This window comes from Schistocerca americana, chromosome 1 (genome assembly GCF_021461395.2).
Source record: "Schistocerca americana isolate TAMUIC-IGC-003095 chromosome 1, iqSchAmer2.1, whole genome shotgun sequence".
In the NCBI taxonomy this organism is placed as follows: Eukaryota; Metazoa; Arthropoda; class Insecta; order Orthoptera; family Acrididae; genus Schistocerca; species Schistocerca americana.
The window spans coordinates 351073990-351146078 of record NC_060119.1 but is presented as its reverse complement, the minus strand read 5'-3'; the positions used below and the strand labels follow the sequence as shown (position 1 = coordinate 351146078).

At 43.5% G+C, this 72089-nt stretch overlaps 1 long non-coding RNA gene and 1 pseudogene across 1 annotated transcript; both read right to left on the bottom strand.

Annotated features, from left to right (window-relative positions):
* Nucleotides 1-35718: 35718 nt before the first annotated feature.
* LOC124622592 lies at nt 35719-60066 on the bottom strand. The gene is made up of 2 exons (XR_006980656.1): nt 59805-60066; nt 35719-36014 (listed from the first exon to the last, which is right to left on the bottom strand). It is a non-coding gene; the product is annotated as an uncharacterized LOC124622592 (long non-coding RNA).
* Nucleotides 59281-59398, bottom strand: LOC124560677 (annotated as a pseudogene).
* Nucleotides 60067-72089: the final 12023 nt, after the last annotated feature.

Sequence of the window (72089 nt, the reverse complement as noted above, 5' to 3'; positions counted from 1 at the left end):
AAGGGCTCCCTGTAAAAATAAACAGCTATTAACGCACAGAAAAAAATTAGTTAGAAACTATGTTTTGAGCGTAGTTCTACATGGGTGTGAAACGTATACAACAGAGAAGAGAGAACTGAAACGATTAGAAGCATTTGAAATGTAAGGTTAAATGTTTTCGAGCAAAAGGACCCAATAAAGGACAAAATGACTCTAAGAGATAGAATAATTCGGCACATATTAGGAGATCAATCGGAACAGTAGCCGAAGTTACGATGGAAGGGAAGAACAGCCGAACCAACCCTAAATATAAGCATATAATGCAGGTCATTGACGATGCAGGATCCAGCGGTTACGCTGAAACGAAGAAGGTAGAAATGCCATACTCTCCAGAGAGATTAAGTGATTGAATATGTTCTTTTATTTTTTATATTTTTCGTCAACCAGTGGCAATCTCGAGACTAAAGGCACGCACTGTAAACGTCGATGGTTCACGTTGACAAGCGACAGGAGTGGAAGATACCAAAGGAATTTTAGGGTTGATTACTGGAACGACAGGAATACGGAATCAAGTCAGTCGAAAGAGTGATGGAATGTACATGTTTTAGCTGATGATTATCATGCCGAGAGAGCAGAAGACAGGAACAGAAGACAGGGGGTGGTTGAGTTGGTGGTGGTTTGATCGGTGGAGTCTGCATTGAAAATGACATGTCAACTTGGAGCATGCTTCTCAGCTGTTCTGATGCCACGAAAGAGAAGAGGCGTCAATGAGAAATAGGGAAGAGATTCGGGATAGCATGAAGTGACCGATGTACTGGCGCTCTCGGATGAAAATGGCCTATTAGGTCGCGGCGCGCCAGACATACATAATAGAAAGCGAGGTAGCGACACTTCGTCGTATGCTGTCGGTGCAAACTGATATGTGAATGGCAGTGTCATCTTACGCCCATTTTTCACGACCGACTTTCTGGTCAAAATCGAGTTGTCGAAGTGCGTGCACCTTATGTGTCTACACGTAAACCAGCAGCCAATCATGGCGCGAGTGTGTCTGTGACGTCAGTGACCTATGGATTGTGCCGAGTTTGGAGTTCTAAGTTTTCCAATATGCTGTACATTGCGCATGTGCAGAAACAAGAGGCCGTGACGGCATTGCTAATATCAGAATTTAACATATTATTGTCCAGTTCAGTCTATTATAAAAAAGGATTTTGTACTTTCGTGTCTTCTTAATCTTTATTGTGTGGCTTCATTTGTTTTTGTGACACACTGGAAAGGTTGCACGAGATGCTGGTATTTTTGCTACTGGTGTTCCGCCACACGAGACACGAAATATCTAAAAGCGAAAAGGTGGAATGGGTAGTCAAATGGAAACTAGAAAAATCCAAAAAAATATGTAAACTCTTTATTATATCAAAGTAATCGCAACAGCTGCTAATGCATTTATCTCACTGTGAGACAAGACTGTCGATGCCTTCATGGAAAAGGAATTGTGGTTGCCTACGGGGCCGTGGTTGTATCCAAGTGTGCATCTCTTCGTTCGAAGAAAATCGACAGCCACGAGTGTCTTTCTTCAGAGCTCCAAATATGTGGAAATCGCATGGGGAGAGATCGGGACTGTATGGAAGATGTGTAAGGACTTCCCAGCGGAACTACTGTAGCGTAGTCGAAACGACCTTGTAACATGTGAGCAGGCATTTAGTTGGCAGATTATTTCGACTACGATGCAGATGTCTTTACACATCCTCCATACAGTCCAGATCTCTCCCCCTGCGATTTCCACATTTTTGAAGAAAAATATTCGTTGCCATCGATTGGCCCCGGACGAAGAGGTACATGCTGCCTTGATACAATCGTAGTTTTGTAGCCAACCGCAAACATTTTTCCATGAAGGCGCTGACCACGTCTTTTCACAGTGGGACAAATGTATCAACGGTTATGTCGATTACTTTTGAAATAATAAACAGTTTACTTACTTGTTTCCTATCGGTCTCGTTTTCCTTTCACCATCTCTTGAGTTTACGTTTTACAGAGAGAAACCTACTCTAAGCGTAAGTACTAACATAAGTAGATAAACACGTTTTTATCAAAGTTACTGTAACAGTGAAGAAGTCAAAACTGCCTAACGTGAAAAATAATTTTGGGTGTTATTTGGTATTTAGCAATGAAAAAAGATACAAAGGATAAAGTAAAGGCCGGCCGCGGTGGCCAAGCGGTTCTGCTGGCACGGTAGGTCAGCGTGTTCGTTCAGATTGGTCTCTGTAATAAAAAACTGAGTGGAGGGATCAACAAACGAACTTGAACGGATGTCATGTGACGTTCGCAACGACCAAACACAACGATCAACAACGAACAAAATGCAAAAAAATGGTGAAAGATTAACTAAAAAACTGTAGCCGGCCGCGGTGGCCGAGCGGTCCTTGGCGCTGCAGTCCGGAACCGCTCGACTGCTACAGTCGCAGGTTCGAATCCTGCCCCGGGCATGCATGTGTGTGATCTCCTTAGGTTAGTTAGGTTTAAGTAGCTCTAAGTTCTAGGGGACTGATGATCTCCGATGTTAAGTCCCATAGTGCTCAGAGCCATTTGAACCATTTTTTTGATATTTACTGCGTTCTAGATATTGTTTGATGTGTCTGCAAGTATATATTTTCTCGAGTAAATAGATATTTATGTTTTGAAAAGTTTAGACAACACTTTTCCTATTTTTTTAGTACTCAGTAGTATAGAGAATTTACCAAACGACGTTTGATAAGAACATCGACTGTGAAGTTTGCTTTGGTCGTTAATTATCATTACTTCTTCCTGCATTTTGTTACTATATTTCGACATTTTCGTAAAAAGGGTAGTCCCTCATAACCCCACTTTCACCGTTCAAGCGCCAAACTACACAATAGATAGCTCTCACAACACACGCAGTTATGGTGCTGACGTGTAAACGAAAACGACACTCGAGAGAGAGGCGACACTCAGTACACGAATAAATCGCCAGGGGCGCTGCATTAGACTCTGTTGCCTCGAGTACTAAGTTGGGACAAGAAAGTCGATCTTGTAAAAGGACCATTAAATTGGGCAGTGAGAATGGAGTGCACGGCGACAGACAAGTGTCGGCCTCAACTGCTGCAGTGCAAGGGAGTGCAGGTGGCCACTACGCTACGACAAGGAACAGGCGGTAACCTCATGGCAGGCGGGCCGTGGCGTCCACGGCTCTGAGGCTGGCGGTGGGGGCGGCGCGGCGTGCTGCTACCGGAGACCCTGGCGCCGGACTGTGCTGGAGCACGGCTCGCAGCCGCGCCAGCCTCCAGCGGCTATCGATCCAGCCGCCAAGCCAGCTCATCTCCGGCCTATTCCGTCGGGAAAACAGCGGAAACAAAAGGCGGAAAAAGTGGCGGTTGGACGCGGCGCGGCGGCCGACTGCGCGCTCCTCTGCCGGCCCAGATGCGGCGGGCGCCGGCCGACGGGCACCGTGCGTCGATACTGCCGCGGCCTGCGCCTGGGGGGGCAGCCAGCCCGCTACACCTGCTTCTCGCTCCGTTTCCTCGTCTCCGTTTCACCTTTCGACGTGAAAACGTCTAATCACTCGTCGCTCTAACTTCCTTGTGTGACACACTACCGTCAGGTTTGAACCGCTAATAACTGTGACATTAATAATGCTTAAGGAGTGGTTGAGTCTACAACAGACAGATCAAGTCTGTACCTACCTATACAATTCTTCCTAGCTTCCAGCCACGTCAATTCGGAATCCACGAGCTTTCGGCCGAGTACTCCTCTGCCACTGTCAGGTGGTGAATGTCTTTTGGTTGCTGCTATCGACCTCATACAGCCGCGCTGCCTTCTGTGACGTCACTGGTGCTCGCTCTGGCGCCATATAAGGTAACGTTTTCGTTGCGCGGCCGCCGCACCCGCTTCAGCCTTCCAATGGCCGGGTCCCAAGCCATGCTTAGTAGCCCATTCGACTAAGCCCATAAAATGGCGAATAAAGGAAAAATTCATGTAATCGCAAATTTTTGTACAATACTACGGGGAGTGTCAAGAACAACACACTAAAAATCCCCAACTGTGGGGTGTGAGCTTTCGGTGGGGAGGCGTTTAAAGGTCACATTTCTACGTTTTTCTTGAATAATCCGAAAACCGCAGATTTCAGAGAAAACGTTTCCCAGTACAAAATTAAACTACATTAAATTTGCTACAAAAAGGTTCCTATTTAATTTTTTCTCTAGAACTAAAATTTCCTGCGTTGCAAGGTACCGAAAAATAGCAAAAAGGTAGTGTTATAGGCCCTTTGCTGTTCCTTATCTATATAAACGATTTGGGAGACAATCTGAGCAGCCGTCTTCGGTTGTTTGCAGATGACGCTGTCGTTTGTCGACTAATAAAGTCACCAGAAGATCAAAACAAACTGTAAAACGATTTAGAAGAAATATCGGAATCGTGGGAAAACTGGCAGTTGACCTGAAATAACGAAAAGTATGAGGTCATCCACATGAGTGCTAAAAGGAACGTTTTAAACTTCGGTTACACGATAAATCAGTCTAATTTAAAAGCCATAAATTCAACTAAATACCTAGGTATTACAATTACGAACAATTTAAATTGGAAGAAACAGATAGAAAATGCTGTGGGAAAAGCTAACCAAAGACTGCGTTTTATAAACTTTCACCTCCGAATGCGAAAATATTTTGTTGATCCGACTTACATAGGGAGGGCCGATCACCAAGATAAAATAAGGAAAATCAGAGCTCGTACGGAAAGATATAGGCGTTCATTCTTTCCGCGCGCTATACGAGATTGGAATAATAGAGAATTGTGAAGGTGGTTCGATGAACCGTCTGCCAGGCACTTAAATGTGATTTGCAGAGTATCCATGTAGATGTAGATGTATTAAAATACTGTTTTAATGGTATAAAATTAATGTTATTGTTAAATGAAGTGGGTTAAGACTAAATATAAATGACTGTGCCATATCTAAGTACAGTAGAGCAGTATTGAGGGACACATTGTGTTCTGGCGATGTGACTGGCGGCAGTGGGAGGAAGCGGGGGTGGTGGGCAGAACTGTGAGGGAGGCCAGGTCGCCAGAATGACATCACTTACTTCCCTCCACGATAACTGCTCACACTTAGGTTTACATACAGAATAATCGACTCTACCCCCTCTAGCATTTCCTGTCCAGTTTCATATGTCAGTAAACAAAACAACTTCTCTGTGCTCGCTTTTAAATAGTAGAGTGATTTTTAGTTTATTAAGTGAGTAGTTATTATTAAGCAAGTATTTATTTCTGTGGTTTCTGTGATATTTTCATGCAAAATATGTTACTAAAAATAGTGGACGAGAACTCTAATCTGTGAGAATGATGTTGTCAATGGCCGATGCAGTATTGGTGAGAAAGGAATTCGTGGATTGGTAAATGCCAGTTATTTGAGAAAAGACTGGAAAGCTGAGAGTATCAGGAATGAAAAAATACGGTGTCATTCTTGTATCTTGAAGAAAAGAGTATACCACAATAAGTCAATTAAAAGGCTTCTAGGAGAGGCTGTTTCAGATGAACAGCTTTCAACGTTTGCTTTCAGTTGAAGCGAAATTTGACTTTAACGCTAGCTATCTGTTTTGTGCAAAAGCTACTGATGATGGATTTTTTGATGAACAGAAGTCAACAACCCAAAAATGGCGGCGAAAGGTTTACAGTATTCGATCCTTCAGTGGCGATAACACAATCAGGGTCCGTGCAGAGGAGAGGAAGGATGGATGGAGAGACACTATCTGAAGACTAGATGATCTTTTGAGGATCAACACGCTGCAGATGCAAGATATCACGAGGATTACTGTAAAAAAATTCTTTATGGGCTCAGCACCTAAACCTAGAAGAAGTGGACGCCCTGAGAGTGAATAAATTACTGTGTCAATGGAGGAAATATTCCACTGCATAAAGGGAAATGACGACTGCCAGTTCACCTCAGAAGAGTTGCTGGAGGAAGTTTCGGGAGTGTTACCTCCTATAAAGACAGTCAAGGACAGAATGAGTGGAAAATAGGAGTACCCTGTTGTTTTTAGCACAATCCGCACCAGAAAAACTTTTGTGTACTTTCGCAGTTCAGGTGAAAAAAATGGTATTCTTCGAAGTGCAAAGACAAGCGAGCAGAAAGGGAAAGAATTGTAAAAGCAGCTGCCACTATAATCATTGAAGATATTGAGTCAATGGCGTCTGGTAGTTCCGTTTTTTCAATTTGTGACAAATTATGTGGTGGGGCTGAGGAAACGGTACCTCATACACTCCGTGCCTTTACTGACTGCATTTCAGTGAAGAAAAGGGCAAAACAGAAAATTGAAAGGAAGCTTACATCTATATCCCACGCCTTCATTGCTGCCATTCGCCCACGATTATTCATATCATCTAGACTACATGCTGTCGCTCTCTTCATTCACAGGAACCTTGGATGAAAAAATCTGACTCGTCTGCTTGCTTGTTTAGGTTTCAGTGGAACATAATACGAAGCACAATAGCTGGAGTTACCCGCTGTCTACCACACTGAAGAGCCTGCCCCAAGTGGAACATTTTGTCAACATATATTCGACAATGTCGATTTCGATGTTGCACTGTGGACGGCTGGAATACTTTTCACAGCAAAGAGGGCATCAAGCGCAGCACCCCAGCGTCAGCTCTCCCATCTGAAGAAATACAGCAGCTTAAATCGGCTCCCTCTGCCACAGAAGTACGCCACCTAGGTGTTACGGAACTTCAGGTATTTGAACATCAGATACACAATGCATTACGGCATATTGTTGTCCATGACTTACATGATTAGCTGGGTTCCATCTGACATATTAACACCAATCATGCCAGGTATGATGTGGGTGTGTGGTAAGTGGCTCCATTTCCACGCAGTCGTATATGTACGAATCGTGTAGCATTACACGATCCGCAAGGCAATGACGATGATACAACTACTGATTTTAAAATGTGCCCATTCAAGACAAGATGTTATTTATAATGACTAATGTACATTTTCTGTTATTTCTAGGTTCAACGGGTATTAAACATTAATTTCACGCCATTAAAACACTATTTTTAATAACTTGCGATTTTTCATCCCTGCGACGCGGAAACTATTAGTTCTAGAGAAAAAATGAATAGGACCTTTTGTGGTAAATTTAATGTAGCTTAATTTTGTACCGGGAAACATTTTTGCTAGAAGCCGCGGTTATTCAGGAAAAACATAAAAAAGTGACCTTTAAAAGTCCCGCTCCTCCAATGCTCACACCCACAGGTGGGGATTTTTATTATGTTGTTCATAACATTCTCCCTACCATTGTACAAAAATTTGTGACTAGACAAATTTTCCCATTAATTTTCCTTGTTGACTAGATTTAGCTGCAGGCTGCCGTCTTAATTAAGGGTATTGTCACAAATTTTTTCCTCCATCGCTTCTTTTATGGCGCTATCCCAGAAACTATCAGTTTTTGTAGTAAAAGACGTCTCGTCAAATGCAATACGATGTCCGTTTTCAGGAGAATGCCCTGCTATAGATGATTTCTCAGGGTACCGAAGGCGAAATCCTCTCTCGCGTTACACACAGCGCTGTTTCCTAGCACGCACAGTCTGGCCGTCACAGAACTGTCCACACCCACACGGCATTTTACATACTCCTGACGTTCTGAGGCTTACTTCGTCTTTCACAGGCCTAATGAGATGCCGAATTTTTGTTGGAACCCTGAAGATAGAATCGATTTTATGCCTCTTTAGAAGCCGATTAATTTTTCTGTTACTGAGCCACAGAACGCAAAAACGCAAGCTTCTGCGACTTCTCCTCAGGGTCCTTCTGCTTCCTTGTTTTGGGAAAGATGGATTGTGAAATCTGGCGGTTGTTGTAGCTCGTTTCGTTCAATATTTTCCGTAAGTGGCTCAGTCCCTTCGCCAGGTTTTCAGCGTCTGAGACGGTTTCCGCTCGATGCACCAAGGTCCTCAGAACAGAACGTTTCTGCGACGAATGGTGATAGATGTTAGGGAGCAGATACCGGTCTGTGTGGGTGGTTTTCGGTAAACACTGTGGTTGATACTCGATTTCTTTATAGCAGACGAAGACGTCAAGGGCGGGCAAGGCAGCATCTGTCTCTGCTTCCATCTTAAACTTGATGTTGTCATGGATACGGCTGATGTGGTCCAAGAATTCTCTCCACTTTTCATGTCTATGACACCAGACGACGAAAGTGTCGTCCACGTAACGGGCAAAAGCAACTAGACCTTGGAGGAGCCGTGCATGCATTCGAAGAGACATCTGTTATTACGTGGACTAATAGTTTCTGGAGTAGGTTCTTAAAAGAAGAGATCGAGAAAAAAAAATTGTGACAACACTCTCAATAAAGACAGCGGTCTTTAGCTAGGCCACGGCTTGGGACCCGGCTATCGGAAGGCTGAAGCGGGGAGGAGAACGCGCAACGTAATTACCTTATATGGAGTTGGAGCGAGCACAAGTGACGTCACAGAAGGCAGCGCGGCTATATAAGGACGGTAGCAGCGACCAAACGACTTGACAATGGCGGAGGAGTACTAGGACCAAAGCTCGTGGATTTTAAACCACTTGATGCTGCTGGAAACTCGGGAGCATTTTATCAGCACATACCAAAAGGTTCAAATGGCTCTGAGCACCATGGGACTTAACAGCTGAGTTCATCAGTCCCCTAGAACTTAGAACTACTTAAACCTAACTAACCTAAGGACATCACACACACCCATGCCCGAGGCAGGATTCGAACCTGCAACCGTAGTGGTCGCGCGGTTCCGGACTGAAGCGCCTAGAACCGCTCGGTCACTCCGGCTGGCTCAGCACATATCGCCGTGAGACACTGCATTCGTACGTGTCTGTATGTGTTTGTCGCCCAATATTTGTTTTGCCTGTGGCCTCATTGTACCAGTGTAGGTTCATGTGCGTGATAGTTAACAGTCAGCTACGTGTAAAATTATACACTGTCGGAAAAAAAGCAACGCCTTGAAGGGCTGCGTTCAGTGGCACCTAGGGATAATATGTGCATACTGAGGGGTTATAGCATTAGTGATTCATTTTTTACAGCCATCGACGATCAGATGACGCTCAGGTAGCCTGTCCGAGCACCCACTGTGTTGACTTACAGGTAGTAACTATACTGAGTTTAGAGGTGAACAACAGTGTGTGCAGCATTCATTCTAGGGCACACCCATGCCCCACCGACGAGTATGCACTCCTGTTGAACAGATTCAGATATTTGAATGGATTCGCATTCTGCGCCTGCGAGAAGCCTGGTAAAATGTAAATGCCGTGTGGCTAGAGCCGCCCGTCGGGTAGACCGTTCGCCTGGTGCAAGTCTTTCGAGTTGACGCCACTTTGGCTACTTGCGTGTCGATGGGGATGAAATGATGATATTAATGGCAACACAACACCTAGTATCGGGGCGGAGAAAATCTCCGACCCAGCCAGGAATCGAAACCGTGCCGTTAGGTATGACATTCTGTCACACTCACCACTCAGCTACCAGGGGCGGACAGAAGCCTGGTGGACATAACGGATTATTGAACATGTTAGCAACATTGTATCGATGGTGTGCCACTGCTTTCAGCAGCGGTCTACATCTACATCTACATCTACATCTATACTCCGCAAGCCACCTGTGTGTGGCGGAGGGTACCTTGAGTACCTCTATCGGTTCTCCCTTCTATTCCAGTCTCGTATTGTTCGTGGAAAGAAGGATTGTCGGTATGCCTATGTGTGGGCTCTAATCTCTCTGATTTTATCCGCATGGTCTCTTCGCGAGATATACGTAGGAGGGAGCAATATACTGCTTGACTCCTCGGTGAAGGTATGTTCTCGAAATTTGAACAAAAGCCCGTACCGAGCTACTGAGCGCCTCTCCTGCAGAGTCTTCCACTGCAGCCTATCTATCATCTCCGTAACCCTTTCGCGATTACTAAATGATCCTGTAACGAAGCGCGCTGCTCTCCGTTGGATATTCTCTATCTCTTCTATCAACCCGATCTGGTACGGATCCCACACTGCTGAGCAGTATTCAAGCAGTGGGCGAACAAGCGTTCTGTATCCTACTTCCTTTGTTTTCGGATTGCATTTCCTTAGGATTCTTCCAATGAATCTCAGTCTGGCATCTGCTTTACCGACGATCAACTTTATATGATCATTTCATTTTAAATCACTCCTAATGCGTACTCCCAGATAATTTATGAATTAACTGCTTCCAGTTGCTGATCTGCTATATGGTAGCTAAATGATAAGGGATCTTTCTTTCTATGTATTCGCAGCACATTACACTTGTCTACATTGAGATTCAATTGACATTCTCTGCACCATGCGTCTATTCGCTGCAGATCCTCCTGCATTTCAGTACAATTTTCCATTGTTACAACCTCTCGATATACCACAGCATCATCCGCAAAAAGCCTCAGTGAACTTCCGACGTGATCCACAAGGTCATTTATGTATATTGTGGAACATTTCTGCATCTGAAGATCAGGATCTGGACGCCTGCATAGTACAGAAGCTCAACGAGATCGACACTCTGTGCGAGTAGCGGTGACTGACCGGACATAATGCACGGACGAAATCCTGGCTCATGTGGCATCTGCTATTTCATCTGAGTCCATTAGGCCACCTGCCTACAGCAGGGCGAAGATCACGTGTGCCTCTGGCCAGGCTACCACAGACACTACGAAGCCGCGAATCACGGCTACTCTGGTGTCGTGAAAGAGTCAGCCGGGAGTTGAAAGGTGCTCTGTTGTCTTCAGTGGTAAGTGTAGGTTGTATCCGTACGCGAGTGATGGACATGCATGTACCGTGGACCTCGTGAGCGGCCTATTTCGGGTTGCATCCACCCACGACACACACGTCTCACCCCCATGCTTCATGGTGTGGTGGGTCATTTGGTGTTTATGCAGGACAAGCTAACCAATGCCTGCTACATTCCAAAGCTTGTTACCCCTCTGCTACCTCCCCTTATTCGACAGGAAGGTAGCGAGCTTTTCAGCAGGGTAATATACGTCCTTGTAAGGCTGCGGCATTCTCATCGTGGGGTACAACAGCAATCATTGCCTGCACCTGAAGGGGAGGCGGAAGGAAGCATTAGCTGAGCACCTTGCAGAAAGTGCAAGAGGGGCCACAAGCACACATGAAAAAATCCCTGTGATTACTGGAGTCGAAGGGGCACATTTTTTAGGTTAGAGTCAGATTACGACAGAGAGTACTGAAGGAAATTAGTGCAGTGCAAGACCATACATGTAACAGCTTCCAGCAAAATAAAATTAATTTGTTTCATCAGAACGTTAAGAGGTTGAAATGCAATGTAGGTGAGCTTACAGTACGCCTAGAAGATGGGGAAAATCCTGAAGTGATAGATGTTCTGTGCCCCTCTGGACATCATGTAACACATATAGCAAATGTTGAACGCAAATCAAAATCGAAGCAAACGCTTTTAACTAAGGCATCTGATGAGCCCACCGAATAGAGCCAGTTCCGCAGTGACTTGCGTCGTCCTATTACGGCAGCAAACATCCATTTCCGAAAAACAGAAAATCCTTGTTTTCAAAGTTTATCGTGAGAGTTGCCTCCATCAGTCTGTTCCTGCACAGTCAAAACTGCATCAAAATTATTTGGATTCAACTTACACTGACGCATTGCCCAGAATCCGAGGAGGTACTGGGAAGTCTTATACATGGTCTTGTCTTGATGAAACGACTCACGTGTCTTGGCCGGCACACGGCAAATCTGATTGTTGGCAAGTTGGACCCAGATGCTCCATCCAGGGCTTATTTGATTTGTTCAAACAGTTTCCAAAGACTAATCAGCAAACAATTGCATACTTTGTCAACAACAGGCCGAGGATGCTGTATCAAAACGGTGTGGATGAAAACAGACGCTTCTGGATTTCACACAAGCCGTTGCATAAATGGCTGCAGTGTTTCAGTTACATTGAGTATTCTATCCTTTGATGATGCATGTAATTTGCGTAGCACCTAGTATCAACCATACAGAAGAGCAAGTAAGGCTAGAATTCCCTAAGGCAAATAAATCAATCTCGACGGTAAAGAAAGCTTTTGTTAACGCACCATCAATGAGACAGGTATTCAAATAACAACTCCCAGATGTGCCTTTGCTACCTGAACCTGTTATTACATGCTGGGGTACATGGTCAGTAGCAGCTGAATACTACAGTAAGCATCTCCCAGCATCCATCAATCCAGTGGGACTTCGACATCTTGGCAAGAATTGTTTCCGAACTAGAAGGCCAAGGAGCCCTATCTACGAGAACATTTCTTTCGTGAAGGAAGTTTAAGAGGAAATCAATGAAGCGCCTGGTGTAATGGGAGAGAAAGTGTTTTGGAGAAGATCACCGGGCTAAAGTACTTGGACGCACCTCTCCTCGTTGCAGTATTTCTGTCCAACATGTCCCGAAAGTGAAGAACGCCTCTGACACGTCCGTTGATGCAGAACGTTCGTTTTCAGCATTTAAATTAATACTGACTGATGAGTGCCATAGTTTTTCTCTGGAAAACCTAAAACAGATCTTAGTTATTTACTGTAAAGCTAACTATGGTCGGAATGTTTGAAACCACTGGTATGCCAGGCACTTATTATATTGCATACTACACGTATTGCTTAATACCGTATTTTTTTCTTGGAAAAACTATGAACATTTGCGATCAGTTTGAATATTACAGTGGTACAGTGGTATAATGTTTTCTTTGTTGTGCAGTTGCAAATATTTTCATTTTCCGTGTAGTTTACATTATGTTTTGTTTCTCTGCACAATACTTTTTAGAACGTATTTTAGGTTTTATATAGTCTACATGAGGTACTGAAAGCGTCTATTTTAGGCGCCTAAAATGCTTTTTTCGACCTAAAATTCAACAATCTACTGATAATCCACAAGTTGTAGTAACTTTAACAATCACTTTCTAAGTGTGGCTGCAAATATAGGATTAAATTGTTCAGATGCAAAAACAAGAGAATATATTAAAAGTGTCATTTAAAAACTTTAAGTAACTAGAAGTCGCACAAACATCGTTTACTGAAATTAATAGACTTCTAAAAATTCTGAAAAAGAAAAGCTCTTGTGGGATTGATGAAATTTCAGACAGAATTGAGAAAAAATTAAATAAAAATCAAATCAAATCAGTTCTAATAGTTGAAGCATATAGCATATGCCTCCTTGTGTTTTGAAACCTTTTTTTAAAAAAGTTTTACCAATTTGACTTTACATATGTGTTTTAAAGAATAACGAAACAATTGACTCACAAGCAGTGAACCTGGAATTTTTTTATACTGTTTAAGTTTACTGTTAAATGTGGAAATAAATCGGACAGCAATCTAAATAATTTTACTTTATTTTATTTTGTTATTTCTTTACAAATTTGAAGCTTTTCATTAGAGGCCATAGCTTCTTTCCTTTGAGTATATATTACGTAGTTCATACAGAGGGTGCCATACAGCAGCCGATGTGTTCTCCGCAAAGCCTACCCTCATTATACTGTAGTCTTGAAAGAAAAGTGACAGAAGCCCGAACAACAGGGTACTGACGTACTAGTACATGCATTGATACGATGAAATGTTGGTATGTAATCTAATGTATAAGCATATAGGTTATGCCACGAGTTGTAATTTTTTATGCTACCGCCTGACTTTGTGCTTCTTGTATTCTTTAGCATTGATAATGGCTATACACTAGCCGAAATCTTGATTTGCCGAATAAAACCAGCAAGAAAAGGACGACTGATTACTATGCTCTATCATCTGAAAGAATTGTGAACAGTTTTTCCAGCTTACTAAGGAATCTCCTTAGTGATATATACAATGCGTCACTGGCACATGGAATTTTTCTGGGATGGTTAAAATTCTCAATTATTAAACCACTTCGTAAGAAAGGTGATAAGGCAAACTTAAGTAGTTATTATCCAGCTTCCTTACTGACATCTTTTTCCAAATATTCGAAAAAGTAATGTATTCAAGAGTAGTCGCACATTTAAGGAGAAACAATGGATTTCAGAAAGCTTGTTCGACTCAGAATGCTATTTATACATTCACTCATCAAACGGTAACACATCGCCAGAAGGTAATTTCTGTCATCTTTCCAAGGCGTTTGATTCCACAGAGCATGACACTCTCTTAAAAAACTAAAGTTTTATGGAACTGGTGGCTTTACACACAGCCGGTTTGAATCATACTTAACGAACAGAATGCAAAATGTTGTGCTTAGTAATTCATACACGGACATAAATGTAGAAAATTTTAGTGACTGGGGAAAAAAACCAGAAAGGGAGTCGCACAGGGTTCAACTTTGGGTCCACACCTATTCCTTGTATATGTTCAAATGGCTCTGAGCACTATGGGACTTAACTTCTGAGGTCATCAGTCCCCTAGAACTTAGAACTACTTAAACCTAACTAACCTAAGGACATCACACACATCCATGCCCGAAGCAGGATTCGAGCCTGCGACCGTAGCGGTCGCGCGGCTCCAGACTGTAGCACCTAGAACCGCTCAGCCACTACGGCTGGCCCTTGTATATGTAAATGACCTTCCATTTAACATTCAACGAGCAAAGTTGGTACTTTTTGCTGACGATACTAATGCTATAATAAAATGCATTAGAGAGAAAGTAACAGAAGGGTTGGTAAATGATATTTTCCAGAGAATTATTAAGTGGTTCTCTGAAAATGGTCTCTCCCTAAATTTCAAAAACAAAAACAAACCAACAAAACACACTACTTTCAGCTCCGTGCAACAAACAGAGGCATACCAACAACAGATGTAGCACATGAGCAGGAGTTTGTAAGTAGGGTAGAATGATCCAAATTTTTGAGAGTACATATTGATGAAAACTTGAACTGGAAGAAGCATGTGACTGAGCTTTTCGAACAATTAAGTTCAGCTGCTTGTGCTCTTTGTATAATTGCTGATCTTGGAAACAAATGTATCAACTTCCTGGCATATTTTGCATATTTTCACTTTATTATATCGTACAAACAGAATGGAAAATGTTGTGCTGAATAATTCATACAGGGACATAAATGTAGAAAATTTTAGTGGGGAAAAAACCAGAAAGGGAGTCGCACAGGGTTCAACAATTAACAAGTGTTCGAACAATTAAGTTCAGCTGCTTTTGCTCTTTGTACAAGTGATGATCTTGGAAACAAATGTATCAACCTCCTGGCATATTTTGCATATTTTCACTTTGTTATATCGTACGGAATAATTTCCTGGGATTAATTATCATTTAGAAAGAAAATATTGATTGCACAAAACCGAGTATTGAGAATAATATGTTGTGGTTCACTCACGGACGTCATGTATGTGCCTTTTCAAGGAGCCAGGTGTTTTATTTGCGTCTTCACAATATGTATATTTGCTAATCGTCATAAATAATCCATCACAATTTGAGAAGAGCTTACCTTCAACACTAGAGTGAAAAATGACCCTTATTTCCCTTTGTTAAAGCTGTCAGTGGCTCAGAGAGGAGTTCAATAGGCAGCAAAATAAGCTGTCTGACAAGTAGGGAGGAAAGTTTCAAATCTAATATAAAATCATTTCTCCTGGGCAGCTCATTCCTATTCCGTTGACGAATTTGTACTTAAAAAACTGGTAGCCACTAAAAAATGTAGTTAGGTGATTAGGACCAAAAATAATAATCGTTCAAATGATCAATGGAACATGTAACTAACAACTGTCCTGGGCACCAAGATCACCATATCTTTCGGTAACTCAGCACGTATGGGACACGATGAGGTGAGAACTTAACTCGTTGTCCAGCGCCTGAAAGAACCATTGCGGAATTGTGACGAAAGGTGTTAGATCTAGATGCCTGGGGACTCTATCGCAGGAAGCCATTCGGCAGCTTTATGATCGTTTTCATGCTAGAATACACACCTGCGTCAGAGGGGGCGAGGCCATTTGAACCATTTGAACAAAATAATTAAAGCTGTCATCTCATATGACACGTTAATATGCTCGGAATTATAGACTACGCAAGTCAGAGGACAGATAGCGTCGAAAGGTATATAAAAAGGCCAAAAAGTACAGAGCAGAGCGACGGCGAGTGCAACGGCAGCGTCGCAAAGAAAATGAAGAAACGGCGCGAAGCGATGACTTAGCTGGCCCAACTGGCTTACAGCGGCCTGTGACAGTCCCAAACTTCTGATACGTCGATTCTGTAACCATTATACTACTATGTGTAACCATTGTTTTAAAGAAATGGATAATTAAAACACTGGTTATGATTCTGTCCCGACGTTTTCACGAAAAATTATGGCGCGGGCGCAATGTGTAGAGAGATTTTTTTTTTTTTAAAATTGGCTTTTGGTATACAGACCACTGCAGCCAACAATTTATTACAAGACAAAGACGGTGATTACCATACTTATTTCGGCTCTATAATTCTTTTTTACTTCATAAAACGACAGGCTGTTTTCTTATTCATTCCATAGTGTTGGGAGAACTGGGGACAGCAATTGCTAAACATTTTATCACGGAAAATAAAAATTATTTCATCTCTTTTTTGCGGTCGATTTCTAATCTCTAAAACTTCATCTTCAGACGCTTTTTGTTTGATAATCGATATATAAATCCACAAATTTTCCTGTCTTTCCCAGTAAATCCCAACATGTGTATCTCCATTGTTCGCTGAACAATTATAAAATTTTAACACAACCTTGTCAATCAAACTGTACGTACAAGAAACACGTCCCGAATTCTGAATGCAAACTTTTAATATACTGGGCAGCGCATTATAGGCTGGACTATATCTAAAAATTACAACCTTGGAGGTATGCAAACGAGGTTTTTGGCTAACGATAGTAGGCAGTGGGGAACATGAATTTGACACATGAGCAATTCTTGTATCAACTCAGATATTGAAAAAGTATACCTTTTTAAACGGAATAATGAGCTTTTTTAACGATATTCTAGGCTTGTTAGGAAGACTAGTACAATGATATAACATGATGTAAATGATGCGGTTGAAAAATTTCGTTAAAAAATTCTGAATAACGTGCTAAAATTGAAAGGCACGCCGGCCTTCCGATTGCTTACTTGTTACGGCAGAAAGCTGTTCATTTAAACCTGACAGAGTGCACACAGTTGAAATAGTTTTCCTCGACCATTTCTGACACGCTAGTAGTTAGCATACACTTTCATTTATAACAGTCATAGCTGGCAACGTAGCCTGTACTTGTGGTCTTCAGTCTGAAGACTGGTCTGCTTCAGCTTTCCGCGCTAGTCTACCCTGCACAAGCTTTTAAATTTCCGAATAACTACTGCAGCCTAAATTCACTTGAACCTCCTTACTGAGTTCATACCTTGGCTTCCCTGTACAATTTTTACCCTCCACACTTCCATCCAGTATCAAACTGACAAGTCCTTCATGCTTTAGACTGTTTCCTATCAATCTACCCCTTCTTATAATCAAATTGTGTCACATATTTATTTTATCCCCAATTCGAATCAGTATCCCCTTATTATTTACGCTCTCGCCTCATCTAGTCTTGAGCAACTTTGTATAGCATCACATTTCGGAAGCTTCTATAATCTGTTTCTCTGAAATACTTACCGTACACGTTTCAGTTCCGCACAAGGCTACACTCCAGACAAACACCTTCAGAGAAGAATTCGTAACATTTAAATTTATATTCAATCAGGAAATAATTCCTAGCATTTAAATTTGTATTCGTTGTTAACAAATTCCTCGTTTTCAGATATCTTTTCTTGCTATAGCCAGTCTGCATTTTATAACCTCTCTACTCCGACCATCGTCAGTTATTTTGCTGCTCAAACGGAAAAATTATCTGCTACTTTCAGTGCCACGTTTCGTAGTCTAATTTCCTCATCATCGTCTGATTTAATTCTGCTTCTTCCCATTACTCTTATTTTTACTTTTGTCGATGCTCTTCTTATAACATCTTTTCAAGACACTGTCCATTCCGTCCAATTACTCTTCCTAGCCCTTCTCTGTCTCTGACAGGTCCCGCCGCCTTGCCTGCCAATTATAGCACATTTCTCGAATACTCTGGCGAAAAATTTCAGTGCCAACATTAACCACTGCTATATCACTGTATTCGTCTTTTCGAGATCTTTCGAATGATCTTCCATTAAACATAGCATACTTACTTCTGTGTCTCCATTGATATAAGCAGGGCCGTATTTAGGCACCTGCAACATGTGCAACTGCACCCGGTGGCAAAAGTTTGGGGGCGGGAAAATGTTGCCATCGAAAAATTATTTTTTATGTGTATTTTAATGTGGATATCATTAGCGTTAAGTCATTCAATAATTTATTGGAAACGTGTTGACAAATATTTTTACCCGTCATTAAACTCGTATTTTATTGCTAGTCCATCTGTAAAACTTCCTTGAAAGAGTGCATTAATCTCGTAGGCTACGCTACGAGATAGCTCTCCACGTAATCCTGTAGCCTACGAGACCTCACGTGTAGCATGTTGCTCAGTTCATCTATCTATGGTTATGTTGACGTCATACACAACACAATACCGTTCCATGTGCTTCTCAACTTAAAATTAAGGTATGTAATTCGTATAAAAACTGGTCACAATGAAGTTGGTTCGTTGTATTTGATATGGTCAAAGTCCGTTCAGTTTCCAAGACTAAACATCGCTGTGGTGGTATGGTTGGATGATATAGGTTAAGGGATAGTTAACTTAAGTACTGCAAATCGACTCAAAGTTTCATGGTAAAAGCAAAAGTGAACTCTGTTGCTCTGAACATTCAGGTGGAGTTACGGGTCAAAACAGTAACAATGAACAGTAAAGGTCTGGAAGTGGAAGCGAAACTAGAGCTATAAAAGGTAAACGTCATACAGAAGTTCTAGCTTCAGGAGTTCCAGAAAGTTATCGAGAATCTACAGGCTCCAAACCAGAGGATTTTCCTGTTCTCAGTAATGATCCATATCACTAGGTAATAAAAAACATGTCGATTTTTCTATGCCCTCGTGGCGATACGCTGACGGATCTCAGTGATTTTGCAGCAGAAAGCTGTTTCAGAGGGCTTTGGTGAATGGGAAATTGGTAAACCGTCAAATCTTGTATATTCCCCTACCCAAAGATCGTTGTTCTGTGCATGTTGTAAAGTATTCAGTGGTGCATTTAAGTTTGTAACATTTGGTTTCAACGATTAGAGCCATGATGGAATACGAATTGCAGGACATGAAAATTCTATCTCCAATAGAGAATGCTTGTCAGAATTGAATAACAGAGGAAACGAGATGGTTAGAACTAAAGAATGGTTGCTCATTCAGGATGAACATGAAGTTACACATCGCAGAAATGTACTCATAGAAGAAATGTCCTAAAATCAGTTATTTCTGACAGAGAGATGTTAGCCTATGTAAACAATGGGAATTTCTTGATGTGTTTAGAACTAATTGCGAAGTATTATTCTATTTTGGCTGACCATATAGCAAAGTTTGGTAATCCGCACGAGGAATTACTTCATACATGTCACCAGCAACTTATGAAGATTAATACATCTTATGAGAGGGGGGGGGGGGGGGGGAGGGGAAGGAGGGAGCAGCCGATAGTCAGTGACCCAAAAATAACTAAATTATTTCTTCTAAATATTCTTCTGGATATTTTTCAGTCATTGAAGATTACGCAAGAGATCTATCCCGCAATAACTAGGTACACTATGTGATCAAAAGTATCCGGACATCTGGCTGAAAATGACTTACAAGTTCGTGGCGTCCTCTAACGGTAATGCTGGAATTCAATATGGTGATGGCCCACCCTTAGCCTTGATGACAGCTTCCACTCAATCAGTTGCTGGAAGGTTTCTTGGGGAATGGCGCGGAGTCGGCGTCCCAAAACATCTCGAAGGTGTTCTATAGGATCCAGGTCTTGGCTCTGTGTAGGCCAGTCCATTATAGGTGTGTTATTGTCGCGTAATCACTCCGCCACAGGCCGTGCATTATGAACAGGTGCTCGATCGTGTCGAAAGATGCAGTCGCCATCCTCGAATTACTCTTCAACAGCGGGAAGTAAGAAGGTGCTTAAAACATCAATGTAGGCCTGTGCTGTGATAGTGCCACGCAAAACAACAAAGGGGTGCAAGCCCCCTCCGTGAAAAACACGACCACACCATAACACCACCGACTCCGAATTTTACTGTTAGCACTACACGCGCTGCCAGATGGCGTTCACCCGGCATTCGCCATACCCACGCCCTGCCACTCGGATCGCCACATTGTGTACGGTGTTTCGTCACTCCACACATAGTTTTTCCTCTGTTCAATCGTCCAATGTTTACGCTCCTTACACCAAGCGAGGCGTCGTTTGGCATTTCCTGCCGTGATGTGTGGCTAATGAGCAGCCGCTCGACAATGAGTTTTCTCACCTCCCGCCTCACTGTCATAGTACTTGCAGTGAATCCTGACGCAGTTTTGAATTCCTGTGTGATGGTCTGGATAGATGTCTGCCTATTACACATTACGACTCTCTTCAACTGTCGGTGGTCTCTGTCAGTCAACAGCCGAGGTCGGCCTGTACGCTTTTGCGCTGTACGTGTCCCTTCACGTTTCTACTTCACTTCACATCGGAAACATTGGACCTAGGGATGTTTAGGAGTGTGGAAATCTCGCTTACAAACGTATGACACAAGTGACACCCAATCACCTGACCACGTTAGAAGTCCGTGAGTTCCGCGTAGCGCCCCATTCTGCTCTCTCACGATGTCTATTGACTACTGAGGTCGCTGATACGGAGTAACTGGCAGTAGGTGACAGCACAATACACCTAATGTTAAAAACGTATGTTTTTGGGGGTGTCTGGATACTTTTGACCACATATTGTAAGAACAATTATGAGGCACGTAACTTGGATGGGCTCTCAGTCGAGAGATTCCTGTGTTTTATAAAAGAACTACATGGACTGAAACTTGACAAGTGCAGAGATCAGTTATAAAGTAACGCAGTCTATATCTCTGGTTTATATTCAGGCTTTCAGGCAAGACTCAAGGACTGAAACTGTAATTTTGTTCATTTCATGTTCGGTTCATTTGCTGAATCTAGTTGGCTCATGAGCTACACTGTTGGGATATGGTTTCTTGAGTTAATTCAAGGTTTATACAAGTTCTTTGCAGCTTCTACACGTAGATGGAACAGCTTGGCCACTTTTTTAACTCTCCGTTTATGACATTTTAGTCACTGTCTGAAATCCGATGGTGTGTAGGTGGGGATGATTGTAAGAGTTTGAATGCAGATTGCAAAGCAATGTTTTCTGCATTAAGGACAATTTTATAAAATGAGAATAGTAGAGTTAGATGCCAAGCCGAAGGCCTTCTTAGGCATGAAGTGGCACTGAAGTAGCTTTCATGACGTCAGTGTGGGGCTGTTTTTCGTAACAGTTCCGCAAGGCATTGGAAAAACTGCAGTCTGGAGATGTAGACATTTCTACTTCTGTTGTAATGTATGGCTCTCTTGCATTGTTCTTAGTTGAGCTTTAGGCATCTTTTTCAATTCACAAGCGTTCAACGTAAAAGAAAGTTATAGAGATGAGGAATTCTGAATCAGTTTCATCTCTTTCAGCTGTTGAGAATCAAAAAAAGAAACGTCAGATTAGACGCAAGAGATTCTTTGATGAACCGCCTGACTGAAGAGAAGAGCCCAAGTATCCTGAAGAAGAAACAGCATCAGGTTGTGTTGAGATCAGGATGAAGAATGAAAATGTCGATTTCTAAGAATATTCAAACTCTTCAGGATGAGTTAGAGAAGAGAATTAGGGTCTACAGAGAACACAACTTAAGATTTTCATTATGCTCAAATATCATCGGACTATAAGTTGTTCAAATTTATCAACGTCGCAGAAAAACACAGAACCATTTATAATTTTGACATACAGAACAACTTTGATGAAGAGTGCGCCTACGCATTTTAAAAGCTACATGTTGCCTATTAAGAAAGGATATGGTGACAAGTAGTAATCTTTTCTAAAAAATGGTTCAAATGGCTCTGAGCACTATGGGACTTAACATCGGAGGTCATCAGTCCCCTAGAACTTAGAATTACTTAAACCTAACTAACCTAAGGACATCACACACATCCATGCCCGAGGCAGGATTCAAACCTACGACCGTAGCGGTCACGCGGTTCCAGACTGAAGCGCCTAGAACCGCACGGCCACTCCGGCCGGGAGTCCTCTTTTCTATTTCTCTGTAGAATGATGGTTTAGAAAAAAATGGTGATGTTTATCCAAATGTGTACTGTAACAACGGAATGTCCTGCTGAAAGCTTTTCTGTTTTAAAATGGATTATGAGCTATCCACGGTCAGCAAAGAATCAAGAACGAAAACTTCATCTTGGAGCACTGGCCATGGAATCAGGAATGACAGTGTCTGGATTCTGAGGAAGTGACAAATGAATTTGCAAATATGAAAGTGAGAAGGGAGCCATTTGTCTAAGTTCGCTAAAGTTTGGAAAAGGTCAGTTAAATGTAATTATATCACGTATTTCAAACTGCCTAAATTTAAGTGAAGTAATTTTAGCATAGGGAGTTAAATAAACTGTGGAGATTTTCTTTATATTTTTACCATCTATTGCGCTCAAGTTTGATGTTTCTGTGGCAATTTTTCAGTAAAAGAGGCTGAACCGTAGTAATTATTTTATTATTTTTGAATATTTTATTTGCACATGTCCTACGTTGTAAATGTTATTTAAGTTCTCCAGTAAAGTTTAAAATTGAAGTTAATGACTACGCAGTTTTATTGTTGGTTGTTCGTGATGAATAGTAGTGCTGGAGGGCGTCACACACCCTGAATACCGCCCTGGATATAAGAAGAGTATTGCCCATAGAACATCCCTTTGCTTACTATCATTTGCTGAAAAGCTTATTTCAATATTTTGAACAGTTTACAAACAAAAGGATGCAAGTCTGAGGTGATTCACCTTGTATACAGGGTGTAACTATAAGAGGCGGCCAAACTTTCAGGAATCATTTCTCCCATATACAGAAATAAAATGTGTTAAATGGAAATAGGTCCGGGAACACTTTACTTCCATGTCTGTGCTCCTGGTCATAATCACATATCATGACAAATACACAGAAGCAGAACTTTTTCTTACGTGAAATGTTCATAGTACCCTACTGATGACGCTCGGTTACAATGTTCAGTATGTTGTAGTTGGCAGTTCGACCGCAAATGTTTGTTGACCAGTTCAACGAATATAATGCTGTGGTGGTGTAATGGTCAGCATATCTGCCTAGTAAACAAGAAGACCCGGGTTCGAGTCCCGCCCGAATCGCAAATTTTAGCCGGCACGGTAACTCAGCGTGTTCGGTCAGTGGGTTAGCTGCCCTCTGTAATAAAAAAAAAAAACTGAGTTAATTGATCAACAACGAGCTTAAACGGATGTCTTACGACGTCCGCCCCGAGCAGATGCAATGAACAAAATCGAACAAAATGAGAAAAAAGCTAAGTGGAAGAATCAACAAAACGAACTTGACCGGATGTCATGTGACGTCCGCAACGACAAAAAAAAAAAAAAAAAAAAAAAAAAAAAAAAAAAAAAAAAAAAAAAAAAAAAAGAGTGGGCAGCGCGGCAGAATGTCAATCCTTAGGGCCCGGGTTCGATTCCCGGACTGGGTGTTGTGTTGTCCTAATCATTATCATTTCATCCCCATCGACGCACAAGCCGCCAAAGTGGCGTCAAATCGAAAGACTTGCAACTGGCGAACGGTCTACCCGACGGGAGGCCCTAGTCACACGACATGTTACGTATGTATCGCCTTAGGAAGTATGAGCCTACTGCTTGCGACTGGGGAGTGCTTCTGTATCCGTACTATGTGTAGAACCTGAGCTCTACCATAGAAATAAAATGTTTTCTGACCCTATTCTATACAACATATATTCTTCCTCTACGCCTGATAAATGTTTCCCGAAAGTCTGAGTGTATCTTTTGAGTTACACCCTGTATGAGTTGGTAGTTATGATGACGTAGGAGAAGTAGAAAGTAGATTAGAGTTTAAGGCCGGGTGAATGCTGAAGTGAATAGAGACGGAGGACAAGCTCGTACTGGACATGGCTAGTAAAGGAGACCGGCTGGTTTCTCTTTTTAAGGGAAACTGGATGGGAATTCAATTCCGCTCCTCCAGAATACCACTCTTGGGCCTTAATCACTGCGCTATAACATTTGGTAATGTAAAAGCATCCAGTACTTTAAGCTTTCATAATTTAAGTAAAGTATAAATAAGACGTTACGAAGTGAATTATCAATTAGAAATAGGAATTTTAAGGTTAGTTCTTTCTTCCCTTTTTGAGAGAACGGAAGAAAAGGAGAACGAAACTACTGAAGAAGCCATATAAAATTAACTATAGTCCAGCTTTATATTGCTCTCCAGAGTTCAGTATTACAATGCGAATTGAATAATGTAATTTGAGAACCTATATTTAGATCCAACTGTTGGCAGTGATTTACGGTAAGTTGCTATCGTTAGGCCGGCTATATCGATGGGTCGGCTCGATGTCTCTGTGGATATTGACAGTAGGCGCATGCTACCGGTCATAAAGTGTACTCCGCGTTACCAAAGATTCGCCTTCTTAGTAGTTCGCAGTTCCACTGGGACACGAAGCTACAATGAAAAACTGTAGGAATTGCACTGTGTTACTGTAATTGACTAGTATTAATGATTGAAACGTGGTACTGATATGGTACTACTGATTAAATTTCTACAGCACTCATTGGAAAATACGAGCAGAGAGATCATTTTGTCGTATTCGCAATACTTACGTTCCGTGGACGGAGACGAGGTATTGTTTAAGCGACGCATTGCGAGTTGCCTTGAATGAGCCGCCTCGAATTTTGTCTAACGTTAGGCATAAGCAGGCCACTATGAACAAAATTTAAGTAATGGTTTTCATTATTTGTCTAATAGTTTATAAACGTTTTGATAATCAGTCAAAAGAGTGTTTTACCTTCGAAGGTGACATTTCCTGTTTTAGCCACCCTGGTAACGAATATTCGGTTTTAGATGCTAAAAAACTCCTAAAATACAAAAAACACGAAACGTATTGACACTTATTTAGATGCGCATAATATTTAACAGCCACCGGTATACACAATAGCTTATTCATGGAAACTGCTCGTCCCAATGAAGAAAACCAGTCGCCTTGACTGGGCCCATGACACATTTTTATTTTTAAAATATTTCATTAACAGCGATTATTTATAACTTCTGTGTCTACTATAGTGAAATGCGAAGGATAAGGTTCAAGTTACACTGAAAGTAAAATATATATTGCAATATCCGAGGATTTTATTAGGCATTTTCTTTAGGTGGTCCATTGATTTAAACCTTCACCTAGCTTCAAAAGCGATAATAAATAATCTTTTTGACCATGCCAACCAAACGGTGAATGCAAACACTGTGGTGCTTTAATTTAGATAAAAGGGTATAAAGTTTATAGCACAAAATTAACAATTACTGACTCTCAGCAATTTACTGGAAGTATTTGTGGAAGACGTTTACCAAGCGGATGCCACTGACACGCTTCCATACTGTTATTGTAAACTGTAATGCAATTTCTTTTTGAGAGAAGACAAAAAAAAAAACTTGGGAAGAAAACAACTAGTTACAGTCACAGGTAAAGCAACCGTACAACACTCTTAACACGCATTATACAACATAAGAAACTTTTTAGATGTAAGAAGTTATTATAATGGAAAAGGACGTCGATAGCTACATGATTTGATAAGTTTCTTATTTAAGTAGTGAAGCAAAGGATAACAGATTGAAGATTCAAAATCTCTTTCTGTGGAGGGATTGAAAGTGAGTCGTTAAATAGAGTTGGATTAGTTTTAAAATGCGCAAACAGGAACACACTGTAGGGAACACAGAACTGTGTATAACGTTCCATCGACGAGGGGAGTAAATTGGCTGAGGTCTTGCTTCAGAGCCCGAGGATGAAGCGGCCCTGGCGTCCACAAGAAAGAAACGAAAAACAAACAAGGAAAAATTAAAATGGACGATATCTGTAAAATCAGTCAGTCAAATAAAGCCTTTCCTGAGTTGGTTTCGAAAATCATTCTTACGTACAGAGTCATTTAGCTAACTTTAGCTAGCAGACGTTGCTGTTTTCAGTGCTTTGATGCACTCGTAAACGAAAATAGACGTAACACGCAGAGAGCGAGATCACAAAAATGGTAAAAGTAGCTGAATTTTAAATCGTTTAAATTTAATGTTATGATGATATGTTCAATGAAGATGCTCTTTGTACACGACATTGAAAAAACATACGAATACCAGTTTGAAGCCATGCACATTTCGACTTCTATTGAAACAGTTACTCGTCTGTCATTGCTCCGAGAATCTTCTTAAAAATGAACGCTTGACATTTTTAGGACACATTAGGAGGTACACAATGGTGTAAGGGACCATGTTTGAATGGGGCTTACTGTTAGAAACTACTTACCACCGAAACGAAACACGGCATTAAACAATGGCGAATATAGTAGTTAGTCTATTGCTCACATGTACCATTTTATCAAAGCTGGCAGCGATAGGAATCAATATTTTGGCAAGTCGAACTCCAGCTACCTCTACCACTTCAGTTTTAGGGACAGGGGAAACGAAGAAAACGTGCGCGCCCGGTACTGGGATGGACGCTACGACTGTTGATAAAATATCGACATCTTTTACGAAAAGTTCGATATATGTCGGAGAAATTTCTTTCACCGATGTACTGACATCGAAATGGCAATACAGAGTGCCGATATTTTTTATCTTATATTATATTATTTTCGCAATTTTTGGTAAATATTTGAAATTATTCTTTTGAAACTGTTAAATTTTACGTTCACTGTGTGAAACAGTTTATTTCTTTTCGAGCTTTCATCACGTCTAGTCTTTCTCTTCTTTCTCTTGATAGATGGCACAAAGAAGATGTCCGAATGTACGATGTACGGGTGGGGGGGGGGGGGGTGGCGGTGTGAATGGAGTAAGATATCTGATGTGAAGAAATAGCATACCAACGTGTGAGGGAAACGCTGACGTAATCGGCGCTCGGCACTACCAACAGAAACTACAACATTTAAATTCACCACACAATTTTGATAGTATGACTGCTAGTTCGCTGGCGTTTGCAGAAATGAAAATACAGGGAAGTCGACATGAAGTGTTTTACACTAATCCGATATGTGACGAAACCGAAGAACTCCTCGGACTCCCTTGTTGTTCCCATTGCTGGCAAAGTGGTTATCGTCAAGCATGAACGTGCACCGTTTTTCTTTCAGTTCTTTGCTCTAAGGGGGATAAGCAGGCTACTAGCTTATTGATTGCAGAATATCTAGTAATAAATCAATAGTTAAACGTACAACTTTAAAAGTGGTAGTTTATTTACAATGTGCAGCCGATATTTGTTTTTTTTTTTTTTTTTTTGGCGGGACGTCGATATATTTTCCGGCGGTTTATCGCTAATTTTTTTCGTTATAGCGAGGGCCAATAGTGATGTTTTTTAAATATCGATATATCGGATTCCAGATATTGTTAAAAATACTAACAGTCCTAACTGGAGACACGAACTGCACTGGCACAAAGCCAGAAGCTGATCTACTTTATTGAGGTATACGTAAGCGGAAACAGCAGTTTCGAGTCGCATGCCGTTTCGTTTATGAAACACGTATAAATTAAAACGCAGATTAGTTTCAGACAAAATTATAGCGTAATGTTTGAAATTCATGCTCAGTAGTTAATAAATACTATCAAAATGTGACATGTGCATGGAAACCGTGCGTTGCAAGGCACCATGGTGACAAACTCGACTTGTCGAACAATGCCTATATGAGCGAATACACAGACCACATAGCACGGATATATAATTTGAGTTTTCCGACATTCCTGCAATTACAAAATTTATAAAATTCAGGTTTTTCCAACACAAACTGTATTAGGCAGACCTTGATAAACAGTCTGGAAGACTGTGTTCCAAAGTCAAATTACACTGAATGTGACAGCATTGTCGAAGATCTCCATAATCGTTAAATATGGGCCTCAGATGACTTACCTTCTGACTGTTACTGCATTTCACGGTTTTCTTGAAGTTTTACTGACCAATGACGAACACGTCCACGTTGCTCGCCAGTCGCCTCGTATCAAACTAATGCCACAGTCTAATGCTAAGCAACTGCATAGGTCGCTGCAGAGACGACTGTATTGTTGAGAACCGCGTCACGTCACGGTACGCTGTTTACTCTTAGAGAATATGCGGAAAGTAGTCACCCCAAAATTAAGGAAACCATCCAGCGATAATGTTACTGGTGTAAATTGACTAGGACAACTGGGGCAATGCTCTCGAGGATAAGGTACTTCTAGAATCTTTTTTTTTATATAAAAAAAGGAAAAATGAGGGAAAAGTAAGATGGTAAGCATATGTGGAAAATTTATGAAAATCGATCAATCAAGGGAAATATTTCGCTATGATAAAATAATGAAAGACTGTTGTTGTTGAGTTCTTCAATCCAAATACTAGTTTGATGCAGCTATCGATGTTACTCTATCCTGTGCAAGACTATTCATCTATGAATAACTACTGCAACCTATATCCTTTTCAAACTGCTTGCTGTAATCATCTCTTCGTCCCCCTCTACAATTTTTACCCCCTACAATCCATCCAGTACTTAATTGCTGGTGAATTCACATTTCAGAAAAGTGTCCAATCAACTGGTACCTTCTTCCATTCAAATTGTACCACAGATTTGTTGTCTACTAAATTCTATTCACTGCCTCCTCGTGGTTACGTGATCTACCCATCCAGTCTTCAGCATTCGTTTGTAGCACTTCATTTCAAAAGCTTCTGCTCTCTTCTTGTCTAAACTGTATATCGTCCATGGTTCGCTTCTGCACATGGCTACAGTCCATACAAAAACCTTCATAAAACACCTCCTAACACTTAACAAATCTGTCTTCTTTCAGAAAAGCTTTTATTACCATTTCCAGTCCACATTTTATATCCTCTCCGGCTATCTTCTGTTATTTCACTGCTCAAATAACAAAACTCATCTACAGCTAGATCCTCGTTTCCTAATCTAATTCCCTCAGGATCATCTCATTTAATTCCACTAAAATCTATTATTCGTTGATTTTTATAACAAATTCTCCTTTCAAGGCACCGCCCATTCTGTTCAACTTCTCTCCCAAGTCTTTTACTGTCTCTTACAGAATTATAACGGCATCGGCAAACCTCGAAATTTTTATTTCTTTTCCCTGGAATTTAATTCGTACTTCAAAATTTTTCCTTAGTTTTCTTTATTGCTTGCTCAACTTACAGATTGAATAACATCATGGATAGGCTACCACCCTCTCTCACTCCCCTTCTCAACCACTGCTTTCCTTTCATGGCCCTCGACTCCTATAAGTGCCGTCTGGTTTCTGTACAACTTGTAAATAGCCTTTCACTACCTGTATTTGACCCTCATTACCTTCATAATTTGGAAGAGTGCATGCCGGTGATCATTATGAAAAGCTTTCTCTAAGTCTACAGATACATAAACGAAGGTTTGCACTGCCTTAACATTTCCTTCTAAGGTAAGTCATAGGATCACTATTGCCTCGCGTGTTCCTACATTTCCTCGAAATCCAAACTGATCTTCTCCGAGATCGCCTTCTTCCAGTTCCTCCATTCCTCCGTAAAGAAATCTTGTCATTATTTTGCAGCCACGACTTGATAAACTAATAGTTCGGCAATTTTCACCTACTGAAAATACGGAATGAAAAGAAATTTATGTGAGCAAGTGTTACGGCCAAGTCTATGACGGAGCATCCTTCGTGAGTAAGCAAAAGAGAATAAAGCCACAATTTTAAATTTTGTTCCTAATGGTGCCAGCAAAGTCTAAGAGCTTAATCAAGAAATAACACTGTACTCCGAAAAACTTAAGAACGTTTATAAATGTTTTGGTTGCAGCATGCTGCGATGATAGGATTTAAAAAGTTGTTCCGAGAGTACTTCCAAAGTAACTCTAAAGATACCAAATCAAATGCGTTGGGCTGGCAGATGAGAAATCAATACACTCATAAAAAAATAATCGTGCGTCTTTGATGGCCGGGAGTCCGGGGAAGTTCTTAGCAGGTAGGTTGAAAAAAAAAAAATGGGGGAGTGAGTCGTTTCGAGATACGAGAGTGGCAAGAATATGATTCACCAGTGGCTGTAATCATTAAAAGACGTCTGTACAGGATCCAAAGCAAATGTATGGTTGAATGGATAGACTTGATTCCAAATTGCAGACAGCATTTCGGACAGTATTTCTGCCTGAAAGTGTAACACTATCAGCGACCGTGTGTGCCTGTAGACTCAAGACCGCTTTTTATGCAGGGTGATGGTAACACAGGCGTTATGATTGTGTTTTTAAATAGTACGGTTCTTTCGCGAAATGTATGTTGTGGGTTGTAGAATCCCTCTGAGGTCAGCTTCAGATGTCATTTCTCAATAGTGTTCCACGAAAAGAACATTCTGTTCCCTCCATGGATTCCCAGTTGTCCTACTTGGCGAGTCTAACCTGAATGCTGAAAATAAAATTACTCGCCATACAGACTATATTGATCAATTTAATTAATGAGCCTATCAATTTGATATCAGTGACCTGCCTCCTGACGGGTGGAAGAGATGTCTAGGGCACGACAGAATGATTCTTGACATGAGTTTTTTTTTTTTCCTTGAAGCGATATCTTTTAACGAAGTTCAATCTCCCTCCTACACAGGGCGAGACAGGCTCTTCCGACTTGTTTCGAAAACGCTAGTATGATATAGCATCGCAGTGGTAAAAGGAGCCCAGTCATAGTGTACAAAACAGTTACGTTCTCTTGAACTATAGCTTCTTGTTGTCACACGTGAAATGAATGTGTTTCTTTTTCTGACATGCGCTTCAATGGCGTGAAAGATTGTCTGAAATGTTTGTAATACACATGTGCATGACAGTTTATTTACAGACACAGAATGCGAAGGGACGCTTCAGGTCATGTAATTTGTTCAACAAGCTGGAAGAAATTGCTTAATATAGATTTTTTTCTTTGGGGTTTAAATTCTCGCTTTTTCTTTACTCTGATGACGGTTCGAAATAACGAGGATATTCTGCGGTAATCGGTAGTTCTCGCATCAAAATAGTCGAAGTTTTTCTTTTCCCAGATTTTACACAAGGTGGGCATGTCTCTGCTGATCATTTGCGGTCGGTGGATGTCACAAAATAATGAGATGCGACTGCAGTCGAACGTAAAAACTGTAGCGATTTTGCTCATAAAACTAAAAGAAAATGGACTTTACCTATTTTCGTGGAAAGAGGACATTTATTATAGTCGCAGTTGTTTATTGCTTTTTTAAATAGATGCTTGATTATAGATGCATTGATGTCAAATGCAATTGTTCTCCACCGCCGAAAGGGGAGCTGCTGCGGCCAAGGTGTTGGGTTGGGGGGGGGGGGGGGGATGCGTGTGGGGTCTCTGTCGCTATATTTTAGACGAACAAGCTGTACTTGAGGCGGTCGTCTTCTCATCTCCTATTGTGTTGGCGTAGGAGCGGCACCTTCAGGTGTAGGCCAGATTGTGGAAAACTGAGTTTTGTACACCCTTTGGACCGTTCTCTGGATGCGTGGGGTTATTCTACTTAATTACCCTTTTGGGTTGTCTAGGACCGTCGTTTGAGGACATGCTGCGTATCGCGAGAGGCACAAAGGGAGCGCAGTGGGGACGCTTCTGCTGGGCGTGGAGGCTTTGTCACTAAATTTTAGAGAAACAATTTTCACTTGGGGTGGCTGTACTTTTATCTCCTATTGTTTAGTTGACCAGGTGCAGGCGTAGGAGTGTCGCCTTAAGGGGTGGCAGCCAGATGGTTGAAAGTTGAGTGCGGGCAGCGGCTTTAGTGGGTGGTAGCGGGGTCGCGAGACGCTCAGTGGAGCATCTTGGAAGGGGGGATATGTAGGCGTGAGGGGAAGTGAGAAAGCCTTGGTTTTCGGCAGTTCGTGATTGTACATCGAGAAGAACGCATGTTCAAATCCCACCTCCTCTGAACTCTGCAGTCTTTTAGGACGACGATTTTCCCGCAGTACATATGCTGCATTATGACCCATTCGTTACCAGTGCTGCTTTTTTCATGACAATTTCGAAGTGTAATTAGAACTGTGACACATTTTTTTCCATCAGTTTTGGTAGCGTGTATTGGCTTCGATTACTTTGGCTGCAGGGTCGTTTTTGAGCAGACATCTGTAGCGAACTCTGACGTCAAACAGCGATAGATCCTGTATGCTTACTCTTTTAACTCCTCTCTGTCCAACACCTGCATCTCGTCAGCTGAATGTATTTCTCACCAAAAATAATGAAGATAGTAACTTACACTTCTGTCTTTTTCCCGACAGCGTATAGGTGTAGGGTAAAGTTTGAGTGTGTCTGTCGTTAATTTGGAGTGGTACTGCGAAATTTTTTCCTAGCAGGATATCACCAGTTATATGGTATCGTCAGTTTTCGAGCTGTATTGCGCTTTTATGCCGTCCTTGTGTAGCGCTATGCATATACACTCCTGGAAATGGAAAAAAGAACACATTGACACCGGTGTGTCAGACCCACCATACTTGCTCCGGACACTGCGAGAGGGCTGTACAAGCAATGACCACACGCACGGCACAGCGGACACACCAGGAACCGCGGTGTTGGCCGTCGAATGGCGCTAGCTGCGCAGCATTTGTGCACCGCCGCCGTCAGTGTCAGCCAGTTTGCCGTGGCATAAGGAGCTCCATCGCAGTCTTTAACACTGGTAGCATGCCGCGACAGCCTGGACGTGAACCGTATGTGCAGTTGACGGACTTTGAGCGAGGGCGTATAGTGGGCATGCGGGAGGTCGGGTGGACGTACCGCCGAATTGCTCAACACTTGGGGCGTGAGGTCTCCACAGTACACCGATGTTGTCGCCAGTGGTCGGCGAAAGGTGCACGTGCCCGTCGACCTGGGACCGGACCGCAGCGACGCACGGATGCACGCCAAGACCGTAGGATCCTACGCAGTGCCGTAGGGGACCGCACCGCCACTTCCCAGGAAATTAGGGACACTGTTGCTCCTGGGGTATCGGCGAGGACCATTCGCAACCGTCTCCATGAAGCTGGGCTACGGTCCCGCACACCGTTAGGCCGTCTTCCGCTCACGCCCCAACATCGTGCAGCCCGCCTCCAGTGGTGTCGCGACAGGCGTGAATGGAGGGACGAATGGAGACGTGTCGTCTTCAGCGATGAGAGTCGCTTTTTGCCTTGGTGCCAATGATGGTCGTATGCGTGTTTGGCGCCGTGCAGGTGAGCGCCACAATCAGGACTGCATACGACCGAGGCACACAGGGCCAACACCCGGCATCATGGTGTGGGGAGCGATCTCCTACACTGGCCGTACACCACTGGTGATCGTCGAGGGGACACTGAATAGTGCACGGTACATCCAAACCGTCATCGAACCCATCGTTCTACCATTCCTAGACCGGCAAGGGAACTTGCTGTTCCAACAGGACAATGCACGTCCGCATGTATCCCGTGCCACCCAACGTGCTCTAGAAGGTGTAAGTCAACTACCCTGGCCAGCAAGATCTCCGGATCTGTCCCCCATTGAGCATGTTTGGGACTGGATGAAGCGTCATCTCACGCGGTCTGCTCGTCCAGCACGAACGCTGGTCCAACTGAGGCGCCAGGTGGAAATGGCATGGCAAGCCGTTCCACAGGACTACATCCAGCATCTCTACGATCGTCTCCATGGGAGAATAGCAGCCTGCATTGCTGCGAAAGGTGGATATACACTTTACTAGTGCCGACATTGTGCATGCTCTGTTGCCAGTGTCTATGTGCCTGTGGTTCTGTCAGTGTGATCATGTGATGTAGCCGGCCGCGGTGGTCTAGCGGTTCTGGCGCTGCAGTCCGGAACCGCGGGACTGCTGCGGTCGCAGGTTCGAATCCTGCCTCGGGCATGGGTGTGTGTGGTGTCCTTAGGTTAGTTAGGTTTAAGTAGTTCTAAGTTCTAGGGGACTTATGACCTAAGATGTTGAGTGCCATAGTGCTCAGAGCCATCATGTGATGTATCTGACCCCAGGAATGTGTCAATAAAGTTTCCCCTTCCTGGGACAATTAATTCACGGTGTTCTTATTTCAATTTCCAGGAGTGTAGCTGTGTAATTAGGCCCGATATTTGTTATTAATTAAGTAATTAGGATCGCTCTTTGCGTCAGTTTCCCGACCAAAAATAAATAAAGTACACTAACCTAACCTTCCTCTCCCGCATCTGGACTGTTTCCATGTGTTGGGGGTGAACGTGGGCTATCCATCCAGTAGAATCTGGATGGAGCCCCATCCTGCTGAAAGATGAACAGAGAGTCCGATTGCGTTTGAGGCATCAGCCATTGCTTCAACATGTCCAAGTAGGAATATCCAGTGACAGAGCTCTCGGCGAAGAAAAATGGCCAGAACAGTTTTCGACGTGACAAGGCACAAAAACTACCTTTGAGAAATCGCGCTCATTTTCAATACTTTCGTATGGATGCTTTGTACCCTAGATTCGACATTTATGCCTATTCACTTTCCCATTAGTGTGAAAAGTGGCTTCGTCGCTAAAAATTAAGCGATCAACAATGCCATCCCCATACTCGTTTAATTGTTGCAACTGCGAACAAAACTTGAAATGCTTGTCTTTGTCGTCGTCATTGAGCTTCTGCACTAGCTCCAATTTGAATGGTTTCATAGACTGCTTCTGTCGCAGGACTTTCCACACTGTCATTGGAGCCATTTCGAGTTCACGGGATGCACGACGCATTGATTTCTTTGGACTCCTTTTGAATGTCACTTAAACGTGCTCCACACTCAATTCACTCACACTGGGACGTCCGCTTCTCTTTGCCAGGCACAAGCAATCCGTCGTTGTTGTGCCAGTGGTAAACGGCCTTCCTTGTTGGTGCCTTCTTACCGTACTTGGTTCTAAACATCCGTTGAACAGCTGTAGCACACTTGTTTTTGTCGAACTCCAACACACAGAAATCTCGATCCGCACCTGAACTCGCCATGTTTGCGACTAGTGCTGACTATCGGCAAATTACCAAACTACGCTGTGGCGGTATACATGGAAAAAAAAAACTTTCAGGCTTTCTCTTCAAAACGACATATGTATGACATCTGTACAATGATTGGTTCTTGTGCAACAAATAATTGAAAGTGTTTCCAGACTTTATGTACACCCTGTACTTGATATGTTTGACGTTTCAAACAAAAATGCAATACGTAATTTGCAAAAGCAACAATCACTTTAGAAGTGACGCCTTTTCTATGTGTTGAGTAAGATGATTCGTTACAGATATTACACCCATAATTGACATCATATTGGCAAAACTTCAATTCCAAATTCATGTAGTGGTTCAAAGGAGTTTGCAGTACCATCTTCTCTTTCCTGGTGTGTTCTTTGATTTATCCTGTGCACCTGAATGCACTTCATGTAGAGATTTGAGCAACGTGGTATATTCTTCTGAACTACAACTGAGAACAATAGTAAAATGAAACAGCCATTTCGTGCTTCCTGTCGTGGCTTCGATAGCTAAAGGTATGTGACACATCAGCGCATCTCGTCATGAAGTGGCCTGAAACGTCTGTTTTAAATCTATGCTTCGTCAAACGAGGATGAAACACAGATGAGGACAATTTTTAACCCTACAGTAATTAATTTTTTATATTTAATGCAAAAATTACAAGTTGTACTAATGAATGACCACTGAAAAAACAATTTTCAAACAACTAAATATTTTATTGTGAGTGCGAAAGTTCGATGTTGCAGCTACAAAAACACATTTGAGAATGTAGAAATAGTAATGTCTTCTTTGGACAAACGATTTCATTTCTCACAGAACAGTCTTTTCATTTTTCTTACTTCTTACAATGCAACACAAACATTTCTTCAGATTCCTTAAAGAATTCATTTTCCTTTCATTACTCAATTATCTATTTTCTTCTTTCAGTTTCGGAGGTAACAGACATTCTATGGTAACAGATATTCTTTGCCGCTCGCAGAATCTCCCTCATCTAAAACAAAATAAAAACGGCATCCATGTACTGAAAATGTCTACAATGGTACAAATAAACTATATCTAGTACTATAAAAATTGTTTCAAAGTAAGTGCTCAGCACTTGATTCAGGAAGAGAAATAACATTTCTCAGATAATTCTGCGAAAAATTTCGAAGCGACAAGTGTTATATGACTATACTTGTCTTTTCAAGAGGATTGAAATACGGTAAAAAAGTAAATTGTTCCACTAAGAGATAAATTTGCTTCATCATCTGTGTCGATATAAGAGTTAAGAGGTTTGAACAAGTAACAAAATTTCGTGCAGAACTCTACTGGGGTGTTCCTACTCACTTGACAGAACGGCGAAAGGTGTAATTCCCCCCCCCCCTTCTCCCCTCCCCCCCCCCCCCAGTATGACTACCTTCCGACAGTTTTTTTCCATGCAGATTTAGCAAATTTTGTGTGTGTGTTTAACGGCGGCACAAACAACTGACCATTGAGACGTGGCACAAGAACTGGGTGGGACAAGCGTTTGGCACAGTGATCAGCAGAGAAAATTTAGGCTTTTGGTGCTACATGTATCAAGAGTTTCATTCATGGTACAATAAAAACAAACTACGTAAAACACAAGTAGAGCCTACTTACAGTTGTCTTACACGTTATGATTGAGCAATACAGCGGATGAACAATGACAGAGCATACGGCGAGTTCGTTCGTTCGTTTGGAAGGTAGGCCGACTGTGTTTGCCCCCTTTCGGACGGCCGGCTATAACAGAATCAAGGCGTACGCCCTGCAGTCTCTCTCAAACGATTTTACAGAAACTATTTGGTAAAAAAAAAAATCGTTTTTGCGTTGCTTAAAACTTTATGTATCAGCTTCACGACGATGTGCCCACAATTTCGTTAATGGTCATAGTTATTGTGATATTTACACTACTGGCCATTAAAATTGCTACACCACGACGTGCTACAGACGCGAGATTTAACCGACAGGAAGAAGATGCTGTGATATGGAAATGATTACCTTTTCAGAGCATTCGCACAAGGCTGGCGCCGGTGGCGACACCTACAACGTGCTGACATGAGGAAAGTTTCCAACTGATTTCTCATACACAAACAGCAGTTGACCGCCGTTGCCTGGTGAAATGTTGTTGTGATGCGTCGTGTAAGGAGGAGAAATGCGTACCATCACGTTTCCGACTTTGATAAAGGTCGGATTGTAGCCTATCGCGATTGCGGTTCATCGTATCGCGACATTGCTGCTCGCGTTGGTCGAGATCCAATGACTGTTGACAGAATATCGAATCTGTGGGTTCAGGAGGGTAATACGGAACGCCGTGCTGATCCCAACGCCCTAGTATCACTAGCAGTCGAGATAACACGCATCTTACCCGCATGGCTGTAACGGATCGTGCAGCCACGTCTCGATCCCTGAGTCAACAGATGGTGACGTTTGCAAGACAACCACCATCTGCACGAACAGTTTGACGACGTTTGCAGCAGCATGGACTATCAGCTCGGAGACCATGGTTGCGGTTACCCTTGACGCTGCATCACAGACACGAGCGCCTGCGATGGTGTACTCAACGACGAACCCGGGTGCACGAATGGCAAAACGTCATTTTTTCGGATGAATCCAGGTTCTGTTTACATCATCATGATGGTCGCATCCGTGTTTGGCGACATCGCGGTGAACGCACGTTGGAAGCGTGTCTTCGTCATCGCCATACTGGCGTATCACCCGGCGTGATGGTATGGGGTGCCATTGGTTACACGTCTCGGTCACCTCTAGTTCGCATTGACGCCAGTTTGAACAGTGGACGTTACATTTCAGATGTGTTACGACCTGGGGCTCTACCCTTTATTCGATCCCTGCGAAACTCTACATTTCAGCAGGATAATGCACGACCGCATGTTGGAGGTCCTGCACGGGCCTTTCTGGATACAGAAAATGTTCGACTGCTGCCCTGGCCAGCACGTTCTCCAGATCTCTCACCAATTGAAAACGTCTGGTCAATGGTGGCCGAGCAACTGGCTCGTCACAATACGCCAGTCACTACTCTTGATGAACTGTGGTATCGTGTTGAAGCTGCATGGGCAGCTGTACCTGTACACACCATCCAAGCTCTGTTTGACACAATGCCCAGGCGTATCAAGGCCGATATTACGGCCAGAGGTGGTTGTTCTGGGTAATGATTTCTCAGGATCTATGCACCCAAATTGCGTGAATATGTAATGGCATGTCAGTTCTAGTATAGTATATTTGTCTAATGAATACCCTTTATCATCTGGACTTCTCACTTGCTGTAGCAATTTTAATGGCCAGTAGTGTACATGCAAGACACTGTGCAAAACTCGAAAAAAGTGTGTAATGAAAAATAGGGATCTCTATGACTTTCCGTTTGATGCATATTACATAATATGTTGCTGCACATAAAATTTAGTTAACATATTGAATTTTACTTTAGACTTGGGTGGACGTCTCTATCTGTCACAAATCTCGAGAAAACTGATCGGATTTAACGCACTCATTTGCAGTGCGGATGATAGCGATGAAGCCAGAGTGGAATATCTTACAACATTCCTCATATTTCATAAGCGGTTTGAAATATCGCAAGGAAATTTTGGCAATTGATAGCACACCATATGGCTATTGCGCAAAACTTCATTATCTACGTCCGCAGCTCGTAGTCTAGTGGCTAGCGTTGCTGCCTCTGGATCACCGAGTCCTGGACTCGATTCCCAGCCGGGCTTTAGTATCTCTGCCCGGGGCCTGGATGTTTGTGTTGTCCTCATCATTTCATCATCATCATCATTCGTGATAGTTGCTAGATTGGACTGCGTTAAACATTGGACTGTGTAAAAATTGGGACTTTGTACAGGCGCTGATGGCCGCGCAGTTGAGCGCCCCACAAACCAAACATAATCATCATTCATTATCTACTGTGGCATTCCACTAACTGCAGACTTTTTCGATGAAAGAATGTAATTTTTAAGGGCCATTGATAGCTGGTGAACCGAGAAATGCTATGGATTTGGAACAACATAAATGAAGACATTACAAGTTTATTTTTATACTGAGGATGTGCTTTTTCATAAGCTATTACCTTACTTCTGCAAAATTCCTCATTTCATAAACTTAATAAACCACTGTTTCAGAATTTTCTCCCAGTTGTGTCTGCACAACACAATAGTGAGGTGAAATTGTGTAAGCTTCTCTGTCTTTTGACAAAAGAAGCGAATTTTAACATGGCAACAAGAGGAATGTGTAGGTTTTACTCAAAATTCGTCACTCCTGACGCTTCTCTGAAAGTAATAAATGGTTAACAAATCAGGTGAATATAAAACGCTGCTTTTGTTGAACTCTTTTTAGACTTACCAAAGCAGATGTGACAGTAGATCTCTTTGAGTGGCCACAATGCAAGTGTAGGCGTGTAGGGATTCCGCTTAATATTTACAAAAAAATGTGAGCAGTTTAGAATGGCATTCCCCTCTAGTGGTCGGCATTTCCCCTACAGTGCCCGGCAGCAACCTCTGTCATTACCGCTCTCTCTACGAGTGCCTTGTCACCTGCACATCTGCCGGCCACGCTACCCTATGCGCCACCTGCACCTCGGTTGAGTAGAGATGAACAGAGTATAGCTGTCTATAGGCACATCGATTAACATTTCGGCAATATTATTAATCAGCTGCAGAAGGCTTATTCTCGAATTCTTTACTATTTACAACGCAGATTGTATCAACCAAGACCCGCCAGGGTAGCCGAGAGCGCTAATGCCCTGCTTCCTGGACTCGGGTGGGCGCGCCGGCCCCAGATCGAATACGCCCGGCGGATTAACGACGAGGGCCGGTATGCCGGCCAGCATGGATGTGGTTTTTAGGCGGTTTTCCACATCCCGCTAGGTGAATACTGGGCTGGTCCCCACGTTCCGCCTCAGTTACACCACTCACAGACATTTGGAAACGTTCGCACTATTTCATGACTTACACTAAACTTAGACAGCTGGGGTACACTACTTCCGTCCCAGGGGGTTCGAGGTGGCGTCAGGAAGGGCATCCGGCCACCCTCTGTAATTAACACTGCCAATGCCGTAATAACAGAGCCGACCTTGCGTTGTAGCGGGACAAAGGCCCCGAGAAAGAAAGAAAGATTTTATCAACCAAAGCTTGGCAGCAGCGATAGCACTGGTTGCTGGGGCATGTACATTGGATATATACTCCACGTTTTGTACTTCCTTCACCGTGGCGTCCAATCCTTGGTCTTACAAAACAGGAAACGTACGATCAAGTGATATATTTGCTTCAGAATCCCTCCCCGATAGGGTTGCCATAATCCAAGGACGAAAATCAAGGACAAAATTCGGTGATTATAAAGATGTGGTTGAAACACGGACCGATATGCTGTGCAAGTGACCATTGGTTTGCATTTCAGTTGAATCCTCATCATTACTTTACAGAGTAATTATGAAGATGTGGTTGAAAACTGGAATCATCAATGTCCTTCCACGTTTCTGCAGGTCAGCCAAATTACCATAATTCAAACAGTAATTCTATCAGCAAAGGAGTTTTAATTAACATGGAAAATTAATCCAAGCATTAATCGTGTCTATAAAGGAGTGGTCGATGATGAAGAAAATGAATTGCAATTGACATTAAATAACTTTTTAGTTAATGCATTGAACACACATTATTAACATGTACACAATCATGCTGCTACAATTGATATATATCTTTCACTTTATGCTTTAAACCAGTACACTTCGCACAGCTGAATGTTAACTTTACACGACCAAAGAATAACAGATACCGACAGCAGAGACGTTGTACGCCAACAGCGGAAAACTGAAACAATCGCAAAGAATCGATTATTACACTGCTTCCACAGTCTGTTCTGAAAATAGCCGAGTGATTCTGAAGTGACACGGAATATCAGCACAGGTTTCAACGGCTATCGTCAAGTTTGCACGAGTTATGAAACTCTTGATCGGAGGCCAGTGGCAAAAACTTACGAAAAAATTTTTTTTACTTACTAGCCACTTTTTTCGCCGACATTTTCCTCTTTGTCCAGGAGACCCGTCTTCGAGCATAAAATCGCGGGCTGTCCGCGAAATCCGCGACGTATGGTAACCCTACTCCCCGACCGTTGAGATCCAACAGTACTGTAGCCAAGTAGCAATAAGACTTCAATTATTGAACGTAAACGTGCTGTGCAGACAACAGCTGTGTGAACAAAGTGCACTGTTGCCATACAAACGATGTTAATGACAGACGTTTGCTCGGTAGTAGACATTTCTTTATGATTCTAGTCGGACAAAATAACAGTGTTAAAGTCGGTCTGTGAGAACAGCATAAGTATACTGTCGCAGGTCGGAGAAAAGCTTCTCCTCGTAGGCAAACACTGGAATATGATTGGTGGGAAACTCGCCTATCTTTCCTGGCTGATTTTCATACCGTCTTTTTCCAATTGGGTTTTAAGTCCTTTCTCTGTCTGCGCCTTGGTCATTCCTTCAGTAAGGCCCTGTCTGTGTGTACTATCACAACGGTCATGGTTTAGCGATATGCACATATACAGATGGCGGTAGTACAAGAGGGCAGTGCATTGGGGAGCTGTCATTTGTACTCAGGTGAACCATGTGAAAAAGTTTCCAACTTTAGGGAATTCAATATTCTGCGAACGACAATATCAAGAGAGTGCCGAATATACGAAATTTCAGACCTTACTTCGCACCACGGACAACGCAGTGGACAATGGCGTTTGCATAGAGTTGTTACAGCTAAGAGGCAAACAACACTGCATGAAATAACAGCAGAAATCGCTGTGGAACGTCTCTGTTAGGATAGTGCGGCGAAATTTGGCGTTAACAGGCTATGACAGCAGACGACCGACGCGAGTGCCTTTGCTGACAGCACGACATCACCTGCAGCGCCTCTCCTGGGCTCGTGACCGTATCGGTTGGACCCTAGAAGACTGGAAAACGGTAGCCTGGTCAGAAGGGTCCTGATTGAAGCTGGTAAGACACGACGGTAGAGTTGGAGTGTGGCCCAAACCCCACGCAGCTAGGGACCCAGGTTGTCAACAAGGCACTTTGCAAGCTGGCTCCATGATGGTAAGGGCTGCGTTTTTGTGGACTGGACTGGGCCCCCTGGAACTGAACCGATCATTGACTGCAAATGGTTATTTTAGTCTATTTGGAGACCATTTGGAGCTATTCATGGACTTAATGTTCCCAAACATCGATGGAATTTTTATGGGTGACAGTACGCCTTATCACCAGGCTACAGTTGTTCACTATTGGTTTGAAGAACATTCTGGATAATTCTAATGAACGATTTGGCCACTCATATTGCCTGACGCGAATCCTCTCGACCATTTATGGGTCATAATCGATAGATCATTTCGAGCACAAAATCCATGGAAGGCTACAGATGCTGCATGGCTCAGTATTTCTGTAGGGGAGTTCCAAAGACTTGTTGAGTCCATGCGACGTCGAGTTGCTGCACTATGCCGGGCAAAAGGAGATCCAACACGATGATAGGAGGCAGCCCATGAATTTTGTCACTTCCGTGTATTTACCGAAAACCTCTTTTCGGTATTTCGAGCCGTATGTCAGGAAGAGTAGTAGTTGGTACTTAGTGCCCATATATATACGTTCCTTAAAGCGCAAGAAAGCATGAACGGGGAAAGTCGCATGCAGTTTGACGTGGTACAAAGAATATGTCAGTACTGCATGGCGTCGAGTTCTGTTAGGAAACCGGGATTTCATCCTTTCTCTGTAGTCTATACAAAGAGAGTGAACAAGCCGAAAAATAGAAAATGGTCATGGTCGCTGGAAAAAATGGATGACCTGACAGGAGGAGTAGAGAAGCTTGGCATTTCTTAGAAAAGAAAAGGACCAATACCCATTTTGAATGTAATTACGGATGAGTAAGGTTGGGTTGTTTTGGGGGAGGAGACCAGACAGCGAGGTCATCGGTCTCATAGGATTAGGGATGGACGAGGAAGGAAATCGGCCGTGCCCTTTCAAAGGAACCATCCTGGGATGAGTAAGGATAATTATCAATTCCTAATGGAGATTACACTACTGGCCATTAAAATTGCTACTCCAAGCGAGTAATTCAGGTGATAAAGGGTATCCATTGGACAAATATACTATACTAGAACTGACATGTCATTTACATTTTCACGCAATTTGGGTGCATAGATCCTGAGAAATCAGTACCCAGAACAACCACCTCTGGCCGTAATAACGGCCTTGATACGAATGGGCATTGAGTAAAACAGAGCTTGGATGGCATGTACAGGTACAGCTGCTCATGCAGATTCAACGCGATACCACAGTTCATCAAGAATAGTGACTGGCGTATTGTGACGATCCAGTTGTTCCGCCACCATTGACCAGACGTTTTCAGCTGGTGAGAGATCTGGAGAATGTGCTTGCCAGGGCAGCAGTCGAACATTTTCTGTATCCAGAAACATGCAGTCGTGCATTATCCTGCTGAAATGTAGGGTTTCGCAGGGATCGAATGAGGGGTAGAGCCACGGGTCGTAACACATGTGAAAGGTAACGTCCACTGTTCAAAGTGCCGTCAATGCGAACAAGAGGTGACCGAGACGTGTAACCAATGGCACCCCGTACCATCACGCCGGGTGATACGCCAGTATGGCGATGACGAATACAAGCTTCCAATGTGCGTTCACCGCGATGTCGCCAAACACGGATGCGACCACCATGATGCTGTAAACAGAACCACGATTCATCCGAAAAAATGACGTTTTGCCATTCCTGCACCCAGGTTCGTGCACCATCACATGCGCTCCTGTCTGTGATGCAGCGCCAAGGGTAACCGCAACCATGGTCTCCAAGCTGATAGTCCATGCTGCTGCAAACGTCGTCGAACTGTTCGTGCAGATGGTGGTTGTCTTGCAAACGTCCCCATCTGTTGACTCAGGGAACGAGACGTGGCTGCACGATGCGTTACAGCCATGCGGATAAGATACCTGTCATCTCGACTCCTAGTGATACGAGGCCGTTGGGATCCAGCACGGCGTTCCGTATTACCCTCCTGAACCCACCGATTGCACATTCTGCTAACAGTCATTGGATCTCGACCGCCGCGAGCAGCAATGTCGCGATACCATAAACCGCAATCGCGATAGGCTACAATCCGACCTTTATCAAAGTCGGAAACGTGACGGTACGCATTTCTCCTCCTTACACGAGGCATCACAACAACGTTTCACCAGGTATCCCAACGTTGAAAGTGTCGCCACCGGTGCCACCCTAGTGTGAATGGTCCGAAAAGCTAATCTTTTGCATATCACGGCATCTTCTTCCTTTCGGTTAAATTTCGCGCCTGCAGCGCGTCATCTTCGTGGTGTAGCAATTTTAATGGCCAGTAGTGTAATAAATCATGGTACTTGGATGAGGAAAGCAGTTACTGCTTCCGAGAATATATCTGCTACTCTACGATTCCATGCCACTGGTGAACGGAAGTCTGTCAAAAAAGAATACAATGTAGAAAGCTCACTGCCAGCATTACTTCTCTTCGAAGACACAATGAATGTCTTCCGCGGTAATTCTGCGAGTATAGTTTTTCTTTTCTTTTTAATTTCCTTCACTGCTGACTGTGGCCTACACTCCTTTAATGTGCTCCATTTTTCCCCTAAATACTGTGTCGCGTCGTTTCCTGTTGTGATAATCTTCACTTCTGGCTTTCTCGCAGGCTATCTTCATCGCTTAAAAGCGCAATTGTAAGTGAACGATTGACTTCTGTCGGCAGCATTCGTGTGACGTGGTATGCTCTTTGATGCCCCGACGTTTGCCTTCGGTTCTGAGCAACATGCAACAGCAAGGTAGAGGTAGCGAGTCTAGGGCCTCTGCGTGGAAGGATTATCAAATGTATTTATCAATCCCGCTTGACTATGTCGGTATCTGGTAGAATGCTCATTTTAATTTCAAAGTGTTTGGATCGTATCGGTTGGACGCCGGTGACCAGGTACTTGAGAGAACAGATGCCACTCTCTTCACTTACCAGGGCGGGCAGTATGTCAACAGCCACCTCATGTTTGTGAATTCCCGCTACCGCTGCAAACCCTGCAATTTCGCCATCTCGTCTAAAAGGCACTCAAGGAAAGCCCCGCTAAAGCGCACTCGTAACCAAATCATAATTATATTAAGGTATGCTGGGAAGCAGGGCTGGTTAGCCACGAATAAAAATAACAGAAATGCAATAACCTTCAAAAGTAATTGAGAGACGGTTGCCCACTAATAAACCAGCAGTTAAAATAGCGGTGGACTGACAGTTACAGTGGCGTTTGGCACCTATTGTTTATGACGAGAGCACAAGAAAGGCAGTGGCATCAGGAGAACGCGTTCACTTACGTGCCTTGTGTGATATTTCCATCCGCATGTTAAACATAATTCTTCTTACAAATCACGTACTGACTACGAAGGGAAGCTTTACTCACGTTAGCCATTTCTAGAACTCCAGAAATCTATCTCAGACCCTTTGTACTTGAACACAGTAACAACAAGGAAAAATAATATGTGAATAACTTTCACTCGAATTGATCATTTTTGTACTGCCTCGCAGATCTTTCAATAATGATACTAAACTACACTCTTTCTCGTCTGCGGATAATAAACCCTAATAAAGGATCGGTGTTCAGTATTTTCATCACGCTACCAGCCGGTCACCTGCGTATTTAATCTTTCGAAGATGCAACCATCAGAAATCTTGCAGGCGCTAAGTCACGTGCCGAAAGCACTTACCCATCCGCCTACCGTCGCTTTAATAACCATCACAGTTGGAAATGATACTTGTACCTGTGGTGTCACCGCCAGACACCACACTTGCTAGGTGGTAGCCTTTAAATCGGCCGCGGTCCGTTAGTATACGTCGGACACGCGTCTCGCCACTATCAGCCACACGACAGGTCTAGAGAGACTTCATAGCACTCGCCCCAGTTGTACAACCGACTTTGCTAGCGATGGTTCACTGACAAAATACGCTCTCATTTGCCGAGACGATAGTTTAGCATAGCCTTCAGCTACGTCATTTGCTACGACCCAGCAAGGCGCCATATTCAGTCACTATTGATATTGTGAATCATGTACCATCAAGAGCGACGTTCATCATTAATGGATTAAAGTGAAGTATTCCACCAGCTATGTCCGTTTTTCTAAATTCTAATTTCCTTGTCCTGTTCCAGACCTCACGCCAGCCTGTGTGAGCTAAAACGCGTGCATTTCGGCCTCCTCTAGTAACACGGTGTTGGCTCTCCTGCCAACCACAACATTGGCGACGAGGCAAAACCGCGTTCTTATCGATATTGCCCTGCTTTACTCGTGTAATGGCTTCGCCACAATCTCCAGATGTACTGTCCGAATTTTATCACTTACAGAATCAGCAGACGCAGGCATTACTGGATGCCCTTGGACAGCTCGTCCAGGGTCAACGTGCAATGCAAAACGATGCGGCAGCCGCCGCTCCACTGCTAACGCAGTCACAACATGCAGTCACAACACGCAGTTGCACCAACTTTTCGACCTTTTCATGCTGCACTGGAAAGCTGGATGAAGTAGTCACGCCAATTTGGATTCCATCTCGCCGCCTACAGAATTCAAGGTAATGAGCGGCAGCCTTTTTTGTTATCATCAGTTGGGGTGAACACATACCGTGTGATAGTCAAATTATTTCCCCGACACGACGTAGCAACTCTGTCCTACGAAGAAATTTTGTCTCCATTAGATGCATATTTCAAAGAATCAGTCAATGTAGTTGCCAAACGGTATACCTTCTTTCGTACAAAACGTACGGCAGGTCAGACTAATCGGGAGTGGGTTGCAACCTTGGAAGGCCTTACTAGGGATTGTGCTTTTGAGTGTCAATGTGGACTCCCTTATTCAGATACTATGGTACGTGATGCAATTGCACAGAACGTTTCTGATGTTCGTATAAGGGAACAGATTTTGAAACTAGTCAGTCCCTCCCTTCAACAAGTGATGGACATATTGGATCAGCAGGACACACTTGACTTTGAAACTTCACCAGCCATGTGTCAGGTTAACTGGCCCGCCGGGCGAGCTGCACGGAGCAGTAAACAGCCCTCGCGCCCGTCCGCACCGCTGCTGCCAGGCTCTCAGCCACGTGTGCCCCGCCAGCAAGCAAATGCAGTGCTAAAATCCTGCCTGCAGTGCGCTACTAGACATTCGCGTGAGAATTGCCCATCACGCCAAGCTATTTGCTTTTATTGTAATAAAAAAAGGGCATATTCAGAGTGTTTGCCAGAAAAAGCTCAGATCAGAAGCTCAAAACCATTCCAGGCCCTTTGCTTCGCGCCAGAATCGGAATCGAACCAAGGATACTCAGGCTCGCGAAACTTCGCCCATGGAAATTCATGTAGTTCATTCCACTCCACCCAGTGCCACTCTCTCTAACAGTGACTGTGTTTGTCCCACAAATAGTGTGCATTGACATCACCGGAACTCCCGTCAAGTCGCAAGTGATTTTGTACCAGTGTCAGTTCACGTTGCACGAGACAGTTGCTCTTGTCATCAGCAGGACAATAAACTTTTTGTGGACTTGGACATTAACGGCAAAGTGATACCATTCCAGCTCGATACCGGGGCTGCAGTTTCACTGATCAATCAAGGCACTTACAAACTGCTGCGCACACCTCCATTGCGTGCCGCAAATGTTAAGTTAACTAGCTATTCAGGTCAAGAGATCCCTGTGTTAGGACAGTGCAGCCTTCTTGCAACATACAAAGGACAAACAAAACTTGTGTCATTTTACATCCTCCGTTCTTCTTCTGCAGTGAACTTCTTTGGTTTCGATTTATTTCAGTTGTTTAACTTGTCTGTAGTAAATCAGGTCCTATCAGTGAACCAGACTGTGCCTTCTGAGAGTGTTTCTCGTCTATGTGAAGAATTTGCAGACATTTTTGTACCGGGCCTTGGTTGCGCTAAGAACTATAAAGCACATTTGGAACTGAAAGTAAACACGCAACCGAAATTTTTCAGAGAGCGCAAAGTTCCCCACGCATTGCGTGATGAGGTCACAAAAACATTACACGATTTGGAATCACAAGGTGTAATTGAATGTGTGCAGGCTTCTCTCTGGGCATCACCGTTAGTAATTTTGCCAAAACCTTCGGGAAAATTGAGACTTTGTGTGGACTTCAAGGCAACAGTGAATCCACAACTAGTGATTGCAACTTTTCCTTTACCCCGCCCGGAAGATCTTTTTGACAAACTGTGCCCGGGTAAATATTTTTCGAAGTTGGACCTCGCAGATGCGTACTTGCAAATACCGGTGGACGAAGAATCCCAGCGCGTTTTGGTGATTAACACGCATCTTGTGTTGTATCAATTGAGATGACTGCCATTCGGGTGTGCATCCGCCCCTGCATTATTTCAGCAATATCTACAAACTATTTGTGTGTCGGTCCCTACTGCAGCAAACTATATTGTGATCTCCGGAAAGACGGAAGAAGAACATTTAGCCCATCTCAGAACATTATTTCAGGTCTTGCGACAAAATGGTCTTCGCTTGCGGAAGGACAAATGTGTGTTTTTTGCTCGTGACTTGCCATACCTGGGACATGTACTCAATGCCCAAGGCATACATCCCAGTCCCATGCACCTTCGTGCCATACAAGACTTGCCTTCGCCGCAGAATTTGAAGCAGCTACAGAGTGTGCTGGGAAAAATAAATTACTATAACAGATATGTGCCGTATGCCTCTTCCATTTCAGCTCTGCTTCATCGCTTACACCGTAAAGGTGTTCCGTTCATCTGGACAATGGAATGCGTACGCGCCTTTCACCAGTTGAGATCGGCGTTGCTTTCCAATACTTGCCTTACGCCATTCGATCCCCAGAAGCCCCTTTTGTTGATGATGGATGCATCGGATTTCGGGATCGGTGCTGTGCTTGCGCACAAAGATGGATCGCACGATCGCCCTATTGCCTTTGCGTCCAAATTGCTCTCGTCTGCGCAAAGAAATTATTCACAGATCGAGAAAGAAGCATTGTCTCTCGTATTTGGTGTTACAAAGTTTCATGATTTCATTGATGCGGAAACCGATGACGTGGTCGTATCGTTTTCGATTTATTTTCGTCGTGTAGCTACAGCCACAGCTGCCGACCCTGTCCTTGCTACCGTTCTGCGTTTTGATGTTACGCAATGGCCCTTGTCAAAGTCACGGATCGGGGACCCGTTGGTTCGCCGATTTTTTGCTCACAAGGAGAGACTTTTTGTTCGACGTGGTGTTTTGCTGTTGCGTTCTGATAATGATCAGTCCAGGGTCGTGGTCCCACGTTCGTTACAGTCCTCTGTCTTACAGCTTCTCCACCAAGGACATTGGGGTATAGTGAGAACGAAACAACTTGCTCATCAGCACTGTACTTGGTTCGGAATCGATTCCGCGATTACGAACATGTGCTCTTCTTGCATGGTGTGTGCCGAACAACAATCAGCACCACCACGGAAATTCTTTGCATGGCCAAAAGACACTTCCCATTGGCAACGCTTACTCATCGATTTTGCTGGTCCATTCTGGAATGCTCGATGGTTGATTGTGGTAGATTCATTCAGTAATTTTCCTTTTGTTGTCCGGATGTCTTCCACGACGTCATCTGCCACCATCCATGCGTTATCTGCTATCTTTTGCATGGAAGGTCTTCCACAGACTATTGTTTCCGACAATGGCCCACAATTCATGTCCGCAGAATTTCAGTCATTCTGCAAGGCCAATGGTATTCAACATCTGACGTCCGCGCCGTTTTCGCCACAGTCAAACGGTGCCGCTGAATGATTGGCCAGGACTTTCAAGTCACAGATGTTGAAGTTAAAAGAGTCGCATTCTCGGGAGGACGCGTTATTGCTCTTTTTGTCCTCGTATCGCTCTCAGCCCCGAGATGGTCGCTCGCCGTCTGAGTTGCTCCACGGTCGCCCTCATCGAACCTTGATGTCTTTGCTACACCCGCTGCATCAGGTTCCTGCGCAGCGGCAGACACCTGCTTTTGCCCCGAGCGACGTTGTCTACTACCGCCACTACCGAGGTTCACGGCGTTGTCTCGAAGGGCGCATTCTTCGCTGCCTCGGACGCGCTATGTATCTGGTTTTGGGGGCTTCTGGTGAGGTGCGCCGGCATCTAAACCATCTGCGCCTCTGTCGTCGCACGGGATCTGCCGCTCGCCGTCTGCTTTCAGCGACGGTGCCGTCCGGTCAGCGCCCTGGGGACCCATCTACTGGCTCGCCTCAGCCCCAGGTGTTACCGACGCTGCCTTCCATTTTGCCCCATGGCGACGCGCCGCCGCCGCCGCCTGTTCTCCCGCCGGCGACGCCCGCAGTGGACGCTTCGCTGCAACCGCCGGGCGCCTCCCTGGGTCACGAGCCGCCGATCGCTTCCCGGGACCAGTTGTCCTCCGACATGGAACTCTTGCCCGCTACGGACCATGTGTCGTCTTTGCCCGTCGGGTGCCCCGGCCCGATGGAGGTCGACCCTTCGGTCCCTCCTGTCTCTCTACGGGCGCATACACCGCATGTTGGCGTGCACCCTGGAGCAGGTTTTCAGGCGTTTCCTAGCTCCCCGCGGTCCGAATGGCAGGGTGCGGGTGGCACAGCCTCGCCTGTTGTTAGGCTCCCCACCTCGTCGCATACGTCAACATGGGGTCCTCCCCACGCCGGGCAGAAGCCTTATAACACGACCGTGCGCCGATTTGCGGGGGAGGAATGTGGCGTCACCGCCAGACACCACACTTGCTAGGTGGTAGCCTTTAAATCGGCCGCGTTCCGTTAGTATACGTCGGACCCGCTTGTCGCCACTGTCAGTGATTGCAGACCGAGCGCCGCCACACGGCAGGTCTAGAGAGACTTCCTAGCACTCGCCCCAGTTGTACAACCGATTTTGCTAGCGATGGTTCACTGACAAAATACGCTCTCATTTGCCGAGACGATAGTTTAGCATAGCCTTCAGCTACGTCATTTGCTACGACCTAGCAAGGCGCCATATTCAGTTACTATTGATATTGTGGATCATGTACCATCAAGAGCGACGTTCATCATTAATGGATTAAAGTTAAGTATTCCATCAGCTACGTCCATTTTTCTAAATTCTAATTTCCTTGTCCTGTTCCAGACCTCACGCCAGCCTGCGTGAGCTAAATCGCGTGCATTTCGGCCTCCTCTAGTAACACGGTGTTGGCTCTCCTGCCAACCACAACAGTACCCACATTCAGAGTCATTTTCTACTCGTGCACGTTACTGCGTGTAATATTTGAGGAATAGCCTCTCGTTGCTCAGATGGTGTATCGGACACTCGAAACAGTGCCTGAAAAGCGATAGTATTCGGAAAATACTATATTACATCTGAAATGAACATTTTTGCCTAGCGCATCTACGTGACCTGCCTCTCAGTCAGCCCACTAGCGACTTCTACTTTAGAACGCTCCAACACCTTTGCTGGTGCCCCTCCACTGAAAATACGTTTCCGCACTCGTGATCACAGCAGATGTAACCGCTTTTGGAACTGAATGAAAACGCACGAGTTGGATCAGGGAAATCTGATCGATTAGGTATTGTCCTCAATTACCTTCTTTAGGTCACAAATAAAATAAACAGTCCCTAATCTATAGGCTTAAGAACTCCTGGGACTATTTTATGTTTTTGTGCGATACCTCGATCTATTGTAAGCAGACCAGTACGAGGATTCCACTTCGCCATAGCCGTTCTGCGCGATTTTAATCTGACAAGAAGGTCTACTACCTACGTGGAGATTCTTCTAGAACAATCGAGATATTTCTTGCGCTACTGCACAAACGACACGTACTGAGGTGACAGAAGACGTGGGTTAGAGATATGCATATATGCAGGTGGCGGTAGTATTGCGTACACAACGTATGAAAGGGTAATGCATTGGTGGAGCTGTCCTTTGTACTGAGGTGATTCATGTGAAAAGTTTTCCGACGTGATTACGGCTGCACGACGGGAACTAACAGACTCAACGCGAAGCTAGATGCACGTGATATTCCATTTCGGAAATCGTCAGGGAATTCAGTATTCCGAGATTTGCAGTGTCATGAGCGTGCCGAGAATACCAAATTTGAGGCATCACCTCTCACCACGGACGACGCAGAGGCCAACGGCCTTCGATTAACGACCGAGAGGAGCAGCGTATGTGTAGAGCTGTCGGTACTAACGGACAAGCAACACTGCGTGAAATGACCGCAGAAATCAATATGGGACGTACGACGAATATATCCGTTTGGACAGTGCTATGAAATCTGGCATTAATGGGGTATGGAAGCAGAGGACCGACGCGAATGCCTGTGCTAATAGCATGACATCGCCTGTAGCGCCTTTCCTGGGCTCGAGACCATATCGGTTTGACACGACTCAAAAACTGTGGCCTGGTCAGATGACTCCCGATTTCAGTTGGTAAGAGCTGGTGGTTGGTTTCACGTGTGGCACAGACCTCACGAAGCTATGAACCCAAGTTGTCGACAGGACACGGAGTAAGCCGGTGGCGGCTCTATAATGGTGCGAGCTGTGGTTACATGGAATGAACTGGGTCCTCTGGTCAACTGAACCGATCATTCATTGGTTCAAAAAATGGTTCAAATGGCTCTGAGCACTATGAGACTTAACAGCTGAGGTCATCAGTCCCCTAGAACTTAGAACTACTTAAACCTAACTAACCTAAGAACATCACACACATCCATGCCCGAGGCAGGATTCGAACCTGCGACCGTAGTGGTTGCGCAGTTCCAGACTGAAGCGTCTAGAACCGCTCGGCCACACCGGCCGGCGATCATTGATTGGAAATGACTATGTTCGGCTACTTGGAGACTATTTGCACCCATTCATGGACTTCATGTTTCCAAACAACGATCGAATTTTTGTGAATGGTAGTGTGTCCTGTCAATAGACCAGAACTGTTGGCGATTGGTTTGAAGAACGTTCTGGAAATTCGGGAGAATGGTTTGGCCAACCAAATCGCTCTACATGAATCCCATCGAATGTTTGTGGAACATAATCGAGAGATCAGTTCGTGCACAAAATCCAGCATCGACTATACTTTCGCAGTTATGGACGGTTATAGAGGCAGCGTGGCTCGGTGTTTCTGCAAGGGACCTCCAACAACTTGTTAAGTACATGTCACTTCGGGTTGTCGCACTGCGCCAGGCAAAAGGAGGTTCTACAAAATATCAGTAGGAATCCCATGACTTTTGTCACCTCAGTACGTGTCGTTTGTGCAGTAGCGCAAGAAATATCTCGATTGTTCTTGAAGAATCTCCACGTAGGTAGTAGACCTTCTCGTCAGATTAAAATCGCGCAGAACGGCTATGGCGAAGTGGAATCCTCGTACTGGTCTGCTTACAATAGATCGAGGTATCGCACAAAAACATAAAATAGTCCCAGGAGTTCTTAAGCCTATAGATTAGGGACTGTTTATTTTATTTGTGACCTAAAGAAGGTAATTGAGGACAATACCTAATCGATCAGATTTCCCTGATCCAACTCGTGCGTTTTCATTCAGTTCCAAAAGCGGTTACATCTGCTGTGATCACGAGTGCGGAAGCGTATTTTCAGTGGAGGGGCACCAGCAAAGGTGTTGGAGCGTTCTAAAGTAGAAGTCGCTAGTGGGCTGACTTCACTCTCGCCTTCCTACTCTAAGCGACTCGCTGGGTTAAATATGTAGGGTACGCACAGAAAGAAAGCGGGCCACTTGCACAGTGGATCCAAATGCGAGGGGTCTGATCCCAGTGTACCTAATGAGGCAGCACAAAATGGCAGCCGGGTGCCACCGCCGATCGTTGCAGTCTCATGGCTGCCGGTAAGCCAGAATGAACGAGACTATCTTTGATGTGAATCTTCAGGTTTTGGCGGCGCAAAGACTGTTCCATTAAGTTTCGGGTGTGCAGCCGCAAGAATTCTCCATCTTCTTCTAATATTTCGGGTGTATAACATTCAGCCATCTTCAGAGTGAGCAGCAAAACTACCGCTACAGTGCTCACTTCGTCCCTTTGTACTCGTGTACCGCGCAACTGCGAATGTGGCCACAGATGGAAATGCGCCAGAGACGTTGATCGGCGGCAGAGACGTGCACAATGCGCGAGTTACATCTATGACTCCGCAGTCGATCTGTGTTGGCATGTCGATATATTATTATGAGCTGCACTGACGGCGTCTTTGTGAGTTTATTACACAAAGTGCCGGATTCCATGACTTATCAAGGTTGAAACCACTCTCTCTATTAATAAATTGGTCGTCGAGCGAATCTCAATCGCCTCCTTCACTATCGAGTCCCAAAAAGATGATGTGGTTGCCAAAATTTCGGCGTGCTGTGCTAACGGAATCGAGGCGCACGCCATGGGATCTTCCCTAAACGATTTTACAGAAACTAATAAAAAAAAATGATTTTCACATTAGTGATAGCTTCGTATATCATGTTCAAAGTGAAGTGCCTATCGTTTCGTTGATGGCCATACTTTTTATGATATTATCATTTAAGTAAGACGCTGCGCAGTATTAGAGAAGTTTGCAATGAAAAATATGGGTCGATTTTTCTTGAGACTTGCGAGGTGGTCTCTGTCTCCAATCTCGAGAAAATGTAATTTATGTAGCACTTCGACCACACGCGCAAGACTGAAATATTCATAACATACCTCTTATCTCCTAAACCGTTCAAAATATCGATACGAGATTTTGGCAGGTGATAATATGCGAAGAGGAAAGTATTTTACCAAATGGTTAACATACGGAACTTGCTTATTTACGTCGATATAGCCGAAGCTAAAGTTTTTATTCATTTTTTCAACCAATATTGTAATTTTTAAAAAGTCATCGATAGCAAGTGAAAAGAAAATTCGCTTGTATGAAAATAAACGTGAAAGTACTTTTGTTACAGCAAGCCGACACAATGATGTTGCTTACTGTTTGTTTAATAAGACGCTCTGTTTCAAGATTCTGTCACAATAGCTACTGCAAGATGAGTTATGACAAAAAAGCAAAATTGAACCTGTCAAAGAGAGAAATGAAGGCATTCCTCATAACTTGTGAAGCGTCTTCAAAAGATAAATGGTTAACAATTCAGAGAAAAATACATCGCCAATTCTGTAGCCAGTTGTGCAGAATCCTGCTATGTTCTGCAACTCGTCAGAGTGTTCACAGCGTCAGAGTAACGAAAGAGTAATTAGGTTAGTTCTACTTTGCGGCAGAAGGGCATTATTGTTCTATAAGAAACAACGAATTTGGTGGTTGTGTATCTGTTGATGACAATGTTATAAAAACATGATCATCATTACCTTATGAATCACTGGAAACTATGCATTAAATTTAAAATAGATTATAAAAATATATAATATATCTTTAAAACATTAGAAATAATTAAGGTGATGCTGCGAATTATTTTCAGATTTCGAAGCTGAAATACAGGGAGAAAATCCTTTGGTAAATGTCTGTTCCGGTTGTTCACTATTCAAAATACGATGGGTTACACGATTGCAGCAAAATTGGTACAGAATTGGCGACTTTTTTGTGTTTGAGTTATTAACCATTTCTCTTTCAAAAAAGTTTCATTAGTTATGAGGAACGGTTATATTTCTCTTGTTCACCGGTATAATTTTGCTTTTCGCCAACACAGCGTATAAATTGCAGAAACTCATCTTGCAGTAGCTATTGCGATAGAATCTTGAAACAGAGTGTCTTATTAAACAAACAATAAGTGACCAGAGTGGTCAATATCTTACAGAAAACCTCCTTGTGTCGGTTTGCTGTAACATAAGATGAGAAATTTCACGTTTATTTTCATACTAGCAAATTTTCTTTTCACTAGCTAAAAGTTATAATACTGGTTGAAGAAAATAAAATGAAAACTGTAGCTTCGGCTACATCGACGTACATAAGAAAGCTCCGTATGTTAAGCATATAACAAAATACTTTCATCTTTGCGTACTATCACCTGCCAAACTCTCGTATCGATATCTCGAACGGTTTAGGAAATGTGAGATATGTTATGAGATAGAAACCTCCTCCCAAGTCTAAAGAAAAATTCAGCATCTTAGCTAAACTGCATTCGGAGCAACATATGGTTTAATATGCACCAAGCGTGAAACCATAGCGACCCATGTTTTTCATTGCAAACTTTGTCGAATTTCGCGCAGCGTCTGACTTGTGTGAGAGTATCACAATAACTATGGACGGTTCTCCATGAAGCTGATGTAGAAACCTATATGTAACGCAAAAGAAAAAAAAAACAAATTTTTTAATGAATAGTTTCTGTAAAACGGCCTTGCCGCAGTGGTAAGACCGGTTCCCGTCAGATCACCGAAGTTAAACGCTGCCGGGCTGGGCCAGCACTTGGACGGATGACCATCCGGTCTGCCGAGCGCTGTTGGCAAGCGGCGTGCACGCTTGTGAGGCAAGCTGAGGAGCTACTTGATTGAGAAGTAGCGGCTGCGGTCTCGTAAACTGACATAAGGCCGGGAGAACGGTGTGCTGATCACATGCTCCTCCATATCTACATTCAGTGACGCCTGTGGGCTGCGGATGACACGGCGACCGGTCGGTTCTGTTGGGCCTGTTCGGGCGGAGTTTAGTTTGTAGTTTCTGTAAAACCGTGTGAGAAAGACTATAAAGCTAACAGAGCGCTCATGACGTTCTACTTCTAATGGCTGTGTTACACCTTGACTAGCAGGCTAACCAGCGTTCTCCGTGTGGACCCATGTACACTACCGAGATGCAGGCTAGCGGCTGTTTTTCGGTTCTTACACTAACGGAGTCGTCCGGTTGCCTAGTATTATTTCAATTGCTCCCTCTTACTTTAACTTGAATTCAAAATAAATAGTTTATTTCACGTCCTCTTATGGATGGCGTGAAATATTTCTCTGTAAATTTTGTTCATGCCTCTATTTAGTATTATTATAACTAAATGTAAGTAGAAAGAAAACTAGATGAGGATACATTTATATATTGGTACGTAACGTATCTGCTACGTTACAGGGGCCTCTTATGCGCTACATGGAACGTGTGTGTAGTAGAGATGGGTCGTTAGCTAACTAACGGGTCCAACAGAACAATTCACCAAGATGAACGGAACGAGCGAGGAACGAATTCTATGGAACGGTCTTTCATAGTTCACTTCTACATCTACATCTACATCCATACTCCGCAAGCCACCTGACGGTGTGTGGCGGAGGGTACCCTGAGTACCTCTATCGGTTCTCCCTTCTATTCCAGTCTCGTATTGTTCGTGGAAAGAAGGATTGTCGGCATGCTTCTGTGTGGGCTCTAATCTCTCTTATTTTATCCTCATGGTCTCTTCGCGAATTATACGTAGGAGGGAGCAATATGCTGCTTGACTCTTCGGTAACGGTATGTTCTCGAAACTTTAACAAAAGCCCGTACCGAGCTACTGAGCGTCTCTCCTGCAGAGTCTTCCACTGGAGTTTATCTATCATCTCCGTAACGCTTTCGCGATTACAAAATGATCCTGTAACGAAGCGCGCTGCTGTCCGTTGGATCTTCTCTATCTCTTCTATCAACCCTATCTGGTACGGATCCCACACTGCTGAGCAGTATTCAAGCAGCGGGCGAACAAGCGTACTGTAACCTACTTCCTTTGTTTTCGGATTGCATTCCCTTAGGATTCTTCCAATGAATCTCAGTCTGGCATCTACTTTACCGACGATCAGCTTTATATGATCATTCCATTTTAAATCACTCCTAATGCGTACTCCCAGATAATTTATGAAGTTAACTGCTTCCGGTTGCTGACCTGCTATTTTGTAGCTAAATGATAAGGGATCTATCTTTCTATGTATTCGCAGCACATTACACTTGTCTACATTGAGATTGAATTGCCATTTCCTGCACCATGCGTCAATTCGCTGCAGATCCTCCTGCATTTCAGTACAATTTTCCATTGTCACAACCTCTCGATACACCACAGCATCATCTGCAAAAAGCCTCAGTGAACTTCCGATGTCATCCACAAGGTCATTTATGCATATTGTGAATAGCAACGGTCCTACGACACTCCCCTGCGGCACACCTGAAATCACTCTTACTTCAGAAGACTTCTCTCCATTGAGAATGACATGCTGCGTTCTGTTATCTAGGAACCCTAGTCGCGGCTTTCTACTTATAGTTTCCGGGAACGGAAAACGGTCGGTCTCGTTCCCGCAACGGCACGTCGGCCGGTTTCGTTCCAGCCTCGGTCCCATTCCCGCCTGTCTCGGTCTCGGACGCGGCTGTCTACTTGTAGTTCCAGGGAACGGGAAATTGTCGGTCTCGTTCCCGAACGGCACATCGGCCGGTGTCGTTCCAGGTTCGGTCCCGTTCCCGTCTGTCTCGGTCTCGCTCGGCCGTACTCGTCATTCTTCGCGTGGCCACTCGTCGCAGTTCCACTGTCGACTCCTCATAGTTCAGTATCGAGTTGTTGTTGTTCGTTTCATTCGCTTCGCACGCCCATTCTAGATCTGTTTGACACCTTTTTTGAACTCTGAAAGTCTGGTTCTTTTCGTATTCTATTCAGCGTCCACGATCGGTAATTAAAATGATTGAGACGTATTTTATAATTACGTAGACTACATAAAAATTACGTAGTGTGTAATACGTACATCTTTTAAGGTAATAAAACGGCGTATCAGCTTTCTTCAGTGTTTCGATAAACAGCACAAGACATAGTTGTAAAAAGGCAAGATTTTGTTGTTGTTACAAAATCAAAGGACGTCGGCACACGAGCGGCCGTTTTCCGTCTTTCTTTGATCCAAGGTAAAAGAGCATGCTCACTGTTATGGAAGGCAGACCGACTTACAACCGAATGAAGCCAGCGCTTCGTAATCGAGTGAATAATCTCACATTTTGTAAAGGGAATATGATAGCTCCTACAATATTATTTCAGTGGTACAGTGTGGCGCACGAAAAATCGGCACCGAGTACTAGACTGCTCATTGTCGCTTACCAATCGTCATCTATTGTTTCGAAAATGTTTGCACTAGCTTATTTGTTATTTCTTCACTGCCTAATTATTACATGTTTATCTATTCTGCCCGTAGCGGTCAACAAAAAGCACTCTGTCTTCTGGCCACAAGTGGCCCATCGGGACCATCCGACCGCCGTGTCATCCTCAGCTCATGATGCGGATAGGAGGGGCGTGTGGTCAGCACACCGCACTCCCGGTCGTCATGATGGTTTTATTTGACCGGAGCCGCTACTATTCGGTCGAGTAGCTCCTCGATTGGCATCACGAGGCTGAGTGCACCCCGAAAAAAGGCAACAGTACATGACGGCCCGGATGGTCACCCATCCAAGTGCCGGCCGCGCCCGACAGCGCTTCACTTCGGTAATCTGACGGGAACCGGTGTATCCACTGCGGCAAGGCCGTTGCCAGCGGTCAACAAATCCTGCGTAATTGGCGAGCAGTCTGTACTCGGGGCCGGTTTTTAGTGCGCCACCTTATATTATTTCACTGCGATCAGCCACATAACGCTACAGTTGGCTAAACGAGATGTTTTGCAGAATCACGAAAATTACAAATGTGTGAGAATTCTGTTATGAATAAACACTCTGTACTTCAGGGTGGGAGGCAAGTGCCCCCTCTTGGTGCCATCCATCTTCAGTCACCTATGCTACTAATTTTTATAAGAACCATATACCAAGCACAATGAACAGTGAACGAGTAAATATGAAGTTCCCAAAAAAGAGCGATGACCAGTGAACTAGTTCCCAAGAATGAACGACTTTGCCCCTCTCTAGTGTACAGGCACACGTAGTTGTAGGTAGGTGGTTAAGGACCTGGTGTGCCGCTTCCACTTGTCGCGGCAGGTGCCGTCGCTGGCGACGCCCTGGCCGGGCGCGCAGGTGACGGGCCTGTCGGGTGCGTTGATGAAGCTGCGCAGCAGCGGCTCGAGGCTGGGGTCGGCGCGCAGCACGTCGCGCAGCGGCAGACGCAGCAGGCGGCGCAGCGTCATCAGCACGCGCGCGGGCAGCTGGCGCAGCAGGTGCGCGGCGCGCACGCTCAGGGTCTCGTAGACGGGCCGCCCCAGCGCCGCGCGCACCTCCGCCGGCCGGGACACCAGCAGCCGCGCCGGACCGCGCAGCAGCGCCTCCAGTCGCGGCTCGCCCAGCGCCTCCAGCTCCGCCACCACGCCCTCGTCCAGCAGCGACTCCAGCGGCTTCTCCAGGATCCCCTCTACCTCCCTGTCCCTCTCTCTCGTCTCGAACACTACCGCTTCCTCCCTGTCGTTCTCCGAGCTGTTGACAACATTACGGCAATACGTCAGAGCTTCTCATACTAAACAGTCATTAAAAATAAAGGATTCTGCACGACATTATCATAATAAAAGAAGCTCCAGTCCATTCGAAAAGACACTTTGCACTGGACTACGGACTACAGATGTACAGTAGTGGACAAAACGAGCGAGACCCCTCACCTTTTCGTTATGCTGATCCGCACAGCTTTGAAGTCTGCTACACAGCATAACAGGCAAGGCGATGAAGGTGCTACCAACATACTATGCACAGGCGTGAAATTGACAAACTATCCGAACTTTCCAGAATGAGATTTTCACTCTGCAGCGGAGTGTGCTCTGATATGAAACTTCCTGGCAGATTAAAACTGTGTGCCGGACCGAGACTCGAACTCGGGACCTTTGCCTTTCGCGGGCAAGTGCTCTACCAACTGAGCTACCCAAGCACGACTCACGCCCCGTCCTCACAGCTTTACTTCCGCCAGGTCCCGAGTTCGAGTCTCGGTCCGGCACACAGATTTAATCTGCCAGGAAGTTTCATATTAGCGCACACTCCGCTGCAGAGTGAAAATCTCAATCTGGAAACATCCCCCAGGCTGTGGCTAAGACATGTCTTCGCAATATCCTTTCTTTCAGCAGTGCTAGTTCTGCAAGGTTCGCAGGAGAGCTTCTGTAAAGTTTGGAAAGTAGGAGGCGAGGTACTGGCGGAAGTAAAGCTGCGAGGACGGGGCGTGAGTCGTGCTTGGGTAGCTCAGATGGTAGAGCACTTGCCCGCGAAAGGCAAAGGTCCCGTGTTCGAGTCTCGGTCCGGCACACAGTTTTAATCTGCCAAGAAGTTTCATATCCGAACTTTGTCAGACTGTTTTCAATCATGTGTAGGACTGTATTAATGCTGATTAGTGTGTTAAACACAACACGTAAATATGAGATATAAATGAAAGAAGAAACGTTAATTAGTATGAACTGTACTAATAAAAATGAATTTCAGCTTATCGAGATAACACAACTGTTCTAATAAGACTAAGTACCCCAGATCGTTACGAATTAGCAAAATATTATACGCATTCGGCCGCGAAACGGTTTGTGTCAGACCAGTCATAGTGGATTACCGTTGCTGACCTACCATGAAAGTGTGCAAATTTAGCAATGCTTAAAGATTCATAACGAAATTCACTTAAAAATCATTCAGTGCCACACGTAGGTCAATTCAATTATTGACAGAGGCGGAAAAAGGAAGGCAGTAACAAGTATGAAATTCTACAAGAGTTTCATATTGACATCCACAGGGCGCCAGTACAGAATCAATGTAGCAATAAAACGTATTGGGGGCGCGAGAATTTCTTAAAATTGCTTTACTGATAATCTATCTGCCTCCATAGAGATTAGAACAGAAAAAAAACCAGACCTCGCTTGCAGTAGCAAACACCTTTCACTATGCTAGTGGACAACCCAGGCAAACAGCCCTCTATTATTACCTCAGACATGCATAAGCCGGCAATTTCGGAATGAAAATAGCAAAATGATCTGCAGTTTCTGTTGCATAGAACTTTCTGGTCTCTAAAACATGAATTTTCTACGTTTATGTCATCGCTTATGTGACAATCATTCGGGATGTTTATCGAAATAACAAAATACTGTTATTAGCGAGTAACGGCAACGGGTTCCATACAACGCTGGTGACTACTTTGAAGGACAGTAACAAGTGCAAACATGTAACTCTTTTGTATCGATTGTGAATAAATAGTTGCCACTCTTTAAGTTCCAACCCTCGTACAGTCTGACAAAGTTTGGATAGTTCGTCAATTTCACGCCTGTGTATAGTATCTTGGTAGCACTTCGTCGCCTTGCCTGTTATACTATGTAGCAGACTTTAAAGCTGTGCGGATCAGCATAACGAAAAGGAGAGGGGTCTCGCTCGTTTTGTCCGCGCCTGTACAGTGTAACCCATAAGTCCGTTAAAATCTGAAAATTCAGTGTTTGCTTTTTTTCCATTATTGTTATTTCATCCCCTCTCGTCCCATGTAGGCTAGTGGGGGAGGGGGAGCTAGCAGCGGAACAAATAACCTGCTCTCCAGCCAGCAGAACTAAACGGTAATATAGATGCTAAAACAAAAAACAAGGAGACACGTGCACTACGAATTCGAAGTAATTTGAAAAGGTGACATGAATGGGAGAAGTGTAAATAATGAATTGTTTAAAAACAGTGATAAAAATGTGGACAGACAGAACAGTTAAAACACGTGAGCAACACTTGAACAACACTTATCACTTGAAAACCACTGAACAAGACAGAAGATTCACTGAGCATTAAAAATGGAGCACCGTGCACTTTCACTTTAACTGGAAAAGGACCTGCCCTGGGACAGTGGATTGAAAATGAAAAGAAGAATAGGTAAGGAGGGAGATAGGGGAGTGCTGGTGATGAGGACTGGGCAATCGTAAGAGATGGTGACTAGACAGGGGTGGCTGTGGGGGTCAAGGAGAGTGTGGCAAATGGTATTCAGAGCTATAGATAGGAGAAGAAAAGGGAATGGGGGGCGACAGGGAAGGGGAAAAGGAGATGTGGTAGGGAGCCCTGGGGGTGGATAAGGTAGGATGATTCAGAGTTCGTGGCTCAGGACTGGTGGGATGTGCAGGAAGAGGGGCAGCACACTAGGACTGGAAAGGGGAGGGGACACAGTAGGCTTGGTGGAGTTGAATTTGCTGATGGTGCACTCTGAGGAGAGGTGGGAATTTGAAGCAAGGCGATGAGCATGGCGATCGAGCATCTGATGGGGCTTAACATAGGACGGGCAGAGATAGCCAAGGCTGGGGAGGATCAGGGATTTGTACCCGTGAAGGACAGTGTAGCGGTTTCAATACTTCACAGAAAACTGTTGGTGGAGAGATAAAAATTCACACACATACTTCATATCACATGGAGTTTTATTGAAACCAAAACAAAGAGCACAAAACAACCAACAGATGACACTTGGCGTGATACAGAAGCAATAAATAGCATAACAATTGAGGTTTATTATAGACGATGTTCTTAAAGCTATAGCAAATGGTCAACATGTCGGCTTCATCAACAACACCTGTAGTCCAGCGCCAATGTTGTGAACAGCACTGTACAACAAATCAGTAGGACTGTGATAAACTGCCGTCGTATGTTGTGTTTTAGCATCCCAAATGACAACTGTGGTAACCCCACAGCCATACTCGTAACCACACGTATTGGCGTCTGGGGTCTGGGAGGTCGAGCATGACAAGACGTGGCGGCTCAGCATGCGATCCTCACCAAATGATGTGTACAAGATATCTTTCACACGTATAGCGGCATGATGCATAAAAGTAGTACCTTTCAGCAGGTTTTTGTCAGACAGGGTAGGGATGATACGACTCTGTAACATATCTGCGTACTTCGCACCCGCCGCACTGACATTTTGTAGCTACACGATTCTCGTGCCGCATGACTGACGTGTCGCTGTCCAGCACCATCTGCGCTTGTTTTTGTTTTCAATAAGATCCCATGTTATTTCAGACATGTGTGTCAAGTTTTACCTCTCTGCCTACATTATTCCGTGACGTAGCGCATTTTGGAATGTCAACAGACTTTATGGTCACACTGTAGATTACGTTGGAAGTTTGAAACAAAGTTGGCAGGACGGATTTTTCATTTTAAAATTCGTTCTACTGCAACATACCATAGAAATGTTTCTTTCCTTTGATGAAAGCTATCGAATACAATGTATAATGCTTAGATGTTCAAAAAAATGACTCTAAGCACTATGGGATTTAACATCTGAGGTCATCAGTCCCCTAAACTTAGAATACTTAAACGTGACTAACCTAAGGGCATCACACACATTCATGTCCGACGCAGGATTCGAACCTATGACTGTAGCAGCCGCGTGGTTCCAGACTGAAGTGCCTAGAACCGCTCGGCCAGCGTGGCCGGTTTTAGATGTTCAATTTGCTTTTAAATTATGCTGCTTTCAACTGAGGAACGTATTTATCTTGTTGTACATGGCTTTCGACAAGACGATAAGTACAAATTTCGAGAAACAGGCTAACAGGCTGTGTTAGAAGTCTAACGAACTGGAAGACCACCTAAACTAAAAGAACGTAAGTTCTTGGGTATTTCTGACTCTATGCAGCAGAGCCCAGCAAGACCACTGCACAAGCCAACACGGGAAAAATATATTGGACTTGCAACAGCGCATAAAAACAGTTATCCAAAAAGTTAAATTTTTCTCGTATAGAGTAACATCAGTGCAAGAACTGAAAGGTGCAGATTACGAAAAGACAATCTGTCACTGCAAACGGTTTACGTATTTTATGGAGAGGAATACCTCTGATATTCTTGATGCCACCTTCCCTAGAGACAAGGCGCGATTCCATCACTGTGGTCATGTTAACAACAAAACACACAATTATGATCAGCAGAGGATCCTCGTGCTGTGCTTGAAACGCCGTTGAATGATCAGAAAGTGGAGTGTGCTTAGCAATATTCAGATGCAGCATTACTGAATCTTTATTTTTGGAACTAACGTAAACGGTAAAAGTTATTGTTTAATGATCCACGATGTCCTTAGCCATGTGTGTCAACAATTCATGGTTTCAACAAGATGCCGCTTCTGTGCCCACAGCTAACAGCACTTTGTGTATTCCAGAAGACTTTTGGGGAACATGTCATCTCAAAAAACACTCGTCCCCCAGACCTTACGACACGAGACCTTTTTTCTTTGGGAAGCAGTAAAATCTGTACTGTATCACAATGCACGCACGGCTTGTGACTTTATAACTGACAAGGGAAGGCCGCCAATTGTGAAATTCAGATTCGATTCATACTGCGCATAATAAAAGCTCATGGCCAGAGGTGTAATGTGGCAAAGCACCAAGATGCACTTCTCAGCCGTTGTAGAGAAAATCGACAGTTAAAAGAAACCGTTGCCGTGAAATACTCTCTACGATTAACAGTTTTCTAAAGCGCCGTGGCGCAGCGGTAAGCGCTTGGGTTCGTAATGAGAAGGTCGCCGGATCGAATCTCGCACCATGCAATTTTTTTTATTATTAGTTTTTTGTAATTCAAATATATATATATATATATATATATATATATATATATATATAATGAATTGCTTATGCATGTTGGTGAAGGCGGATCGCTCTTCAATTGTACCGCCTCCATTTTTCCGTTTGTTTAACAGGGTGTACCAAAGTTTTCACGTCCGCACTGATTTTCGACGATGTTATAAGTTGCGCTAGGGACCGCATCTACCTTCTTTCGAAGTTAGCAGACAACTACGCTGTTATGTGGCGGCTCGTTTCGGCCCATTCAACATCTGTCCTTCAAGTGTAACGAGCGAGTAACGGAGTTTATATTTCATACCTGCCACAGCAAATTTGTGTTCGTGGGGTCTCTATTCTAATTCGAACGTTTGACTTACGCTATACGCATTCGTTTCGGAATATCGTTTCTACGTCTTCCGTTAACTATACGTGGTTAACATTATGAAGACAATCAATAACATTTGTGAAATACAACTTTGTTTGCGGAAAACATAATGATGTTCGAAGTCGTCAGTTTTTCCACTACAAACGACTTTCAACAACTTATAATATGCATAATTGTTGCAACTGATTGCCGGGAATTATATATATATATATATATATATATATATATATATATATATATATATATATATATATATATATATGTGTGTGTGTGTGTGTACATTTGAATTACAAAAAACAAATACTAAAAAAAAAAGGTTGCATGGCGCGAGATTCGATCCGGCGGCCTTCTCATTACGAACCCGAGCGCTTACCGCTGCGCCACGGCGCTGTATAAAACTGTTAATCGTAGAGAGTATTTCACCACAACGGTTTCTTTTAACTGTCGATTTTTCTCTGCAACGGCTGAGAAGTGCATCTTTGTGCTTTGCCACATTACACCTCTGACCATGAGCTTTTATTATGCGCAGTATGAATCGAATCTGAATTTCACAATTGGCGGCCTCCCCTTGTGAGTATGTGAGAAGCATGTCACAATCACATAAACAGAAAATGTGTTTCAATAAAATTAGGCCAGTTATGGCTTTTATAGCTGCCTGCAAACATCACTTCCAACATATTCTGGAATTGCACAGTAACTTTCCCAACACACTGTACAACAATCAATGAGTTTTGCAATTTGCACTCTTTGGCATAGATGCGATAACTGACTCGTTACTTATGGAGAAATGCACATAATTCCGTTAATGGTATATTGCGAGTTTTGCATTTAAATAACAAAACGCACAAAACTCAAAAGGTTTCTAATGAAAAACAAGGGTAGCTATGTTTGTTACTTTGCTACATATTAGATCATACATTGTGCGTATAAAATTTGGCTAACCCATTGAATTTTTCTTTAAACTTGGGAGGAGATATATATGTACCTCCAGTCTCGATAAAATGGATTTTATGTAGCTGTTTCACTTGCACTTATGTGTGTTAACTATACAACGTAGCCAGCCGGAGTGGCCGAGCGGTTCTAGGTGCTTCACTCTGGAACCGCGCGACCGCTACGGTCGCAGGTTCGAATCCTGCCTCGGACATGGATGTGTGTGATGTCCTTAGGTTAGTTAGGTTTAAGTAGTTCTAAGTTCTAGAGGACTGATGACCTCAGAAGTTAAGTCCCACACTGCTCAGAGCCATTTGAACCATTTGAACTGCAGATGGCGCAAGTACACAGGCACCCACTACTGATTTACTGTTTTTTTAGATTTTTTTAAAATCCGACTGCTGAACATGTGCAACACAACTCACAGATTTTATTGCGTTAAATAAAAACATAGTTGGTGAGTAACAGGTGTAGTAGGCTCATTACAATCGCTAATCAAGTAAATGATCTGAACACGGTTCCTGCAGTAACTAAAACTGAGATACCATTAGCTGTCATGTTCTGACACAACGGACATAGTCCTCTCTTTTGCGTAGTGGATGTATAGGGATTAGCTGAATTATAACGACAATGTATTGATACTGTAAACAAGCATAAGAAACAGTTTTGGCTTCTTTTGTAAATATTTCTGTGGGCATTATTAACGGCAGACATATTTTGCAGTATTTTAACATTTACCTCCTCTTAGTTAAATGAGGTGGAGTGATGAAGGAAAGATAATGAAATCGATTAGTGCAAAGTAACAAATTTTTTATTTGTCACTATAAGAAAATATCCACAACCACATATTTTTCAGTATCTTGTGTTTTGAGAGAGTTTTACGAAACTTGTCTCTGAAAATAGTTCTGCAACCGTAATATAGTTTGCACTTAGCACGGTGATTTAAAATAAAAAGTCTGTGCTCTCCACATCCTTCATCATCCAGCAAGTGAAATTTTTCAGTTGTGAATTCCATGTAGGTAAGTACCCTAAACTTTATAGTTCTCTTATAAATAAACTATAGAGAACAGGATGCGTGTGCCTGTAACGACGTCTCAATAACGTTGCTGAAATCAACAATTGGAGTTATGAGTGCTGTTGACGAGTCACACAAAGTGCCACTTACGTAACATATACTGAGAATAAATCATCCTCTCTTCTCTTGAAGCTTATTGCCACACGTAAGTGTCTCGTTTCTTCGCAAGCATCCATACTTTTGGATGCATTTATGTGCTAAGTAGCCAGCAAAATATGCTACTGAACACTGTTTAGCAGAAAGATCTTCCTGGGAGGAAGACAGATGTTCATCACCCTCGACGATGCTGTCTTTTCCATCCACAGAAGAACCAAGAGTGTTAGGGATTTCCGTGTTTCCGGGGCCCTCCAACTGCTAAGGTTCATACTCATCCAACTCACTGTTGTTCAGTAACAGTACGTTGGCAGTGTCACTTTCACAGTCTGAAGTGTCAGGTTTCATTAGCGAATTAATAATGCTGGTTCGGAACTAGCACCTTAACACACTAAGCGACGTTACAGGATGGCTGCATTACTACGATGGAATATATAGATGACATGCAATCGGTGGCTGCATTACTACGAGGTAGCAAAGCAAATTAAAAGACAATTACCCCACTGGATAAACTTTCAAATAACATTAACGCAGAGGATAGATGAGTTGGAAGATGAGCTTACATATATTGTGCACAAGAAAATATTCAAACGAAACCGACATACACCTTCACAATTTCTCCCAACTGAAGTACAGCACATCACTCATACACAAGATGAACACAAACCAGAATCATCATCACATGGAAAACCCTACGGCACACGTAAATGTGAACAGTACATCAAAACAGTCAAATCTATCTCAGGAGGCACTCTTCACCCCGGGAAAAAAGAACAAGGAACAGACAGGCACGTAGAACGTGAATCAATACACATCGAAACAATCAGGCCACAGACCAATACAAAACTCAGAACTGCCGGACAAAGTCTTATAAAAGTAGACAAATTAGATGAGAACAAATCTGAGGGAGAGGCATGTGACATTTGCAACGATGTCAACGTGCGTCTAAAACAACTTCCACTCCAAACATCAACAAAGACAACATAAAACATACAGTCAGTCCCACACAAATCACCAACATCGCCGACATCACACCAGCAAGCACCACCAACATCAGTGAAAAACGTGTGAAGGCAAAAAGCATTGAAGAAGCGTGTGACAGAACGAAATATAACCGTGTGACATCCCAAAGGGGTCTTAAAATGTCTCCCAATCAGCGGCCAACACCAAGCCACCATCAGTCTAGTACCACCTCAGAGACCGCAACAGAAACCAGCGCCAACAGCAAGCCATCTACACCTAATTATGATAATTTAGAATTTAACTTACTTTTAAATAGGCTAGAGAAAAAAAGATACTGCAGACATCGCAGTAACTGAGCAAACAGACAGAATCATCCTAAGGACAGAAAATAATCCTACATCATCAGAGCCGCTGCTCGACCTCATGCCCCAGGTCTGCCTGCGCAGGTCAGAATCATTCGACTTGGACAAAATATATGTAGATCGTGTAAGAGCACACGAACGGACATATTTCGATTACTCACAGATTGGCAGTAAATGTTTTGTACACGTAGAACACCCAGAACACATAGACAAAAAATGAATATCTTACAACATAATACAAAAAAAAAAAAAAAAAAAACAGTACGACAGTCAGCGCGGAAGTCCCTAAAATAGCACAAAACTTGCAGGCAGACATAATGTGCTTACAAGAACCTTATAATAGAAATGGGCAACTGATGTGTCTGCCAAAACATGTTACCACAATAACAGGCTGCAATGGTTGTAAGACTGCAACAGTAATTCTAAATAGAACTTATAATTAAGGTAACATAGTTATGCAATAAACACTTGGTTACCATAGATTAGATTAGATTAGTACTTGTTCCATAGATCATGGATACTACACTTCGTAATGATATGGAACGTGTCAGGTTAATAAAAGGTGTCTATACAAGGTATTATATTACACAAAATATTACATTACACTTAATATTTTTAATTTTTTTTTGGGGGGGGGGGGGGGTTGGGGAAATTACCCACTTACTACATCCAAAAACTCATCTAATGAGTAGAAGGAGTTGCCATTAAGAAATTCTTTTAATTTCCTTTTAAATGCTATATGGCTATTTGTCAGACTTTTGATGTTATTAGGTAAGTGACCAAAGACTTTTGTGGCAGCATAATTTACCCTCTTCTGAGCCAAAGTTAGATTTAACCTTGAGTAGTGAAGATCATCCTTTCTCCTAGTGTTGCAGCCATGTACACTGCTATTACTTTTGAATAAGAGAATATATATATATATATATATTGTGAGGCTAAAGTGAAGATCTCTAGCTCTTTAAATAAGTGTCTGCAGGATAATCTTGGATGAGCTCCAGCAATTATTCTGATTACACGCTTTTGTGCAATGAACACTCTTTTACTCAATGTGATGCCATACGAAAGCAGAGAATGAAAATAGGCGTGGTAAGTTAATTTACTGAGATGTATATCGCCAAAATTTGCAATGACTCTGATAGCATAAGTAGCTGAACTCAAACGTTTCAGCAGATCTTCAGTGTGTTTTTTCCAGTTCAACCCCTCATCAATGCATACACCTAGAAATTTTGAATATTCTACCTTAGCTACCGATTTCTGATCGAAGTCTGTATTTATTAATGGTATCATTCCATTTACTGTTTGGAACTGTATGTACTGTGTTTTGTCAAAGTTTAATGAGAGCCCATTTGCAGAGAACACGTACAGCACAAAATCGTACAGGCCGATCTCTTCTGTTGACTGACAGAGACCATTGACAGCAGGATAGGGTCATAACGTGTAATAGGCAGACATCTATCCAGACCATCACACAGGAATTCCAAATGGCATCAGGATCCACTTCAAGTACTAAGACAGTTAGGCAGCAGATGAGAAAACTTGGATTTCATGGTCGAGCGGCTGCTCATAAGCCACACATCATGTCGGTAAATGCCAAATGACGCCTTGCTTGGTGTAAGGAGCGTAAACATTGGACGACTGAACAGTGGAAAAACGTTGTGTTGAGTGACGAATCACGGTACACAATGTGGCGATCCGATGGCTGGGTTTGGGTATGAGGAATGCCCGATGAACTTCATCTGCCAGCGTGTATAATGCCAACAGTAAAATTCGGGGGCGGTGGTGTTACGGTGTGGTCGTGTTTTTCATGGAGGGGGCTTGCACCCCTTGTTGTTTTGCGTGGCACTTTTACAGCACAGGTCTACATTGATGTTTCAAGCGCCTTCTTGCTTCCCACTGTTGAAGAGCATTTCGGGGTTGGCGATTGCATCTTTCAACACGCTCGAGTACCAGTTCATAACGCACGGCCTGTGGCGGAGTGGTTACCCGACAATAACATCCCTGTAATGGACTGGCCTGCAAAGAGTCCTGACCTGAATCCTACAGAACACCTTTGGGGTGTTTTGGAACGACTACTCCGTGCCAGGCCTCACCGACCGACATCGATGCCTCTCCACAGTGCAGCACTCCGTGAGGAATGGACTGCCATTCCCCAAGAAACCTTCCAGGAACTGACTGAACGTATGTGCACGCAAGTGGAAGCTGCCATCAAGGCTAAAGGCGGGCCAACACCATACTGAATACCAGCATCACCGATGGAGGGCGGCACAAACTTGTAAGTCATTTTCAGCCAGGTGTCCAGATACTTTTGATCACATAGTGTACCTATTTCCCTGTTGCAATTAGTTTCCTTAGTCAAAAACACCGGGTAAAATAACCCTATCTCAACACTGAAGATTTAATCGTAGCTATAACTAGTGCTGTTATCGCGTGAAACCTATGTGACGATTATTATCGAAAAAATACGCAGTGTCAGAAGAGTTCTCTCGTGTTCTCCTCCTACCAATCTAATGTAGACGCTTGTTCACGGGTAGGAACGAATACTTGTGAACACCGGCGAATTGTCTATGAATGGTGGTTCGCTTGTGTCCGCTTCCACTCGCGTTCGATGCTTGACACTAGTTCACTACTGTTCGCTTTCGTTAGCTCTAGTATGCACCAGATTTAAGAAAACAGAATTGAGATTATACCTGTAAGACGATTTTACCTAGGCCGGGTGAACATAGTCGCAGCATACTTTTTAAATGAAATCATTGCCGCAGTTTGATTGCAAGTTCTTTTTTATTCGTTTGTTTCATCATCGCAGTTTCGCCTGTTAGCTATTTTCAAGTGTGAGGTGACAACTCAACTACTGCCCCTTAATTTTTTTTTTTCAAAAGTGATCACATTAACCTCCCCCCATGAACCATGGACCTTGCGGTTGGTGGGGAGGCTTGCGTGCCTCAGAGATACAGATAGCCGTACCGTAGG